The sequence below is a fragment of the Hyalella azteca genome, unplaced genomic scaffold (genome assembly GCF_000764305.2).
Source record: "Hyalella azteca isolate HAZT.00-mixed unplaced genomic scaffold, Hazt_2.0.2 contig11938, whole genome shotgun sequence".
NCBI classification, from domain to species: domain Eukaryota; kingdom Metazoa; phylum Arthropoda; class Malacostraca; order Amphipoda; family Hyalellidae; genus Hyalella; species Hyalella azteca.
Genome location: NW_025941912.1, coordinates 35,716 through 107,804, shown reverse-complemented (window position 1 = coordinate 107,804; position 72,089 = coordinate 35,716). Strand labels below are relative to the sequence as shown.

At 39.8% G+C, this 72,089-nt stretch overlaps 1 protein-coding gene across 1 annotated transcript; it reads right to left on the bottom strand.

Annotated features, from left to right (window-relative positions):
- Nucleotides 1–12,505: 12,505 nt before the first annotated feature.
- LOC108678676 (phosphatidate phosphatase LPIN1) lies at nucleotides 12,506–51,802 on the bottom strand. Its single transcript, XM_018167135.2, has 20 exons — nucleotides 51,490–51,802; nucleotides 47,333–47,428; nucleotides 43,821–43,927; nucleotides 30,305–31,175; nucleotides 29,840–30,057; nucleotides 29,204–29,311; nucleotides 28,034–28,140; nucleotides 26,960–27,183; nucleotides 26,371–26,529; nucleotides 25,726–25,923; nucleotides 25,222–25,369; nucleotides 24,449–24,686; nucleotides 23,673–23,831; nucleotides 23,124–23,306; nucleotides 22,318–22,442; nucleotides 21,745–21,941; nucleotides 21,337–21,448; nucleotides 20,891–21,005; nucleotides 20,290–20,393; nucleotides 12,506–13,535 (listed from the first exon to the last, which is right to left on the bottom strand). The coding sequence occupies exons 2-20, from the start codon at nucleotides 47,403–47,405 to the stop codon at nucleotides 13,364–13,366; spliced, it is 3,618 nt and encodes a 1,205-aa protein (XP_018022624.1). The 5' UTR covers nucleotides 47,406–47,428; nucleotides 51,490–51,802; the 3' UTR covers nucleotides 12,506–13,363.
- Nucleotides 51,803–72,089: the final 20,287 nt, after the last annotated feature.

The window sequence follows — 72,089 nt, the reverse complement described above, 5'->3', positions numbered from 1 at the left end:
AAAACCCGACCAAATAAATATAAAACCTTCGCATGAAAATCTTATGATTCCCGTCGCGTCTTGGGGTTTCACTGCACCATATTCAGTTGTCTGGAGTAGTGAGATTTCTCGGATCTCATTGAGTATTTTGGACCTTCATGTGACCACCAAAACTGTTGTCGCACAAAGCAATAACTTCTTCATCCATACAGCCAAAGCCACGAACTGAATTGCACGTAACTCCCAGTCTTTGAGAAGAGCAGTAGCTCATATTTATCACATTCAAAGCTTTTGTTGTTTCAAAGAAAGATAAACCAATTTAGTGTTAGATGTTGTTATAACGGTAAGATTTCGTTGGGCGTCTTTCCTCGTCATCCATTTTCTTCTTTTATGAATAATCTTAGAGACATTCTTCTCTAATACAGTCGAACTTTGATTTAAAATCTCCTTACTTAATCGGGAAATTAACTGCGTATACAAATAATTCATTGCCACCTGCGTCGGATTTCGAATAAATTTCCGTTTCATGTTTTTGGATAGGAATAGCATGGAAATCCTATCCATGTTTTGGGTAGGAATAGAATGGTTCAAAGCTTTCATGTGACGAAACAGAGAAGTGAGAAAACTTGCCCATAACAAAGAAATTGCAGGTCCCTTCATTCAATTTAGGAATTTTGAAAATTATATCAAGGCAATAGAGTATAAAATTCAATCCTAAAGTGTAACTTTTTAAAGTTGTTATTATCTTCCAAGATCTGATGACTATACCGCGTGTGATTTTCGATTATTCCTTAAAGAATGCTCACTTTCATGCAATGCAACTTTTAAAAATTTTCCCTTAACACCAGGAGAAGCGAACATCCGAGCAGGATGTGCGATACAGTTATTTGCTCACGAGTGGCATCTTCATCACACGAGTTTCGTGTTTATTTTCGTAGGTCTTTCGAGCTTTGCTTGTCACTCGACGATCGGAACAACATGACCACACCTCACACCTTTGACTGCCTGAGCACAACTGAACTGATGGCCTCGCGACAGCTGAACACTGAACTCCTGCCGCCCGGCCAAGGACCCGTGCCATCTTCCTACACAAGACGTTGTTACCAGTGGCCATACCTTCAAAACTCGCTAAGTGAACGTAAGTCCTTACGCTCTATTTTCTTGTCTATGATTGATGGATTTTCAATCAATGATTGGCTGATGAACTTACGATCTCTTAACTTTTTTGAAAGTATAGGCCCAGAGCAACTTTTGTGGTTTTCGCTGCATCACTCAACAAATTGATCCTGGCCTATACCTTCAAAAAAGTTAAGAGATCGTAAGTTCATCAGCCGATCATTGACGGCCTATCGAGCAAAATCCATCAATCATAGACAAGAAAATATGTCGTAAGTACTTATGTTCACTTAGCTAGTTTTGAAAGTATGGCCCCAGTTCACGTCACGTGACTTGGGTATAAGAATGAAGTTAAGCGTTTAAAACGCTAACTCAATGTCGGACTTCCTTGCGCTACGGTCATCAGCTGAAGCAATTTTGAGGCCCTTCTTCAGCTGAATTTAATCAAATTTGCACAATTCAAATTCAGTCACCAATTAATGATATGAATTATTTGAAATCATTGAGAACGTACGAATGTTTTTTTTTACAAATTCTGATGACAACGTTTTACAAGTGTTTTCAACTATTCCAAATCAGTGCCTCCCACAAGAGATAAAACGTGGATTTTACAAAGGCGATTTTTTGCTAAAAAATGCGGGAATTAAGTATTTATAAATAATTATATTTTGATAGAGTGGAATTAGGTAGGAATAACTGTCAGGCATAATGATAAAATCGAAATTTTGATTCTTAACCTAATAAACCTGCGCATTTATAGAGACAACAAAAAAATGTCATGTCTCAATCCGTCAGAAATGTAGTTTTCACATATCTAGCAACATCGATTGTTTCTTTAGATAAGGATTCCGATAAATAATTGATTTATTTTAATTTTTAAAACGATATCGATAAATTTAAGAACCTTTTAATATTCGTAACACCCGTAGTTGGTAGATTTATCACAATGTTATATAGAAGATATTAAAATGATTGAATCTCTAGCTTGACAGCTTACCAAGCGATAATAAAGATTTGATAAAATACGGTCGATTTCGTTCGCATCCGTCAATTGGACCTCTGATGAAAAGCCAGTCGCATCTCAGGAGTCGGAGTCCTCAACAATCATTTACTGTTGAATTAATCCGAGATGCTTTGCTAGGAGAGGATATGTTTTTAATGATCAGCTATGGTAGAGATACGCTTGCAGTGAAAAAATTGAATGATTAATTGTAAATTCGAGTAAGAGAAATATTGTTCATGGATTATTATGCTCTAGAGGATCATTATTAAATTATGAAAGTGCGTTCCACAATCCTATACTCATGCCACATTTATAATGCGAAGTTATGTTTTCTGAGTTCGACTACCATTGTCACTTCATACAGTTTTGCCTGTGTAATAAATAATGTGCGTACTGAATTTGTTGAAATTTTACGCTAATGCTGTTCTATGTTCTAAATTATATTTTGTTTTCTATAGGCAAGATACCCGGACTCGTAAGATCATCAGACACAACCGTGACAGAGAGCACAATTTGGATTATCAATTTGGAAGTCAGCTTTCGTTTCTACTCGTATCCCCATTATTTCTGTTGCATAAATGGCAAATTTTTATTAAACTATTCTGAATTTTTATTCTTAATTTATTCTGATCTCAAAACTTTAAAATAGGAATGCTCTCTTTAAAGAAGAACATGTACTTTATTTATCTAACATTTGGATTGAGCGACGCAAATTGAGCGGAGTAATACAAACCACGTTGTCCGTTGTACGTATAGCTGCTTAATAGCCTGAATTTATTCGCGCCTTGCTCCGTAGCTCAGACGATCTTGAAATTTTCGCCGAGGTTAAAGTAAATTTGTAGCTAACCTTAATTAATGTGGCTTCAATAAAGTGTAGATGACTGCATGGCTTTGGTCGTTATGACTGACACTGATATTGTTTAGGTAAATGTTCGGTTTTGCTAATGAGATTGGTTAAGTTTGAATATGTTGGAATGAAATCCTATAGTATTCATGCACAGGCCAGCATCACCTCTACACCGTGCCGGCATTGTGATTGATATACATGCGTGTATAACGTAAGCAATTTAAATACGAGTAATTTCTGCCAAATCTTCGGTGGAGTTTTGCCACAACTGGAATTATTGTAAAAGCTATTGAATTATTGGAACCGCAGAGTTTAGTGTTTCATGGGGCCTACCCCAACTCGTGTAGATAAAAACTGAGCCCTGATGTGACAGGCAGTTACAATGACCGTTTACTGTTCGGAGCGCAGTAGTCTATACCCTTATTTGCTCTCAAAATGTTCTCAGCTACCGAACATCACTCCAAGTTAACAAAATTGTAACTTGCATGTTCGCATTTATCACAATGTGTAAATTTTCTTGACTTAAAAATGTGAATAATTTGGAGATTTTATTTCACAAAATCAAATTTCTGACGGTTCAAAGCCTTGACGTCAACTTTTTTCTTTCAGAAAACCCTTCATTAAGCACGATGGTTAAAATAATCCCATAAGCAGTTCAAGCGGCGAGCGTATAGCTGAAGCGTATTTACACTTGGTAAATCAAATTAATTGGCTAATTTAGTTGTAAAATGGTCAATCCCAGAGATGCATTTGAATGGAATTGTATGATGAATAGAATACCATACATATGAATATTTCTCTCCTCTGATTTTGAATATTAAGCTGTGTTTTTACAGCACGAATGAAAACAATACCAAGCCTTATAAAAAAATCATTACCTACCATATCCTTTCGACGGCAGCTGCAGAGTTCCAGCCGACGAACTTTCTCGAACTTGCGATGACCATAAAACCTATATTTATCTGACAATATATCGTATATGGAGCAATCTACCATATATGACACAAGCAAAAAGGCACGAGCAGACCAGAATATTGATTGCTGGTACCTGCAAGCGGTCTCAAGCTGTTGCCCAGAATCTTCCTGATACGTTGGTTTTGTTACTATAGCTTGCCAGTTGTTGCCGGAATGGTTAAGCGTACTCAAACTGTTGCCCAGAATCTTCCTGATATATATGTTGGTTTTGTTTCTATAGCTTGCCAGTTGTTGCCGGAATGGTTAAGCGTACTCAAACTGTTGCCCAGAATCTTCCTGATATGTTGGTTTTGTTTCTATGGCTTGCCAGTTGTTGCCGGAATGATTAAGCATATAATAAGCATACTCAAACTGTTGCCCAGAATCTTCCTGATATGTTGGTTTTGTTTCTATGGCTTGCCAGTTGTTGCCGGAATGGTTAAAGCGTACTCAAACTGTTGCCCAGAATCTTCCTGGTACGTTGATTTTGTTTCTATAGCTTGCCAGTAGTTGCCGGAATGGTTATGGTTGGTTTGCGCCGCGTCAAGAATGAGTTGCAGTGCCGGACCTAGCCTAGCTAGCTGGCAGGCTATAGTGCCGTGATCTGGGTTGGCGTGGGCGAGGCTCAAACTGCGACACTACTAAGTCAACTCGCGGTTAATCCTCTCAAAGATTCACGCTGTGCAACTGCGGAGATAAGTGGGGGTGCTGATGTTGCTCGGGTACTGCTTCCTGCTTTGCATTATTCAGCTCATGAGAACCGTCCAATTGTGACACTCACGACTTAAATGGTGACTTAGCTACATTTTTGGTTCCCGTTTTGAATTGTCTAACTTTAAACGAAAACCGTGTCTCAATAATGCGTTTAGCTCATATAATCTGGTAATAGTAAATCGCTAGGATTTTATATTCTTGTCGTACCCTTAGGACTAAGTTGTTCATAACTCGTCCTGTTTATTTCGATGTAATGTTAGTTCTTGTTTAGGTTTTATGTCCGTCTTTGAATTTTGACTAATAAAGTGATTTTATTCATTTTTAGTTTAGTCGAACTGATGATGGAGCTGGACTCCGAAACGTTTTCAATATCGATATGGTGAATTTTCTTGGCGTTTTCTTTGCTTTTAAATTCCTTATGAACTTGCGATATAAGCAGACTAATAATATAAGTACTTATATTATTAATATAACGAGGCTCTCGAGAAATAATAGTGGTTTATAAACCTCATACTTCATTTGAAGCGAGCTACATCTGTTATTACAATGCAATAGCAAAATATTAGTTTGTCTCATCATTTTTTGTAGCTTATTTCCCTACATAAACCATTTATTCGAGTAAAGTGTTTTTCTCCCCAATTTATACTCAAAAACGCTCATATTACTACATGCGAGTAAAAAATATGCTAAGTCACCGCCGGAAAATGAAAAATTAGTTCTGATTCGTGTTAATATTGTTTTGGTAGATTAATTAGTAGAAATTATTACTACTAAATTATGGCATTCAAAACGGCAAAGAAGTTCACGTGTTTACTTACACGTGAATATGATTCAGTGCATGCATCTCGTATACACGTGTGGACTTCGCGTGCTATGCATGATCTTGAGACGTAGCCATGATACACTTTAATTTTGGTCCCATACGTTAAATGAATGACGGGCTGGAGCTGTAGCTTCAGTTTTTTACGCGGCCACTGAATGAATGTTCACCTTGGACGACAGAACCGATCTAACATTCCAAAATATGTCATTTAACGGTCACACTCCATAGGAACTTTGTTCTCTCTACGTACCTTGTTAAATTCTAAGTAAATTCGTTTTTTATCAGACAATGAATTTAAAAGCAAAGAAAACGCCAAGAAAATTCACCATATCGATATTGAAAACGTTTCGGAGTCCAGCTCCATCATCAGTTCGACTAAACTAAAAATTAATAAAATCATTTATTAGTCAAAATTCAAAGACGGATATAAAACCTAAACAAGACCTAACATTACATCGAAATAAACAGGACTAGATTGGAAAAATTTAGTCCTAAGGGTACGCCAAGAATATTAAATCCTAGCGATTTACTATTTCCAGATAATAATCTATAGTTTATAAATTATAATAGTATATAATTAAAATCAGATTATATTTTGAAAATTGAAGATCAAATTAATAACTTCATTCGTAAACTTAAAGATACCTCCGCCCTTGCCTCCGAAACTTTGTCTAAACTTCACGCTTCGGGTTCGTGCCCTGGCATATTGTACGGCCTTCCTAAGATTCAAAGGCTGATTTCGCTTCGAAGTTTCAATTTCGACCAATTTTTGCTGCGTATAATACCCCGAGCTTTAACATAGCTACATTTTTGGTTCCCGTTTTGAATTGTCTAACTTCTAACCAGTTTACTGTTGATAATCTGTCTCTTATACACATCTCAGTGCGACAAGCTTTTTTAGCTTAATTTCGAGCTNAATGCACCGACATAGGTACATGGATACTGATGACATAGTGTCATTTCAGGTATAACTAATGTAGACACGAGTCGGTGATGCACAGAAAATAGTCCCACTGAAAACATTTCGCCTCTCACATGAAATATATATTTCTATTGTCGACATTTATCGTACCTACTGATGTTTAATTCCAAAATTATTTATCGCTTTTCGTTTATTTTGAATAAATTATACCCAATTCACACAGTATATATTATTTTGTGAGGGGCTTCTATCATATTTTTTCCTGGAATTTATAAAATTTGTTTCACTTAACTGAACATTCCCCTTATGTTAATCACACCGATGGAGCCCTAATCTTATTAACAAAACTAATAACGGAAAGTCTGACACTCACCATTTTACGATCTTCTTTATTGATTATTACAAATAATATGGAAAATGAGTGGAAACTCGTGCGATAAGAATGTACAATTTTATTTTTTAAATTAAACTAGGAAGCTTTGCATGCATAATTTACTTACCATTAATATCAGCGAGCGAGATTATTTTGATTGCTTCATTTGAAGTTGCTACTCATCTTGACCTTGCGCTGGCTGTCATGAATGACGAACGAAGATTCCGAATCTCAGCAACACAATAACCGAAGCAATAACTCAAGTTAAACAAATTATTGTGGCACTGAAGTTTCATTTTCATTTATATGAAGAATGTAAGATTACTTTCCTGCTACCAGTGATGGTAAACCTGATAAGGAATTAGGTTATTCTTTGATCTTCCATTCCCTCCAACCATAGATTACAACTCCGAACGTAAATTTTAGGAATGGAAAATAAATCGGCAGTTCATAAATAATTTTTCACGTGGATTTGAAAAGTCCTTTATCGTTCGTCATACTTTTTATTGTTATTGAAAGTAAGCTTCAATTTTAAATTAGCATGTATTACCATAGCATCAAATTTTCAGAATCGCTTAAATTCGAACCCATTTCGGAGCTCCCTGGACGCTTCGCACGCCAAGCAATTTCGAGAACCGTAGCTTAGCCGTCTTATTTACCGGGCACACTCATCTAAAACGACGTGAGGGCTCGCGGCAATGAGTCAAACGATTAATCGGCAGCAATTTATTTCTTTGGAAAACGTATATTTTAACAATAGGTAACCGAACTTAAACTTTAAACAATTTCTGTTAATGTAGTAAGTTTTTAGTTATTTTCGGGTTTGAATCATAGTATAATTTGTGTGCAATTTGTTACTTATCCAAGACTAATAACTCACGCGAAAACGTTAACACGTCGCCTATGCAATAATAAATGAATTAGCTTAATAATCACGCAACATTATAACCCGCAAGGTCCGATGCTACTTTGCATCTTTCTAGCGACACCGAGTGGGAAGACAAGTCAAGACCATAGGAATTTTTCAATGACATTTTATCCTTAGCTCAAAATGTTTGAGCTAAAGATAAAATGTGCTGCACGGCAAACATCTACACGGTAGCCAAACTCGTCGTACGCACGAGAAAGCAAATCTTCTGTAACTGAGTGCAGCGTAGCAGTGATATGGTTCTTCAGATCAACCAGAGTTGCTGGTAGAGGCGGGACGTAAACAGAGTTGCTGGTAGATGCTGGGAGAGGCGAGACGTAAACAGAGTTGCTGGTAGAGGCGGGACGTAAACAGAGTTGCTGGTAGAGGCGGGACGTAAATAGAGTTGCTAGTAGAGGCGGGACGTAAACAGAGTTGCTGGTAAAGGCTTCCTTCCCTGGTAAAAGCTTCCATGACATAACCTAATAAAAATAGTCTTACAAGATCAGGTGATCTCGGTGGTCCAGAAGTGTAGAGCCAGATCTTTATTTCCTATGCGTCCTACCCAACGCTCTCACTCAGGAAGTGACTGATTCAAAAATATTCAAACGCCCAATTCAGCGTTAGAACAGGCTGAAAACAGATATGAATCTTTCTCTATTCATTGGTTTATAAATTATTCATTTTGAATTTATACTTGAATAAATACAAATTTAATAAATTAGGTCCATCATTTAGAATAACCCTGTATATCTTATTCGATGAAGGACGAATATATTAGAACGGCGATAAACCTTCAAGCTAACGTTGAATTCCACTTCGAGTTTTCATTACCCTGCGACGTGATGATTACTTAGTTTATTTTTCCAACACCAAGAAAATAAATTAGAGGCATCTCAGTATTATAAACAACCACATCAAAAATTGTATTACTTTTTGATTCCTGATAAACGAAACGGGAATTAATGAAGATAAAAAGTATGAATATTTTCCTGAGTACATCGATGCAACAAAGACGCACGAGGTGAATTCTAATAAAACACAGTAACGGTCAGGGCAAGTGTATTGAAAGCGGGAAAGCATGAGACAAAAACGAGGCGAGGATTGATACTCCCTACAAAAGTTTAGGAATTTGGAGACTTGACACATCGCAACTACTCAAAGACGACCAAATAATCTAATTTCAGGTGCAAAGGTTGTTTGAATGATGCAACATGTAGACCGTAGATCTACTTCAAATGGTCAATGAGTTCTACAGTTCACCCACAGCCTCATTAACATTTCTAATTCATCGGTCTACAGAAAACAGAATATTTCGAATAACAGTCTGGTTAACGATTTGCAGGCGTTCAAGACTTATATTTTCATTTCACTCGGAATGATCATCTCACAATCCATCACCAAATAAGAGAACTTGCGCACTAGAAATACCAGAAATTTCACGCAACTCGTGAATTGTTTCGGACGCCAATTTCTTGCTACAAGTCCAGCTACTACGTTGTCACTACCTTAAGTTATGTTTATTTCTTCAATATTGTTCATCCATAAGCTTCTCTTTGCCTAAGAAGTATAAACATTAAGAAGTTGTGTTTATTTCTTCAATATTGTTCATCCATAAGCTTCCCCGTGGCTAGTAAGTGTAAACATTAAGTAGTTATTGCCTCGCACCAACGATTCCAAAAAAAGTAATCCGTACAGATGAATGAATGCTAATTTTATAGATAAAAAACCAACACAAATTATCATTAACGTAATACTAATAATAGAATATTTAAGCAACTTAAACTAGTGTATCACAGATTTTACAAAATCTTACAATAGAATAGTAAATGAAAAAAAAGCAATAATAAAAACAACAAATTACAAGCAAATAGACGGTTCAACTTTATGTAGAAGTTTACTAGACATTCAAGTCATGATACGGAACATATATGTTGCTATTAAACCAAAATAGTTTAAAAAAAGATCCAAAATGGCTATTAAACCAAAATGGTTTGATAGCAACAGTTTGGGTCAAACTTTTCCGACATGAGAACGATCACTTCCATCCACGAGTAACTTTACAGTACGCTCAACAAACGGCCGAACTAGGCAATGTTTTCAAAACCATTTAAGTCATTAGTCAATTTCATGTCAAATTTGGAATGAAGATTATTCCTCAACAAAGAATCACAATATTTGGTCTATCTCGTAAAATTAATGGTCTGTAAGGGTACGCACACAGTGAAAGCAGGTTTGCCCGCGCGGGCAACCTGCTCCAACCTGCCACAAGAATGAACATAGGATAATAATGTAAGTGTTCACAGTGAAAACCTGTACGAATAGGCTTCTGTATTCTATGGTTTCAGGCGCCAGCTTGAGCAGGTAACCAGCACGCTGGCAACCTGCTTCCACTGTGTGCGTACCCTAAGCGCCACAACACAATCGATCAATTTACAAGCTGGATGGTGTCCACTTCTTGTAGATTGCGCGCGTATTTCAGTAGAAAGATTCTAGACGATAATTAGACATGTGCATTAGTCACCGTCAACAAAGACTGCGCAACATTCAACTAAAGAAGGACTTTAATTTCAAATAAATGGAAGAAATGTACATTTGTCAAAGCCAAAAATTGTTCCGAACCTTGCAACGTCTTCCTTCGAACTCAAACTGGAACCCGTAACTCAGGATCGGGAATGGCGCTCTCCATCACATCCTTGTATTCACTCATCGCTGATTAAGTTACATAATCACATTGATATATAGATAATAACGAATAAACTTAACTTAGACCGAATAAACTTAGACAAGACTTGTGTTTTGAAAAAAAATCAAATCAAATTGAATAGTTCGAGTAATAGCATTTAAGTAAGCGCAACTTAACACTTATGGCTCGAGTATTTTGGTGCGGGGTTTTTGCAACCATCATCATTGATTTGAAAATTATGCAAAGTTGCTACGCTGACAGAAACCATGACACATTGAAAAATAAAACAGGAAAAATCATCCAACACGATTCTAAATACGCAGCAATACCAGTGCGGCTCAAGCGGAATGAGGTAACAGGCTCTACATTCTAAGGGTGCGCACACAGTGAAAGCAGGTTGCCAGCGTGCTGGTTACCTGCTCAGGCTGGCGCCTGAAACCATAGAATACAGAAGCCTATTCGTACAGGTTTTCACTGTGAACACTTACATTATTATCCTATGTTCATTCTTGTGGCAGGTTGGAGCAGGTTGCCCGCGCGGGCAAACCTGCTTTCACTGTGTGCGTACCCTAACATGTATTAGTATCTCTGCCACGATTATCTTGTGTCTGTAACGATGACTGATCGTCGGTCGGTGATGTAACGGTGTGAGAGCAACATACGGCTGCCCTGTGCATGTCGTCAAACGTGATATTTAATACTTGATAAGAAACTACGAATTAAATAGTAAAGAAAATCTAGCATGTAACATCGCAAATTCTCAAGTGAGTTGCTGTGAAATAAATCTGAGTATTGAGAATAAGTTTCGAAGGCAGCCATGTTGCTTGCCTAGAACACTAATAAGATAAGTTTGCAGTAAACTTCACCTCGTTCCTTAACTAACAGTAGTAACTTTACGTAGCAGTAGCTCAACTGGTGGGCATTATTGTTTTATTTTATTTGCACTCTATTGCATGAAATGTAATTATCGAGTAGTTTCAGGATCGTGGGTCCTATATGAATGACGGTAAAGGTTCTATCACAAACAAACGATGGTAATGACCCAAACAAATACAGCCGTCACACAATTGGAGACTACAACGCCCTCACTTTATGTGGAAAGATAGTGATAACTGATGACTAATAACCCGATAACATCTGGACACGCAGTTTACAAATGGGTAATAACGCACAGTGCTGGCAACTGCAACATGTTGGCGGTACACGGCACAACTCGACTGACACGGTGCCGGAATAAACAAATTTAATTAGTAAACAAAATCGAGCAATCGACCTTGCGAACAATCAAAAATATGTCAATTTTTCAACAACTTTTCTAACAAGATATCGAAAGTTCCTGTTACAATGACGAGATTTTTTATCGTTGCTGAATTAGTTATTTGTGTCGTCGTAGAATAGCGTGGACCAGCATCATCGTTATTATTATCCATTGACTATCAGTATCAACAATTTTCATTCTATTTCCAGTTGGATGCATTTTAGGAACAGAAAATAGATACGTAAGTGTAGTAAGTTCACAGGGGAAAAACATACAGTAATGTAAACTGGTTATTGAATGAAACTTCTACAACCCAGTCAGAGCCTGTCTTTCACTCGAACAATGGCAGGGCCCCAAAAAATCTTCAATTCAATCAGCAAAATGTGTAAACCAAAATCCGCTATCACCAGCAATGACTAATACACGCGACGTGGATAATATCATTATTTGTTGTAAGTTAGCAGAAAAAATTGAGTCACGAGATAAAGGCCCAAAGCTGTCACAAGTTACTATCTAAAGATACAAAGGCAAGCAAGGCTTAAATGTTCGCAGGGCGCATTTGCAACATTCCCAGCACGCATATTTTGATTGAAAAAAAACGCATGCTCTGCGCTTGAGATAAATCAGCAGTCTGGTTACATTTGCTGGAACTTAATAGCCACTATTGAACTATAACCTCGATATCTCGAACATGAGGCAACGCAAAATTACAAGTGTATCTCAGATACATATATGAAATTACTACCATGGGTTGCCAATCGCGTATTACTTCTGAGCAGCGTATAAACGCATCACAATAATGACACAAGAACTTAATGTATGATCATTGTGCGGAAGCAAGACTAGTGGTCGTGAACTCATCCTCGAAGGTTTTGATCAGCAAGCGACTGGTAACCAGAATTTAGGATAATAAACCAACTTCGGAACTTCAAAATTCAAAGAAATATCGATTTCAGCTTAGCTTCTCCCTCCGTCTTAGAAGTTAGTAAGAATTCAAACAAGCACCACAATCCGGGTAATCGCAACTGGAATTTCTCCCATCCAACTGTAAATTATCACTAAGGTTTTTTTCAAGCTACTCTCAAATAATTCTTTTCTCCTAGAAAACAAACAGGCGAAATTCAGCGCCTGCTTATACAAGTAAGAATCGATATAAATCGACAAGATCACGCACGATTATTCGAAAAATATCGACTAGTCCACCGTTGCGATAACGACGGTCTCCCGAGTGAAGCTGACTAGCAGGGAAGACTGAGTCATCCAAGATAAAATGAAGAGATCGTCAATGTCTCATTCCTAGAGACATTTTTAAGCTCGTTCTCTAAGACGGGCTGACCTTTCTTCATTGGGTGCCGTACCCAGTAGAGCCTGGGCTCATCGAACAGTTCCCAACCCTCTAAATGAATAGGTTTCATTATCTTGCTTCAAGACCTGTCATTACGTTAAATGAGAAATCAAACAAACAAAATCCAGAAAGTTAAAGACCCTAAACATCACCAATTACCAAATGGTCATAATCACTTTCCAACTTCCCGACCTCCTTATTCCTATCCTTACTCAATATGTAATTGCGAGTCTTAGCAGCCTTGCCAGGCCTCGCATTGATCACGTTAATCAGCATAATCTAGGTCATTCATATATCGAGACATTGAATTGGCCTGGCCATTGAATCCAGGCCTCGCCAAGCCTCGCATTGAACACGTTAATCTAGGTCATTTATAAATCGAGACATTGAATTGGCCTTGCCAAGCCTCGCATTGATCACGTTAATCTAGATGAAGTTAAGCAGGCGTGGAGGCAGAGGACTGGCCGTGCAGTAGCTGGTTGATCTCATCGTCACAGTCAGGTAGAGGTTGCCTCCAGTACCTCACGGAGGAGTACTCGCCGTGGTGCAACGTCTCGTGGCAGTACACGGGGAACATGTGGTGCACTATGTCGCTCAGGTTGCTGTACCTGCACACCAAGAGACTAATTAACAAGATCTTCATAGATTTGGCTACAGTGTGATAAAATGGTTGCGAAAGGAGATTAGGAGAGTTTAAATGTACATGTGTATCACGTGGTACATGATAGCACATCATGAAGCACATGGTAGTACCGTATATCGTCATGTACAGAATGAACTAAGGACAATTAAATGAGAAAACGCATAAGATATGAAAAAAGTACACGAGGACACGTAAAACCATAAGTAAACAAGTATACGATTTCATGCTTACAATAATTGCTTCACATTCTGAACAAATTACATAAAAATAAACATTTATAAATACAAATGTGCTATGAGTCAGAAGAATTCAGTAGACTCATGCGTGAATGAAGAAGCAGTAGGTAGAAAGGTACAACAATTTTACGTGTAGAATAAAGCACAAATAAATTATCAGTGTTGAATAAAGCACAAATAAATTATCAGTGTAGAATAAAGCACAAATAAATTATCAGTGTAGAATAAAGCACAAATAAATTATCAGTGTAGAATAAAACACAAATTTGCACGTATCCAGGCACGTATTCTCACCTTGCGCGTGCGAGTCTTGGGCAGCAAAGAAGCTTCCTCGTGCGCCTCAGGCCACACCTAACTAACACAGCTAGCCGTGTGTCGTGCTAAATACTAGCGCAATACACTACTGAGGTAACTACAGCAACTGGACTGAGGTATGATGGTGCGAAATGATGGTGCTAAGAAATGCAGTGAATTACTACTTCACGTAGAACGAGCATTGAAAGGAAAAAGCAGAATAAAAATAATGAAAGGTTTTGGAATGTGATGAATCATGCGGTATAGCAAATGAGAGTAAATTAATTGTGAAATAATGAGAGTAAAGAGTTAGGAACTGAAGAAGCCCGATACTTCAAACAAACCTAATGTACCAGCAAGTAAGGAGTGATTTGAAGATTGATTACAAGCAACTTTTAATTAAAAGGGTGACGAGAGATCTTGTCAGTTTCAGAGAGTGACGCCGTCATAATCAGAGAGAGCAACGACCGAAGCAACTAAAAAGCTTAGAAAATCAATATGAATTCTAGAAGTAAAATTAAACAAGCACACAAAAACACACACGAAGCGTTTAGTTTCATAGGGGAAGAATTAAGTCATTTCTAAAATATTTTCAACTTATTTCGTATTAAATTCGACTACCAATTCGTCTAACAATAGAGATAGAAGTGGAGCTTAGCTATAAGGGTTCTTACTAAGTAATTCTTACTTAAAGAAATTATTAGCATGTCAACGAAAATTATAACAAATTCAAGCGTTTTATTATGGACACAACCACTTAGGCTACGAGAGTTTGCACTACACTAGGTGTTATTTATTGATATGTCAAACATCATTACAGCTAAAATAGACAGGGAACTTACAACTATAGCAACACTTATAGTATTATTATAAAAGATTAAAGATCTAGAAATTAGCAGCAAATCAAAAACGAATTTGAGGCGAATTTGAACTGAAATATTGCACAAAGAATATGTATTGCAAAAAAAAAAAAAAAACAAGGAAAAAATGCCGCAACCCGTATCGAGACGAATCATAGAGAGGACGAACAATCAACAACAAATAGCATAGAATTTCAACAACAATAACGATGTTTAGCAACGATAAAGATCATTACCAATATATTCAATGCAGTTCGCAGGTACCGCTTTTCATTACCGTCTGCATCAGAGATAACTTTTTACGACAAATTCAGAGACTGAAGGAAACAAAAAGTAAATAGTCTACAATAAACTAAAATCAATGGCAGGCACGAGCGAGATGCCAAGAAGTTCATCTAAGAATGCGCATCGTGGGTCTATAGGCAAATGCCAAGCAGCATCTGGCCTGTCAGCGTGCATCGCGGGAACGTTTGATCATAGGCCGACAAAACACCAATTAGAATGACTGTATCCATGAGACTAGAAGCCTGAGCAACGTTGTATATACTACGCCTGTGAGCGTCTACACTCTACCCGTGAGTTTGATCGTGAGTCGATAGAATAGAATAGAAGTGTCGGCGTTGAAGAAATAGGCCCATGGCCTGTTATAGTTACGTCGTTAACGATCGTTATAGTTACGTCGTGACGTTAAGCGTAGTTCGGTGTTCGCTATTCAAGCGCAATATCAACGTCGTCCGTGTCGCATGACAGATCAGACGCGTCGTCATCATCGCTGTAATCTGTTTCAAAAATTTCCTCTTCACCATAGCAAGCATTTTCGTCACTGATAGCATTTATCTCGGAAGACAGTGAGCGCTCACTGGATTTATAACAGAGTTCTTCACGGCTTTCTTCATTGTTGTTGTTCGCGTAAAGACGTTCGTTGTGTTCAAAACTCCAGGAGTATTCGTGCGAATCCCTCACCGGTACAGCCAGCGCACCCTCACGTTTAATATCGGAAGAATTAGATCTACTGCAATTGGAAGTGCAAGAAGCATCGTCCGCAGAACAGGAACAAGTCGACCGTGAACACATAGAGTCAAACCGACAACGACCAGGGCATTCGATGGGTGTTTGGGGCATGCTATTTTTAATTGCAATGCGCCGATGGTCCTGAGACGAATTTACGCATGTTGCAGAATTTTTATAGAAACTCGGCTCACTGTGGGAATTGGAAAACGTGCATTGACCAGAAGATTCAGACCCATGCGAGTAGGCGCGAGAACGGCTAGGAGAATAAGGCAGTGAACTAGAGTTAATGCGGTTTGTACAAAGGGTTAGGTTAGAGGTATTAGTCTGAGGCATATCAGAGAGCTCGTCAAGGTAGAAAAATGGAGATGAATTTCGAGGAGAGTCTGCTGAAATGGAGAATCCTGATGACTCGTGAACATGAGAGCAAGATGATCGCCTAAAAGTGTCAAGCGACGTGTATGTGAGAGAATGATCAGGAGGCGGGCAAGAGTTTTCGCGTGGCTTTCGCTCCTTAGATGAAGCAGAGATCTCGTGGTTACCGAATCCATGGATGGATTTGTCATTATTGTCAGAGTTGCTGTTATTGGACCATGACCGAGAGAGTATGGGCCATAAACTTGAATATGACGACGTTAGAAGATTGTAAGAGCGAGACAGTAAGCCCGGCGTAGCAGACACGTTTTGCGCTTGAGACACAGAAGTCCGGGCGCAGTCGATGGACGAGAAAGTTGACGTTGGAGCGCTGCTCGAGAGCACAGGGCTAGAGGAGTTCACGGCAACACCTCGATCTCTTTGTTCTCTCATCAGACGGTCTGAGAATGACTCGTTACGATCAACAAGTGCAGCCGGTTCGCTCCATGTTGGTGCAGACATAGAATCATGTGTCGCTGGAAAACCTAGCACATCATCGTCTGAAATGCCACAAAGTTGCAGTGGCCCCCCGGCGTAGTCGTTAACCCCGCCAAACTTGGGACAAGAAGCCGAGGTGGTTATAAACACGCTGGTGGTAGTTGCAGGATTGGCTGAAGAATGAGACCAAGTGAAAGTGGAGACTACAGCCGCTTCTTCATCCAGGATGGAAGATTGTGAAGAGACGGCGGAGTGACAGAAGTGGGCCCGAAAGCGAGCGTGCGTCTCAGGGAAAATATCGTCGACCAGAGAACTGAGTTGCTCGTAACTGTGGTTAGGGTAGAAAAATCCTCATATCAGAAGAGAGAATAACTTAAGGACGAAACCTTTCGTTTGGAAAATAGTGCGAGGAACGAAAAAAGTATGAAAGATAAAAAATCTAATGGTATACAACAGAGAAAATCTTTAGAACATTAAAAAATTAAGTCACCAACTATCAGAAAAATTTGTCCTTTCTCGGAAAAAATGAATTCGGAAACTAATTCTTAATACGTGATAAGTTGACCATGCGATACAAATTCAGAATCAACCATAGTTTTACAAGTAAAGAGTCACTAGAAAAATCATGATCTATGATTCTACATAAAAGTGAACAATTAAGATAATCATAATAAAATAAAATAAAAATAAGATAATCATGATGAATAGAACATAATTCAACTACGTTCACAAAATAAACCAATGAGAGAGTAAAACATTGGAAATGCAATTATAAGAAAATTTGCTGTTCTTTAAAACATGGCCGAATTAATGCAGAAGAAACGCTGAACTCAACAGAGAAAAGGATAGAGATGAACCTACAAAAAATACGGAGGGAAATCAAGATAATCCTGCAAAATCCAAATCCTAATAGCAAAATCCTAATAGTTTCCCAAGATAATCCTGGGAAATCCTAATAGTCGAAAAAGTTAGCAGCGCACTAATTCGTCTTGAAATCTGTCTCAGAGCTTGCAAGTCGATACACACATTTTCTATTCCTTCAAGTGGCTGCAACTATTGTAAAAGGAAGGTCTTGTATTGTTGTCCTCAACTATTGTATTGTTGTCATATTCATGCGTTGGAAAGCAAGCCTCTAAAACATGGGGTTCGACAAGGAACATGAATGTATAATATTGCATATTTTCAGATTTAAACAGTTGAGCACCCTTTTTCTCGTAGGATATTATTGGCTTAAAGAGGAAGTCTGTCGTGTAAAAATTTGTAGTGTACAGAAGATATATGAAAGAGAGGCAAGAAAATCGAAGACAAATTTCTAGAAGGATATTTGAATATAGCTAAGAAATAGTGAAGACTGTTTTTCTTGTACTTAGGATACAACTCGTTGCTGTGCTGGTAGAAATAGTGCAGGTCGACCCTCTGTCTTATTTCCTCAAGTAAAGAAGCCGAGTAAGCCTTGTCAATAGACTTCACAATCGAGACACTGTACGGGTCGGACGAGCCCGTGGTGCCCACGGTCTCGTACGGCACACAGAAACACGCATCAGAACAGCCCGCCCCTTTCAAGTTAGGGGGCTCTTCATAGGCGATTTTGAAATTTCGCCCACGGCCCACAAAAACACGCGTCAGAACAGCCCGCCCCATTCAAGTTAGGTGGCTTTACACAGCCGATATTGAGATTTAAAACGGAACTATCTTAAGAGAGCAGAAAGAATTTCAGAAGCAACTCTGAACCAGTAGTAGACTATACTCATCCCTAGACCTTCAAAATTACCGGGAAAATTGAAATATATCATTTTTATCTCCGAAAATAGCGTTATAGTAAGTAAGGAATTTTTCATTACTTTAGGATCAGTGAACCCGGAAACGATCTCCTGAGACATAACGCTAGCATCTTCAAAAAAAAAAAATAATAATAAATAAAATTAACAGCTTCTGATGTCAGAATGATTGAGACAAGCTTCATCAGTTACCAGGTCTCGTATTTCTTCTTCGACGTGTCAAACTTTGCCCAACAATGATTACTTGTCTAAAGAGATTCTTGATCTCAATCTTTGGTTCTGGAAAATTGAGATAATTTGGCAGCCTCAAGGCCGTAAGATGAAAGGTACCTACAGACAGTAAACAGAATAATAAGTGCATACAGAAAATGAAATGTAAAGATAAATTTACACAACAAAGTGTTTGGACACATCGCTCGCCACGTACATAAGCATGCAGACAAAGTCAGAGTAGGAAGAGCGTGCCTCTGAGCATGTAACTGAAGCAAGCCGTAACAGAAAAATACTGTTTAAACAAATTTTATATTTACTAAAATTTCTCTTTCAACGCATCAAAATCTATTCGATGAATTATATAATTAATTAAAATCATAAATAAGAGGTTGTTTTAAAATCATAAATAAGAGGTTGTCCCCTAGTTTTGGATTTGTATTTAAATTTTCACTTGTGGTAGAGGTCTAGTCAAAAATAATGTTTTGATAATAACGTTATAAACATGTCTAATTGCTGCGTCACTTGTTTTGCCGACTGCAAAACTTGTGCGTCAACATCGTTACCTACACAAATAATAGGACTTGGTCCTTCAAATACCCTCCACCAAGTTAAATCGGAACACAGACCAGGGGCCATACTTTCAAAACTAGCCAAGTGAACGCAAGTACTTGCGCTCTATTTTATTGCCTATGATTGGTGAATTTTGCTTGAAAGGCCGTCAATGATTGGCTGATGAACTTACGATCTCTTAACTTTTTTTGAAAGTATAGGCCCAGCACAACACAGCAGCGGCTTGTGCTGCAGCGCCAAAATATCTAAACGTAGCGTCCTTCATTACGGCTTCCATCAGTGACATACAATACATGTGATGTGCAGAATAATCTTGTGATGAAATAAAATCATGCACGGATAGGAAGAAAGAGCTCCACAAGTACGAGACGAGTATATGCCACTGCCGTCCACAATAAGCAAGCTAGCTAAGCTTGATTTATACCCGTAGTCTTCAGAACACGACTTGTAATTAACAGAACATGCTCAATAAAGAGACAATACACAAGATGTACCAGTATTATCCCCAGTAAATACCTGTAACACCGTCCTCAGTAAAGCATGCAGATAAAATAAACTGGTACCTGTAGAGTGACACTTCGCTCATTTAAGTAACGCTGTCGACCGGTTTGCTGTTAATACGGGCTATGTTTTGTTAAACAAACCAGGACCTTTTTAGCACGCACGAAACTTGCTTGCCCTGGATGTGCATTATGGGCAGTGGTATGGTGACTTAGATTTGTAGGAAAATGACGTCAATAACACTAAATAAACCTGTTGGCAAGGAATGTGTGGACAAGCGGGTAACTCACGTAGACTGGAAGGTTTGGGTGGGCAGTGGTATGGTGACTTAGACTTGTAGGAAAATGACGTCAATAACACTAAATAAACCTGTTGGCAAGGAATGTGTGGACAAGCGGGCAACTCACGTGGACTGGAAAGTCTGGGTGAGCTCGTGCTTCAGTTCCCCCTTGTGGTTGATTGTGAACACCCGCGAGATCGGGATGCCCACGGCGCGGTAGGCCCAAACGTCCTGTGGTTCGGGGAACCGTCATAGGAGATAAACTTCACATACAGGCGCACAATGGAAGTTTAATGCAATAAACACTGCCAGAACTGACTAAATTAGCACGATTTCCGGCTGGTTCTGAATTTCATATTTAAGGAAGATGCAAGAAGCTACCAAATAATTGTCTCCATTTTATCAACTGCTACTCATGCCAACTGCACCAGATGATAGGAAGCATTTTTAGACATCTAGCCGATGATTATTATGCCTGACTTCTCAATTCGGCTCGTAAGTAAGTGTGAAATAACTAGAAAAAATATAACTCAGTACTCACTGCAGTGAGTGACAGAGCGCATTTTCTCGTCGACGAAAACTTGAGGTCACGGACGGACGGACATGGCGAGCACAATAGTGCATTTTTTCCATAAATGAGAAAATGCGCTAAAAATGGGAAGTAAGGAACATTTTTTCATCATTGGTAAATGCGATCGACATCATACGAGGAAGACGGGGCAACTCACGTTTATCCTGTTACCGTAGCCGGCATAGAAGGGGTTACTGGTGCTGGGGAAGAGAGCTTGGATGTCGCGCAGACACGAGATCTTGAACTCCTCAGGCTTGCGCTCGATCACCTCCCTGCACCAGGTGATGTAGTCATTAGTCGTGACTAGCAGCGTGATATGGTCAGAGTGTAGATGTGTATATCAGAGACAGAAACTAAACCTGAACTCAACTTTCCTCAGAACAAGCAATAGCATTCAAATATATAGTTTACTACTCGCAAATACATAATATACTCGTCGGCATAGCAGCCTTATATCATCGAATATCAACAGCAACCATGTAACTTATCTCCTACCATGAGTACCGTTCTCTTGTAGCAGGAGGCCGTCAGGAAGGCTCACCTGTGGAAGGCCTGCAGCAGGCTGGTGGGGTTGAGCAGCAGAGGGCCGTCAGGAAGGCTCACCTGTGGAAGGCCTGCAGCAGGCTGGTGGGGTTGAGCAGCAGGGGGCCGTCAGGAAGGCTCACGTCCTCCTGTACGATGGACCGCAGGTAGTCGCGGGTGATGCGCGCTTGGCCTGTGCATGCATCAATACAAGAGCTTCAGATCGTTGATAATTAATGAAAATCCTGCAATAAATCAGCCATATCTTCATCGCCAGAATTTGAAAAAAACATGGGGCTGGGATGAAGCCCGGATGATGATGCATCATCGCCATAATTTAAAAAAAACATGGGGCAAGGATGATGAAGCATCAGCAATGATGAATATCTGTCTATAGCTGAGCTCTCATTCCTAAGTAATAATAATAATAATGCAACGTGCTAGGGTATTAAAAGAGAAGTATTTCTAACGACAGCAGCGCAGGCTGACCTATGGCGCGTGCAGAGAGGTAGAGGAAGTGATATCCGTTATCTTTAATCTTGGAGAAGAGCTGGGCCACGCCGCCCTGGGACCAGTCCCTGCCGATGATGGGCATGAGGTGGCCCAGCACGTCGCTCTTCGTGATGGTGCCATCGATGTCTGAGACGATGATCTTCTCGTCGTAGTTCCACAGGTAGATACGGCACCTGTACATTGAAATAAATACAATAACATTCATACACAAACACCAACGCGTGAACTTACTAACATTAAAATAAATACAATAACATTCATACACAAACATCAACGCGTGAACTTACTAACATAAAAATAAATACTATAACATTCATACACAAACATCAACGCGCGAATTATTTACATATAATAAATACAATAACATTCATAAATTTACCAACATTAAAGTAAATACAATAACATTCATACACAAACACCAACGCAAAACATCCACACACTAATACCAAGAAACAAACATCCACAAACAGGAATAAACACGCATACATTAGCAAGCTTATGTGGTCGAACATTTTTTCTGGAGGAACCAACGACTCCTAGAAGTGGTACCTGCATATCGTGGTGCCCTGGTACCTGCATATCGTGGTGCCCTGGTACCTGCATATCGTGGTGCCCTGGTACCTGNTTAGTGTACTGCAGCCCATCACATTAGTACGGTAGTACACATTAGTGTACTGCAGCCCATCACATTAGTACGGTAGTACACATTAGTGTACTGCAGCCCATCACATTAGTACGGTAGTACACATTAGTGTACTGCAGCCCATCACATTAGTACGGTAGTACACATTAGTGTACTGCAGCCCATCACATTAGTACGGTAGTACACATTAGTGTACTGTAGCCCATCACATTAGTAGGTACAGTAGTACACATTAGTACAGTGGTACACTAGTACACATTAGTGCAGTAGTGAACATTAGTACAGTAGCGAGAACACCATGAAATACAACCGATACTCTACACAGCTATCATCTTAAAGTTTCACCATATACAACTTTTGTCTTAGAGAGCATTTTCTCAAATTTGAATAACTCTCAAGTTAAAAATGTAATCTGATATAAGTAGGAGAAAATAATTGAAACGACTAACTAGATACTCAATGTGTTCATATGTGACTAAAATAAAACTATGGGTGCAATTTTAGTATTTAAATGTCGCGTGAACATTGAGAGCCTCGCTGATATCATTAACAAGGGTCATACATTCAAAACTCGCTAAGTGAACGTAAGTACTTACGCTCTCTTTTCTTGTCTATGATTGGTGGATTTTGCTTGAAAGGCCGTCAATGATTGGCTGATAAACTTACGATCTCTTAACTTTGTTTGAAAGTATAGGCCCAGGAAGGAACGTACGATCTGTTGGGAGGTGAGACGGAGGCTCTTCTTGTATTTGCTCTGGGACTTGTTGGGGAGGTCGTCACCCTTGTCGGTCCCCAGGGTGGGGGAGTCCGGAGGCTGGTACGATCCCATCTCGGGGGTGCTGGGGGAGGACGTCTGGGTCTCCGCGGCCGTCACCTCCACAGTGTCATCTGACGCCTGAACAAACAAATCATGAAATTAACATCTGAGTTGTCTTTAATTTCTGTTCGTAATACTATAAATCATTGATACTACAACTATTTTGATTACAGCCCGTATCACTAGATGCCAAGCCTAGCAGGAACAGAATTGATGAAGGTCAATAAATCCATGCATAAAAGGTTAACCTGTTGACTACTTGAAGAAAGGTTCACTATTTCAATCTATAGACCGTAACTCTCGTTGTCAGGCTTTTAGATACAAACAACCTCAACGACGGGCAAAGTCTACATCGGACGAGGGTTAACGCGTTCGACTGCACTGAAAGTAACCTTTAAAATAACTTCCAATATTTAAGCCACCAGCTGGTGAGCTAGGACGGACCTGCAGCTGGTCGGGCAGGTCGGGAGGCGGGACGGTCTCGACGGTGTCGGCGGTCTGGCGGCGCCACGTGAACCACGAGTAGCCGCCGCTCACCGACGGGCTCCGCTTACGGGGCTCCTTCTTAGGCATGTGGTCCCGTACCAGCTCCTCCTTCACAACCTGGTAACAACCATAGCAATTCAACTTAACAAAGAAAATAATTGCGTAACTGATGGAAGCAAAACTTTTCTAAGTGCTCTCAGCACCTGCAAGAAAGCAATTACTTAGAAAAACAGATGCTCACAAGCGAGTTTTTTTCTTTTCTTTCCAAAAAATAGGGTACATAACAATTCTTGAAATAGTTTCAACAGTAGAATGACAGGAGCTACAAGTAAGCCTCCTTTTCAGATAAAACTACCATATTGAACAAACAGAAAAAACTTTAACAGTGCATTGTCTTACAAGGTCCATCAATGGCTAGCCTAAAAACGAGCAACCTATGTACTAGTAGATAATAATAACTAAGTAGACCAGCATTACTAACGTCAGGCAAGGGACGCTCAGCCTTAGTATTAGTAAATAATAATTAGGTAAACCAGCGTTGCTAACGTCAGGCAAGGGACGCTCAGCCTTAGTATTAGTTAGGTAGACCNCTGTCTCTTATACACATCTAGATGTGTATAAGAGACAGGGCAAGGGACGCTCAGCCTTAGTATTAGTTAGGTAGACCAGCGTTACTAACGTCAGGCAAGGGACGCTCAGCCTTAGTATTAGTTAGGTAGACCAGCGTTACTAACGTCAGGCAAGGGACGCTGGAAGAGCATGAGAGCGAGCAGCTGTGGTGCTGCGGTTGCCCAGTTGTAGTAAGCGCCGCCCAGCCTCACGACGAGGTCGGGACTGGAGAGCACCTCGGCAGTGTTGGCGCAGAAGTCGTCGTAGGTGACGAGGTTCTGTAGGAATAGCGACTCGGGCACCTCCTTGTCCCGTAGCTCCTGCAGGCGACCGCACAGCGACAGCGCCACGTCGTGGTAGCTTCTGCACACACATGTACAGCACTGTTGAACTATGCGCACATGTACAGTACTGTACAGCCATGCGCACATGTACAGCACTGTTGAGCTGTGCGCACAACTACGATTCTTACCCCAGTCACTCTCACCAGCGTCATTGCGCCATGTATGAAAGTTATGATGCTTACCACACTCGAACACATTTAAATACGAGTTACTGAAAATATTAGTGGACTACATGAATTAAAAACACATTAACTAACCACATATTCAAATACTGTAATGTAAATATACAGCGTATTTGCGCACGCTGAAATGATCAAGGAATTCAGCAGGCGATAGATTGTCTGTGTGTTAGTATATCATTCGTTGGTGTGATAACATAAGCCCCTTGCTAGTAAATAGCTCAACATTCAATGTAGCGATATCGACCATTTTTCAACGTTGGAATAAGGTTATTAAATAAAGTTCCCCAAAAAATTTACACTGGAAGCCTCTTTTCCAACAACTAATTCTACGTTTCTCCGTGGAAATATGTTCCCCTAGGTTCCTGCACTGACTTGTAGTCAAAGACAGGGTGTCGGGGTGAGGAGTCGTGCTCAGCATCAGAGTCCAGCCCCACCAGGCGGGTGTCCCCGCAGCTCTGAGGGGAGTGCGGCAAAGAGGGACCCTTCCCTGACTCCACGTCATCCTCAGGCTTGCTGCGACCTGACGGCAGAATTGCATTAGTAAACTGACGAAGAAAAATGTCATGCGTTCGAGTGAAGGATTACTACCTACCATGCTCGACTTGACCTTTGCCTTTCAACGTGGATTCAAAAGTTGCGACGTTACTCACGTTAAAAGGTCTTTATTTACCATCTCACATAAATAGAAATATACCTAAAAAACATGAAACAAATCTGTTATAATTAAAAAATCTTCAAATAGTGTCAAAAACGTGAGAAAAACTAAATAAAAAAACAATACACCAATAATCAAAATTACAGTGAAATGCACACCCAAATGCTGGTTTTGCTTGGTTCATTATTAAATTAAAACAAGCAAGTTGGGTGGAGACCAACCAGGTATGGGGACGCTAGCGGAAGCAGAGGAGCCCCCCGAGGCGGCAGAGAACTTGGGGAAGTAGAGCGCAGCCACCTCAGGGTCGAGGTCGTCGGGGTTCAGGTCCTCGAGATAAATCCCCTCGGACTGGGGATTGTGACGAGCCTTCTTCGTTGCTCTCATGAACGACAGCATCCCGCCGAACATCGACCGCTGGACTGTGGGCAGCAAGTCAATGTTAACACATACCAAGATGGACTTTTAAACATACAAACTTAGGTTCCTAGGAACCGTTCCGCCTAAATTACCTTTCTGCATAATAAAGTTCCTATAACCAGGAAAGAGGCGCATTCTACAGCGATCTCAAGTCGTAACAGGCAATAATGGCCTACACAACACATGCTATCTCAGATTAGAATTACATCCCAAGATACTTCTATATCGTCTCCTAAGTTGAAAAGTTCACGGACCCCTTGAATCGCCCACTGGGTCCAAGTAACGTGTCAAGTGATCTACTAATATTGCAGGACGAGAAGAAGGGCATTTTAGCTTAGGCGAAACTGTTGACTATATTTTAAAAATGGTTGCAAACAATCCAGCGAACAATCGTTGGTTTATCACGTATTTGGTGATAAACGCATAGAGTTTAATACAATAACTTCTACCTATGCTAGCTTCTTGTTCTGCAGCAGCAGCAGCAGTCTGCACCACAGGAGTGGCAGTCTTCTCAGCAGAGTCTGCAGGAGCACCTGACACATACGGCTGAAGTGCAGACAAGCCAGATCCCGCAGTTGCTGGGCTCTCCTCCGCGCTGGGATCGCCTTCTGCAAAAAATTGCACCACAATTTCTGATAAAGACACCAAAATCAAAATTGATTTTTAATAATAGTTAAAGAATGCAGAAAAATATAATTTGTCACACAAAAAGTCAATTCGGACTAAAATCTGGTCACGTCACCACAGCTCTAGTACTCTTCGATAACCCTTCACTTCTCTTCAATAGCCCTTCAAATCTCTTAAAAACCCCTTTACTTCTCTTTAGCAACCCTTCAGTTCTGTTCAACAGCTATTCTTCAATAAAACTTCCGGTTAGATAGAAATTCATCATGATATTAAATTGAAAAAAAGCAAGTAAGCTATTAATTTTTTTGACCTCACAACAAATTCCTGGTAGTACCGCGTAGTTATACCAATACCACCGAAGCGATAAATTGTGTGGTTTTACGTTAGATGTCGTGACGTGAAGTGACGGACCTGCTACTGCGGTTGAAGGAGAGGCGGCTGAAGAGGAGCTAGTGGAGGATGTGGTGGTGACGCCCTTAGGCTTGACGGGAGGAGTGGGTAGTTGTCCCCACGTCCAGTTCCAGTTGCCCTCAGCATCAGCCTTGATGCTCTGGTCGCTCACCTCCTGACGGTTGCGCTCAACCTCGTACTCGGTGTCTGACTTGATGGGCGTGCCAGGCCGCGACGAGTTCGGGCTGCTCAAGCGTATCGTTTGAATACATATTATTTATTAATAAACATATTATGGTTGCAAGAAATATTGTCAAGTATCTATTAAATTGAATCATAATACGGCAGGAATTGAAGCCTGATTATTATCAGCATTTTAAATAAGCATTGATGTGTTGCTGTGTAAAAATATAGCGGATTTAACACATCAGATTTGCATCTCTGGCGATTTCAATTGGTTCTTACCGAAGACGCAATGCGTGCGAGACCACAGATATAAAGGAAGGGATTACCATACCTCACATGAAGCAAAAATTAGAGCAGAACCTTCCGTATAATATGAATAAAGAAACAATACTCACAGACAGAGACAACACCCACAGACAGAGACAACACTCGTAAACAGAGACAACACTCACAGACAGAGACTAACACTCGCAGACAGAAACTAACACTCACAGACAGAGACTAACACTCACAGACAGAAACAACACTCACAGACAGAGACTAACACTCACAGACAGAAACAACACTCACAGACAGAGACAACACTCACAGACAGAGACAACACCCATAGACAGAGACAACACTCACAGACAGAGACAACACTCATGTACAGAGACAACACTCATGTCCATAGACAGAGACAACACTCACAGACAGAGACAACACTCATGTACAGAGACAACACTCATGTACAGAGACAACACTCACAGACAGAGACAACACTCGTAGACAGAGACAAGCCACAGACAGAGACAACACTCGTGTACAGAGACAAGTCACAGAGAGACAAGTCACAGACAGAGACAACACTCTTGTACAGAGACAACACTCACAGACAGAGACAACACTCGTGTACAGAGACTGCGGTACCTGGGAGGGGGGCTGATGTCGGTGTCACTGAAGGGGTGGAAGGAAGGGCCCAGCTCCGCGCACGAGATCTGCCGCAGCGACGCCGCCGTGTCACCGTCTACGTCAGCCTGAGAACACGGTGGACATGAGCATACGGTGGACATGATACGGTGGACATGAGCACATGGTGGACATGATACGGTGGACATGATACGGTGGACATGAGCATACGGTGGACATGAGCATATGGTGGACATGAGCACATGGTGGACATGAGCCATATGGTAGACATGAGACGGTATCATGAGCACACGGTGGACATGAGCACACGGTGGACATGAGCACAAGGTGGACATGAGCACACGGTGGACATGAGCATACGGTGGACATGAGCATACCGTGGACATGAGCATACAGTGGACATGAGAACACGGTGGACATGAGAACACGGTGGACATGAGCACACGGTGGACATGAGCATACGGTGGACATGAGCATACGGTGGACATGAGCATACGGTGGACATGAGCATACGGTGGACATGAGCATACGGTGGACATGAGAACACGGTGGACATGAACACACAGCAGACATGAGCACATGGCAGACATGAGCACACGGGCAAGAACAAGAGCACGGGAAAGCAATATGGATCACATAAAACTAACGGGAAACTGCGTGAAGACGGAACGAAGGAAACAAAGAAAAAAAATTCCAAGAAAACATTTTCTCCTGAACATCTAGAAAACGGCGAACGCTCTCCAAAAACAAAAAGAAACAGAGAATACAACCATGGCAGCATCATGCTATCTGAAGATGGTGACAACGAACGGAGGAGGAAGAAAACAAACGGAAAATTTTCCCAAGCAGAAAATTCTGCTTGGGAAAGATTCTAGTGCAGCGCAAATTTAAGACGTCATTTAATTAAAAAAAGACAGCACGGGGTTCGCTAAGCGTGCAAGGTTGTGCTACTAGGTGGGCACGGTGGGTGCGAATTGGGTGATCACGAAGGTGCGGGGTGGTTTGCCGCGGTGGGGCGAAGTGTGTTAGCATGGGCGGGTGCGGAGTGGGCCCGATAGGTGGGAAATGGGCAGGTACGGAGTGGGTGGGCCTGCTAGATGCTAAGTGCGTGGGCAAGGTGGGTACGGAGTGGGTGGACACGGCAGGTTCAGAGCGGGCACGGTAGCTCACCCAATGCCTGAGCGTGTCGACGAGTCCGGCAGAGAGAGAGGTGGGGAGTGGGGCGACTGTTGAGGCTTCCCTTAGAAGAGGTAGACTAGTCGAGTGTGCCACGCCGTCCTAAGAGGATTACGACAGACTTACGAACATCATGAAAGACTTACGAAAGTCCTGACACAGTTAAGAGGGTTACGACATGTAAGAGGAGCGAGGCATTCTGCGAGTACCATCACAAAGTAGAGAACTTTAGAGTTTGAGCACCAAGTGCACATCGATAAATTATTAACAACAGCGGCGCGCAAAACGGTCGTACAATCCGCGTCGAACGACTGACGAAGCCGCGACAGCATCGTGCATCAGCTGACCCAAATGAGAGCAGATAAGCGATAATCAGAGGCGGCGATCCATCGTGGCCTGGGACTGCTACGTCCCAAACAAATACCAAGGATACCAAGACGTTCGACCAAGCCGCGATAGACGTCCGACCAAGCCACGACAGACGTTTTACCAAGCCACGACAGACGTTTTACCAAGCCGCGACAGACGACCGACCAAACCACGACAGATGACCGACCAAACCACGACAGATGACCGACCAAGCCACGACAGACGACCCACCAAGCAACGTCTGCCCCAGCCACGACATACCTTGACATCGACGTCATCCATGGCGAAGACGCAGCCGTCCTTGATGCCATCACGGGCTCCTCCGACGGAGGCGAGGTCGGCCACCTCTGACGTGGTGGAGGCGTCACTGCTCTGGCTGCCCGACGTGCCCTTCTTCTTGCCGGTCACCTGCTGCAGTTGTTGCTGCTGCTGTTGTTTGTAATTCTGGCGGCGGCGACGCTTGCGACGGTTGCGCGACCCTGCCACATACACAACTGTTTCAGTTCTTCGCACAAACAATCGGGGAAAAAGTAAGTGAACATTACATTCATTGAGCGTAAACAAGATATTTGTACATCAGAAGATAATTTAGTTTCGTGGATTAACTGGATTTATTACTAAACATCGAGATTAGCATTCAAACGTTACGCGATCATTCATGCCTTAATGAACTCCCAGAAGTCTTTGAATGGGGTACACTCATCCCGAACAGAGCCTGTGTCTAACCTTTAGAATTGTCGTCAGGATCCTCCTTGGAGTCAACCTCAGACTTGGAGACGCCCTTTGTACTGGTATCGGTAGAACTTTTCTTGGCCACCTTGATGCGCGCGTTCTCGGCAGTGGATCCAGGCGAGTCGTCGCCGACCACCGCGTCAGAGGAAGGCTTGGACTTCTTGGGAAGCTCAGGCACGAGCTGGAACTGCTCGATGTCAGTCTGAGTGCACGTGTGTCGCATCACAAACTTAGAACTGTCCTGGCGAGGTACTCGGGACACAACACCCAGCTCTGATGACTGGCCCTTATGATCTGACGAGACGGCTTTTCCTTTGGAGTCTTCGCTTAAATTCACTTTATGATCGCTACCGGATGAATTTATAGGCGACACATCGACTACTGATGAACTAACCTGGCTCTCATGATCCGTTAGATTTAGGTGGCTCTTAACATTAGTTGAACCTACTTGATTCTTAATATCTAAAGAAGAATCAAGTTTCTCGTCTTTAGCATTCGAGTTTAATTTTTCCGGTAGACTAGAAGCATCCAATACGGATTCACAGGCAATATCAGGGGTGGTTCCATTTGTTGTGGGCACCTCGACCCCAGCAGCGTCCTGCAGGAGACCAGGCTCAGGATCCAGCTGGTCGGTCCTGATCCTGAGGATGCGAGTTCGGGGCGCGTCCTGCAACGCGTCCTCAGCCTCGAATCCTGAGTCCTGTGACCGAGCCTCTTCGTCTGACTTAGGGTAGTTGTCGAGACACGTCTCTTCGTCGACAGCTGCCCCCTCATCTTCGTCCAGTTCTTGGGCAAAGAAAGCCTCACCAGTCTCGCCCAACTTCATGTGGATGTCCACAGGCTCGCCGTTGATCTCAATGTCCACCTGCGCAACACGGAATTTATCAATAATATTCCAGTTGATTAATTAAAACAGCAATATTTTAAAAGTTATTAAATAAATCAAAACAGTATGAATTAAACCTAAAGTTAAATTTAAACTATTGTTCTATTCATTTCACGAGGCAGCATGGAAAGGGTGTGGATTGCCGAGGTGAACGAGAGCAAAATAAATGTACGATTGAAAAAAAAAAAACGAAAACCAAAAGGAAAACTCGCTTGCATTAAAAGTATATAAAGGTTATTGTTCACGATTGTACTTGATACGTTGGAGCAAAAGCGTAACTAATAATTCGACAATACCTACGTCGGATCATTACATTAGTTTATAGAAGCACAATTGAGTAATTCTGATCAACTTCATACCCAAAAATCAACCAAAGCTCACTTTTTAACAATCAACGGCAGTTCACTGTTAAACATGAAACAAGAAGCATTATGATGATAAAGAAAGTCAAGTTGAGGCAACGAAACGATGGCTGGCGCACAGACAGACGATGGCGCACCGTCAGGCGGTGACGTCACAGCCGGTCTATTGATCCCGGCTCAGCTGATTGCCGGGGCCGGCGGCCCTGCGTGGCACTCTATTGCGTGGCACTCTGCTGCGTGGCACTCTGCTGCGTGGCACTCTGCTGCGTGGCACTCCCAGCCGTGTTGCCTGCCACTGCCTAGCCCTCAGCAGTGCTGTACAGCACGGCTTAGCAGTGCTGTACTAAACGCATTAGCAGTACTTTCTAGCCCGCATCAGCAGTGCTGCACAGCATGTCTCAGTAGTGCTTTACAGCACGTCTCAGCAGTGCTGTACAGCACGGCTTAGCAGTGCTNCAGTACCTACTATACGTCATACCCCAGCAGTGCTGTACAGCACGCATTAGCAGTACCTACTATACGTCATACCCCAGCAGTGCTGTACAGCATGCCGGGTGTCACAGCGGTCACATGCAGCAGTTCGCCGCAACAAAGAACTGCGCCCAACATATACACGGCAACCCCGGCCGCGCACCTCTGACTCACCCCAGTTGCTTGTGAGCGCATGACTAAGCGCGGGACGTGAAAACGGTTTAACCAGAGCCCATACTTTCAAAAAAAGTTAAGAGATCGTAAGTTCATCAGCCAATCATTGACGGCCTTAATTTCAAGCCAAATCCACCAATCATAGACAAGAAAATAGAGCGTAAGTACTTACGTTCACTTTGCCAGTTTTGAAAGTATGGCCCCAGCTCGTCCAAAGTTGTACGTGAGCGTCAAAAACACTTTTATGCCTGCAACGCTAATTACGCCGTTGCAATAAATGTGTCAAATTGAGATATACCATCCATGTCATCAGCAAGATATACCATCCGACATCGTTCTGGTTTACTGGTTTCCAACCGGAATTAGATATCAGTTATTTGCCAGATCTTAAACAATTACTCGTTTATGGTAAATTTCAAGGTGTTGGTTGAGTTTGCTAATATACTTATTGCTAGGTAGTAATCCCTTTGGCTACTGTTTACTATGTATGATTAATGTAAGTGGGAGCAAACTGCAAATCTGCTTCGGACTGGTCTTATTGAAAATTATTTGCAAATATTCTACAAACATCAACTACACGAGACTACGAGACACCGAAGGCCACTGCACGAGACCATGCATTTAATTCAATGGAAGCAACAGTTTGAGTGCTACTGATTAAACAGATTCAAAGGCTCTAGTCTCGTTGAAAAAGAATGCAAACTTGTGAGCTTTACCCAGCACGTTCTCTGGCATGAGGCTTAAACGAAACGGCCTGATGAGTCATATTAGCGTACGGTATATCTACTTAAAAACTGGTGACGACAGCTGAGACAGTCGTCATAACGATTTTCGAGGAAATCCCCTTTTCATAACGATGGATTTTCGAGGAAATCGCTCGCAGCAGCCGCCTTCCTTCTGAAAAGCTTAACCCGCGTGCAGCGATCGATGCAGTGCCACACCTTACGGCGACCGCAACACGATCACCGTCACAAATCAGGCACAAGTTCTCTCCTAGTGTTGAATTATTCACTCTTCTTCTTTCTCATAGTTGGTTGTTGAACAATAAATTCATTATCTTGATTGTTTAGATATTCGAACCTTAAATAGTGAGTTAGCGTTCTTCAGTTGGGAACCTCTTTCCTGTTTTTAAGGTTCTTCTGTACGCGAAATTGTTAATAATCCTGTTGTCTATGAATTAAAATGCTCGCACTCAGAAATTGAGCGAGAATTCGTCTAAATAGCAATGCACATTTTGCACATGTGTGAATCATTATGACCCGGCTCGGCCTGCTAAGTCTAAGTCATAAGCATAAGACTTCAAGTAGACCAAATAATTTGAACTGAACAAAGACGACAATTTCACGGTCACACATTGATTGCTTAAACGATTACTCGTTCATGCAGTCCAAACGATGACGAAAATGTCATTTGATGCAAATACAAGAGTACCATGTTTTTGAATCGCCCTTCAAAATTTTTGAGCGAATTAAGCTGTAATGTATAAACAACCGCTGAGAAAAAATGTAATCCGCGACTTGGTAATTCATATTCTTCCTAGACGAACGAACAATAATGTGAACGAAGAAAAACGCGTACGAAGTATAGACGCGAATAAAGAAAAACACGAGCGAAGTATAGACGCAGAGATGATCCCATGCACCACCAGGATGAGCATCAGTCCACACCTTAAGTATACAACGCAGGACATATAAGCACACAGGCTAAAATCCCCTGAGTCAACATGGGCACCAGACCGACCTTCTGTGTCTAAGAAAATAAATAGTTTTTGCTCGTGAGCATAGAACTGTAATAAAAATTTACATCAAAATTACCAATAAAAATCGTTATCCCAAGCTGAATACGCACTTGGATGAGTCAACCGAGTACATGTGCGTTCATCCACATGAATCATGCAGCATATGCAGGTGTGATGTATTCATGGTTGCAGTTGATGAAGAACATTTGTAACCTTGATGGCGTAGTGCCATGTCATGTAACACAATTATCCTACACCTTCTATGGCCTTGACAAAACCTTTATTCAGTAACAATATTAATCCCATATTTTTTCCTTTATGTTCTGAAAGAAAATTACACTCAGAACATCCGTCAACTTACAATAATTCGTTCTTATTCTAATATATTAACATAACTGGCATATATTATTTGCGCAGGTAAACTCAAAAGGGCTTACCTACCTGCCTCAGTACGTAATTAAATATAAATAAGCTAAGCTTGACGCTAACTTGGTCATGGATTCTCCGCGAGCGTGATGGCCTCGATATGGCGAGCTTAAGGTATCAGTGCTACGAGCAAACAAATGCACTGACTGCGCCTAACTTGTCACTGATGTGCGCATCATGCGACGTCACATAGACAAGCTCAGGGGCCGTATTATCAAAACTTCGTTAGTACGCAAAATAGACTTACGAGTGGCGTTGCTATGACAACGTAATACTAGCGGTGGTATTATAAAAACATTTGCGCGGGAAAAACATTTACGCTTTTAGCTAAGTTTTGCGTACGAAAGTTTAGATAATGCCAAAATTAGGGTGTGCATACGTGCCATATAACTTTTTTTGTCGTAAGTACAGAAAGTTACGAAGTTTTGATAATCCGGCGCCTGCAGAGGAACCTCGCACTCGACACACTCAGCCATAAGTCGGGTACTGCAGTCTTCACCAGTAAACAACAAAACATGAACAGATCTGCTTGCTTCTAAGCCAACAACCACAGAAGATATAAATTTCCTCCTTATCTTTACTTTTACACAATATACTACATAATTCAATACATACAGGGTGAACCAGAATTAACTGACCATTTTAATTTGTTAATAAATAAAAAACTAAGAACGTTATGAATTTGAAACTTGTTTTATTTAAATTTAAAAGAAGAACATTTTTATGGTAATATTGTATCCTAGTTAAAATATTGTATCCTATTACAATATTTTATTATTGTATTAGTTAAAATATTTATTATGTATTAATAATATGTATTAGTTAAAATATTGTATGTAATATTGTATCCTAGTTAGTTATTGTATCCTAAAAACTAGGATACAATATTACCATAATAATGTTCTTCTTTTAAATAAAACAAGTTTCAACTTCATAACGTTCTTAGTTTTTTATTTATTAATAAATTAAAAGGGTCAGTTAATTCTGGTTCACCCTGTACAATACATCCAAATTACAGGACAATCGAACAATACCTTTGGCCGAAAATAAGAAATAAAAAAATCGCCGAATTTTTCTGTTAAAGTTTCCGGGCGTAATGCACGATCCGGTTTATAATCGAAAGTTTAAAACGCCAGTCCAAAATGTCTCTTTTGGGTTTGACCAAGTATAAATCCTCAAACACAAGCTCGTAGTCTGACTTGCCGACAGGGCGAGACCCAAGATTATGTTTTTTTTCAGAATTTTCACGGGGCCACGCTAAAATTGGCTCGGATCGGCGCATTGAATGAAAAATTGTGAAGCTTTAGACTGAGTTCAGTTTAGAACAATCCGATACATTTATGTTTGCAATACTTGAATTGGCAGAATAATAGGACAAATGATTAATTCAACCGACCTGTTAATAAGTTCAATCTGTTTGTTATAGCGTCTCAGGCGAAATACTATGGTGATACTAAAAGATGAATTTAATTAGTGTAGCAATACGCCGTCTATCATTTTTAGACTGTGCTGTTAACGAAAACTGATGAAAATGCGGTGATCAATTCTCAAGAATAACGTTAGTTCTGTTCATAACTTCATATTTCCAGCTTTTGAAAAATTGAAGGGGCAAATTGCAGTTAAAAAATTTGTAACATTCGGCAGATCCGCGAAAAATATTCAGTGTTGTGTAAATTCGTATACCTACTTTTATAATGAAACTAACTTCAATACAGTCACATGTCATTAAGTTACAAATATTAGCTATACGTATAGGTATTGCTGTGTTCAAAAAATGTATAAGAACATAAAATTTGGTGTCTGAGCCGCAACTTATAACAAATGATCACATTTGAATTCTTAAGCATGACAGGGATTGATGCTTCGTTCGGAACCATGTACAAGGTGATTGGTAGCGGCATGATAATAACCTTCACCACGAACCAGAGGCCGTACGTGGTGGGCCTCTTTGGGCAGCGGCTTAGGCAGTTACCATAAATGGTAACTTGACCTCGGGAAGACAACGAACTATCATGGCACAGGTAAAAAAAGAAACGAAGCCATGTCGTAGAGGTCGCTCATAAGAGACGACGCCACGATAGACACTGAAGATTGACGGGCAAATAACCATTCTTATAACACATACGTAACTGTTCATCACAGTTACACAATGCAAGCTTGGTTGTGAGATAATCCGAAACTATGCTCATGGGAAGGCAAACTCCAGTGATGTTCAAAAGTTAGAGCAATAAAAGAAAGTAAATGTTGAAGTAAATTTCTTCCGAGCAACTTTACGTGCCGTGTCCACCGCGACTAAGTGGCATCATAAGTCATAACTCAATAACTAAGAGCCAGACCTAATATCGCTAATTTTTGTCATGCAGATCACGGCATAGAAAATTCAGCATCGAAATTATTGGCGTGTTAAATCAACATTGAAAAAAGCAGGAGTATTTCCTGCAAGCGAACCAAATAATATAATTACAATCAGCACAATTGCTATATTTTGTGTCGGATTCTAAGAGATTTATAGATGACTCGTGCTCCAGTTGTGTTTTTGCTTAGTAGATCAGGTAGAATACTAGAAAAAAAACCATGGCCAGATGGGGCCGCGGTGCTGAGAAAATACAGGATCATGCGAGCAAGTACGCCTGATGTAACCCTAGATACGCGGTAATAAACGGCGAGGAAAATCAATTCAGAACGAAGGAGGAGACAGACGACTCTTACAAATGTAAGAAGGACAACACAGTAACAGAAGTAATATGGTAAGAGGTGGTGCAAGACAAGTAGAATTTGGTAACAGTAATTTTCATATAAAGAAGAAGTCCAGGTAAGTTAAGCACGGCACAGTAGATGACAGTTATGATCATTTAATAAAGAAGAGGATGTCCTGGGCCTGTACTTTCGAAACTCGCTAAGTGAACGTAAGTACTTACGCTCTATTTTCTTGTCTATGATTGGTGAATTTGGCTTGAAAGGCCGTCAATGATTGGCTGATGAACTTACGATCTCTTAACTTTTTTTGAAAGTATAGACCCAGGTAAGCAAAGTACGGCACAGCTTGCATGGCAACAAGGGCCTATACTTTCAAAAAAAGTTAAGAGATCGTAAGTTCATTAGCCAATCATTGACGGCCTTTCAAGCCAAATCCACCAATCATAGACAAGAAAATAGAGCGTAAGTACTTACGTTCACTTAGCGAGTTCTGAAAGTATGGCCCAAGGTGTCTAAGTAAGTTAGGCGTCAAGCATATAGCGCAGCTTGAATGGGTTCATTGATGCAGCTTTGAGCTATCACGCGAATGCTTACCTATACTGTATTACAAGGTAGGCTACAACGGCATGGGAATTGATGATTTTGATGACTCGAATTACTTGTTTATTTTTGTTATTCCCACGCGATCAAAATTATTCATACAAATTATTCGAGGCAGAGAATCCCAGAAGCAAATAGAATAATAATCTCATTTAACATTGAACGTCTTGACACGGTGAAGATTAAACGAAGGTTAATGGATAAACACCTCAATGCGGCAGTTGTAAGTAGCTAAAAAAGGTTTTCATTAAATAATACGGAAAAAATCAGGTGAAACTTTGGTCAAGACTCGCGGGAGGGAGAGCAGCCTAGGCGCGACTAAGGAAAAGAAAGTCGTAAGGCATCCTTATACAACTGCACGAGATAATGACGTAGAACGTCATTATATTCATCTCTGTAAATAGTTAGTTGGCAGTTAGGACGCTCACTAAAGCGTCTAATCGTAGGACTAATTCATTCTCTCGGCTAGCATCGAAAATTACAGCAAGAGAGATGGACCCCAAGATGGAGGGAGGGCCCAAAATAGTCGACATTTTTTATTATAAGCCATGTAAAATGAATAAATACAATTTTATAGGCCATCTTAAATAAATACTATAATATTAAAAAAGTAAAGGGATTATTCTATAACTGGTTTTAATTGTTGCCGTTGGCACATCTACTGCATAACCCGACTATATATTAGACGTAAGTCACGTAATAATGCACATTTTTAATGAATATTGCGCTAGAACAACTGGGTTCCTTCCCGAGTTATCAAACAAGGGCGGAGCCGGCGAAGTGAGCTCGCGGTCACTTGCACTAGCAGACTACAAGCGGACGACGCGTTCACATGACGCTCCAACATTGGTAATTTGTATAGTATCCCATGCGATGCATGCATAAATACCTCCTCAAGTTACATCACTTCTGACAAGGACAAGACTTCAAATGACTCTGCACGCTCACAACTCGACGTAGAGTTGGAACACTGCCACTTTCTAACTTCCGTACTGGAGCTGGTATAAGGGTTACCTTACCCATTGGCAGTATACGTTTCAAAAGCATAAAATGTAGATGCAGCTTTGTATTTAAGCCACGAGAATTAAATATTATGAAGGAATAATTCAGTTAAATTCTTGCAAATTCGTAGCAGCAACTCAGACTGCTTAGAGGAGCGCATAATTCAAGCTGAGAGCGGCGGACGATAGGTCAACGACCTGGCGCAGTGCACAGTACTCCCCGTGTTGTACTGACCGCATCTCCAACAGACCATACAGGGCCTATATTTTCAGAAAAAGTTAAGAGATCGTAAGTTCATCAGCCAATCATTGACGGCCTTTCAAGCAAAATCCACCAATCATAGACAAGAAAATAGAGCGTAAGTACTTACGTTCACTATACTTTCAAAAAAAGTTAAGAGATCGTAAGTTCATTAGCCAATCGTTGACGGTCTTTCAAGCTAAATCCACCAATTATAGACAAGAAAATAGAGCGTAAGTACTTACGTTCACTATACTTTCAAAAAAAGTTAAGAGATCTTAAGTTCATCAGCCAATCATTGACGGCCTTTCAAGCAAAACCCACCAATCATAGACAAGAAAATAGAGCATAAATACTTACGTTCACTTAGCTAGTTTTGAATGTATGGCCCCGCATCTCCAACAGACCGTACAGCACCAGAACCTAGGACTAGCTCAGTCGTTATCAACGCTTCAACACTAGTAATTAAAAGAAAGCAATAGGTGCACTTCACACAGAACGTGATGCACAAGAAATACAACAGAAACGACTCCATGAAAAAATTTAATAAAAATCTGGCGAAAATAATTAAGTTACAATAATCTTTACTTGGGACACCTGACAATTAATAATAACAATTCGAAGTAGTAATCCGGATCACAATTAGAAACTTATGCTTTCGAAATTTATACATTTCTACAAATCCAAGTATTGAACTTTTAACATAGAGGAGTCGAATGTAGTCAGGAAGTCAATCACAATGTCTCCTTAGCAAGCCATTGAACAATGAACAATGATGGAGCTATCGTCGGTGGCTTTCAAGCTTTGTCAGCGCACATTTGTGTCGAGAATGTAATTTGTGTTCTTTTATGCAATTTTCGTCTGAAGAAGTAATCGAGTCGAACACTATGAAGTGTATCTTGCAATCTTGGCTGGTTAAAAAGTGTACACGAGGGATTTTTTAGTCTTGCGAGTTTTCGGGTAATAGCTTCTTCTTACTGTGAGCAGATACAGAGTGCGCACAAACCCCTATAAGGTCAAGTTTCAATAACATCCGCTGGCGTTGTTTTAGCTGCAGTTCGACATGCAGCACGTTCAGCCCTCCTAAGATTTGTTAACCGGTGAAGAACACTATAACTGCTGCGTTTTATAAAGAATTGGCAACACATTTTCAACTATGTTAACTCGACGACAAGCATGGTGGCATTCCGTTGCCCGTAATGGTTTGCCGTTCGGTTGTCCGCCTGAAACGATGTATTAAAATTCTTGTAATTTAAAATGTTCGATACTCTATGTATATATAGGTATATAACCACGATGTACGGTGATAAATTACAGCCGATCTGTACAGCGCGTGGTGCAGTGACCACAAGACAGGTTTCATACAGCTGAACTTTACAAGAAATAAATAGCGCTACAAGGGAAGTACTGCAGCGCATTAGGAATAAGAGCCTAGTGTTATATCACAAACTAATAAAGGTAATGTCAGCTTCTACAGGTGGTGCGTGCACATAGAAGTACTGTCTGCTATCTGAGCGCGCTCCACCAGCCAGCCACGCGCTTTCCCTCTGCATAACAACCGTCCACGCATGTTTGTCGAGGTGCATGACATGCATGATCTGAAGGAGCACTCGCCGCCTACGTGCCCCGCACGGTCGCACCCATAACCGCAGCTCGGACGGCCTCAGTAGACGCAGCTGCTGACCAAAGAGGCAGCAGCGAAGTCGACCTATTCCTTAGTATCCTTAGTATTTGTTTGGGACGTAGCAGTCCCAGGCCACGATGGATCGCCGCAGGTATGCTGCGCCGTGCTGCGTGGCCAGGTATCCTTAGTATCCTTAGTATTTGTTTGGGACGTAGCAGTCCCAGGCCACGATGGATCGCCGCCTCTGATTATCGTTCATCCGCTCTCATTTGGGCCACTGAGGCACCTAAACGCCGCTTATATTCAATAATATTTCATACAAAGCTTTAATAATATTTCATATTAATTAAATATTAAATATTATTTAATATTTCATACATTTATTAAAGCTTAGTCGTGTAATTGCAGTCGGAATTCTAATTAGAAGGCATAGTTACAAGACGATATTTATACTAGCTTTGACCATTGTGATGGTGCACACGCATTACGGGTGGTTTTCATTTTATTTATCAAAGGCAACGGTGACAGCGCCTGCGTCAGATAATGGTGAGAACGAAGCGGTGCTCATGTCCATGTGGCATTCATTTTACCACATGTCAATGTGGTTCTCATGTCCATGTCATCATAGAACATAGAACCAACTAGATGACTGCTATTCAAATATTTTTAGATTTTATAGTCCCGGTGTGAGTATAGTTGCATTGCAGCCAATAATAACAAAATGAATAACAATCGTTATGGAATACGACAAATTGAGTTGATAAAGCTTTACTCGCGAGTTCGTAGAACAGGACGAGTCCATCAGTACTCAACTAAGGTTTCCTAGCGAGTAAATTAACCCTAATAAGATGTTCATAGTAAACCACTACATGAAGAAAAGTTCTTAGAACAGATTCTCAAGACAATTCATATGCGCTGAAGGAGCCCAATAATAAAGTTGACAAAATACGGCAACGGGGAAAACCTCTTGCAGAGCATCACAAAGAAGGACTGCACGAGATCGGCAAAAACTTGCCGGCGTCCAAGGACGCTTAATCCGTACTGCTTTTGGCGCCATTTTTATATTTCTTGTGTATTCAGGAGTCGAACAAATTCTTTTCGAGAATTCCTTACACGAGTGACTAACAACTTTCTCAACTCTTAAGTAAGATTGTAGAAAACGCACTAACATGAGTGCGAGATGCTCCTAGCATTTAAAAAAGAGAATTTTTTACGTCATCTACTGCATGAGCTCCACGATTTAGCTTTCGGCTCCTTTCTAACGAATTTATGTCAACCACGAGACCTAATTGCTAATTAATTCCGAGTGCGGGTATACCAGCGTGAATTAATCAACCCAATTATATAGTTAACCCTCACCGCCGTATGTCACTCTACATGAACATGATCTTTAAGTTAAATTATACGCATCCTATTGGCTGTAGCAAGCTGAGGGCGGTTGTCCGCTACAGACATAGTGGCAAACCAGTGATATTTTGAATTTTTGATTTCCTCATTTACTTAAGATTTTAACAGATTTCTTATGTATGATAATTCTGGTATCCAAGATACTTTACTGGTATACTTATACTTATAGGACTCAAAAATGAACTTGAGGTTGAGGAAGCGTCTAAAAAACTCTGCTTTGCCACTATGGCTACAGAGAACATCTTTAGGTTGTCGTACATGCACGGAAGCAACCATGCATCAATGCAAGTCATTTAGCGTTCACATAGCAACGTATCCTTTTTGGGAATTAGGCTTGTGATGATACTGCTCCGGTTTGTCATCTTAACTGTTCATGGACGAAAAAAGCAATGGTGAGCTACAGTGCTGTGATTTATATATGCTGTTATTATGCATCTAGGACATGTGTGATATCTTTGGTTTCTTCGAACAACCGGCAGGAGATTGTACTGTGACATTTATGAGAAAGAATATGATATATGCCTGCATTTTCGGATCAATCAATCATTTTTAACTGATAACATGTATAAAATTTTAATTATTTTTCATGACATACGTCCATGGGTCGTATAGAGTTGAGATATACTTCGCACATATATTAGGAATATCCATTCAAATTTTCACTCTATATTTCAAAATATTTTCTACCAAGTTATTCTAATGACGGAAAATCTTGGTAGTCACCGAATCTTGGTGCACTACATCATTTTAATTACCCGATTGTTTTTTCGTCTTAAATTTATAACAATCATAAATGTTCATTCTAGAATATACTATCTACTATTTTAGCCGTTCCCCTGATTTTTTTTGTGAGCGACACAAACCAAAACACGGAACTGATATTTTATAGCCATGAAAATGTTGATACTCGCTCCTACACTCACAAACATTCTCCTTCCCCGAGCATTTGATGGACGAGTTTAAACCAAAGCCAAGAGCTGGGGCCATACTTTCAAAACTCGCTAAGTGAACGTATAAGTACTTGCGCTCTATTTTCTTGTCTATGATTGGTGGATTTTGCTCGAAAGGCCGTCAATGATTGGCTGATGAACTTACGATCTCTTAACTTTTTTTGAAAGTATAGGTCCTGGTTCTCACTGCAGAGTATCGCGAGAGTATCGCTGTCAAACAATACTAAGTCAGGCATAAAACACGGTACAAAATGAGCAGCTGAATTCGTGCATCCGAGTCTCCGAATTCGTGCGTTTATAATTTGCCATAGAGTCTCGAGTTGCGCGTTGCACGGCTGTCGTCACTCGTGATGAACACGAAACGGTAAATGACGTAGCCCAATATCGAGGCTATCGCTTCAGTCTGATCAGTCTTTCGAAGTGACATTCATGAAATTGTACCAGTGAATTAGCGTATGTACATTGGTATATTTAAATCCAAAACAAAATAAATTATAAAGCACTCGCATCTATCTCACATACGAGCACTGCAGTTCAAGTACAAACACAGAGTTGGTACACACAAGCGGTAGCAGTCATAGCTCAATGACTTGACAACAGCATAGACGTGTCCCTACAACTCATAGCATGCACACCACATAGATCGAGCATACAAAAGACGCGGCCCATCATTGCGTAAATACAGAGTGCTCAACTTGGTCGTTGATCACAACTCTTGCTCGCCAAAAAAATGGGCGGACACACAAAAAAATTTGCATGCGAAATCTTGATATGGGAGTGCAGAGGAGGCACATAGATCGAGCATGCAAAAGACGCGGCCCATCTTTGCTGAACAACTTGGTCTTTGATCACAACTCTTGGTCGCACAGAAGGTCATGTTTTAACGTTATTCTAATCATATACTTTGAAAAGCAATGGGTGCCGGGTACTCACGACTTTCTCCCTGCTCCTGAGGACGCCCATCTTGCCGAACCTGACGTGGAAGGGCGAGGAGAGGTAGGAGCCATCCTCCTGGCGCACCACCACCACGTCGATCGCTCCTGCACCACAAATCAACAAAGGGTAAGATAATTTCCTTTAATTCAACACACGCAGCAAAATGCAAGAAATTAGCTTGGTTTCTTGAACTTACAATCGGCATGTCATGGATGGGTATGCCCATTTAACAATACACAGCTACAAAAGAAAATGACTGCAAACGCTGCATAAAGACACTTTAAAAGAAAATACTGTACACATATTCACATATGAATAGAGAGTAAAAATAGCAAAGAAACAATAGACATCGATTAGACATATGAGGAGCACCATGGGAACAACAATAAACTAACAAGCTTACATAATACGGGCACAGCAGACGAGTGTGTATTGAGCGACGCACGTGTATATACACGATGCACACGTGTATAATATACACAGCGACAGCGACCAAGCACATTGCACACATTACACAGGAGTCACGGTCAGCGGATAATTTGGACTACAGCCAGAGGTGGACAGCGCATAACGCTTGTCAAGACGGCGCATTGTCAACGAGCAAGTTGGATACTGCATTATATACGCAAATTGTTTGTGCTTGTACATGTGAGTCTTCCCTGTATAAAACAACTGTAGCCTTTCAGTAATACAGAGTAATATTCAGTATTACTCATACTGCGCTGTAAAGATGGTACCAAGTTTGAAGCGTCTCAGAATTAACACAGAATACATAATTTTCGAATAATTTTCATGGGATGTACAAAAGGCATATTTCTGCCATTTAAAGACCTAGGGTGTTGGTAATCGATGAAATAAAATTACAGATGAAACAGTCGGAAAGGCATGGATTATTAGCGTAACTAATTAATAGCGAAACTAATTTTACGCGGCGAGAACGCTCCTGCAGAGAAAAAATTATTTCCCTTTTGATAGCAGTAAATTCAATATGAAATTCAAGACATGTAGAAGATTGAAAGGCACAAACAGCTCACGCACATGCTGAATCCTGGACTGTGTGAGTTGCGAGTTTTGCCAAATAAGTAAGAAAAGGAACCCGATAATCGATCATTGACTTACACTCAGAATGGTTCACATATGAATGATGTTTACGAGTTCATTTATTTTGGCAAACAAGAACCTTACAAATCAAAGACAGCCAACACTGGAGTAATGAAGTTCACGAATGACAATCAACAAAAGTATTAGTCAATATTCCGATTATTAGTCAATATTTCGAAAACAATGAAAAAGCGAAATTTGAAGAAAGCCTCACAATCGCGCCAGCCAAACGAAATCGAGTGGCAGACATCCTTCAACGATGTCTGACTTTGGAGCGGGCCACGGCGACTCACAAATGCTGAATGTCGACGTTTGAATTCGTAAGCGTTCGCCAATAAAAAAAAGATAATTTTCAAGAGATAAAATCAAGGACTAATAAAGTACAATAATTGGCAGCTGATCAAGATAAAATGCTTGGCAGTCGCTGAAGATGCAATACTTGGCACTTGATCACAAGCGCATTACAAGCCAGCACGCACAGCGAGACAAGTGAAGCGAGATGAGCGTAGATATGAATCATTCACTGCCGACGACTATTTCAATCACAATTATCCAAGTTAATTCCTAACCTCCTATGAGCAACTCGTTTTTTCTTCACTGGTGGCATTGTCCTAAATAACTTGAGCTTTGAATCTATTGCCCAGGGCCTATACTTTCAAAAAAAGTTAAAAGATCCTAAGTTCATCAGCCAAACATTGACGGCCTTTCAAGCAAAATCCACCAATCATAGACAAGAAAATAGAGCGTAAGTACTTACGTTAACTTAGCGAGTTTTGAATCTATTTTCAGACTAAGGTATCTGTCACGCGCGCGATCCACCGTATGCGCAAGATTCGGAAAACGTCAGTCAAGTATTACAACAATATCATAATATCTATTAGATAGAAACTCTGATGGCGGCCTAATTTCCAGTGTTCATTTCAGTAAGGATGCATTACTCCTTTTCCAGTATGTCTGGCATACATATTGCAGTCAGTTAGCCTCGATACATACTCTAGTTTTTCTCGTTCTCTTGAATTTATTAGACTTCATATCTTCGAAATCATCGAACGGTTGCGACATCATCGAACGGTTGCGACATCATCAAACGGTTGCGACATTACAGCCGAGTTGATTAGTTTCCCATATATCTTCGAGCGTTAACGTGCAACAAACACAGCACAGCCCATGCGCACCGTAACATCTGGCACTTTCATCAATACATCAGTTCAGATAATCCCATTTTGGAGACGATGACCACACCGTGTTGCAGAGCGAGCAAGAGAAACGAGGAGTTGTCATGTGCACATCACAGCCCATGCACGCCATATCATCTGGCACTTTCATCAATACATCATCAGTTCAGATAATCCCCCTTTGAAGACGATGACCGCACCGTGCTGCAGCGCGAGCAAGAGAAACGAGAAGTTGTCATGTGCACAGCACAGCAGCCGCGGGTATACCTCGTGTCGGTCACGCGGTCGCCGCGTTTCTACAGCCTGGCCGCAGTGAGCTTTGCATGCTCCGAGGGCCTGCGTCTCTATGCGTGTCCATATCTTTATCTAAGCGTGTCTTCATGTAAAGCGTGTCTTCATCTAAAGCGCGTCTTCATCTAAAGCGCGTCTTCATCTAAAGCGCGTCTTCATCTAAAAGCGTGTCTTCATCTAAAGCGTGTCTTCATGTAAAGCATTGAGATGCATTGTGTGAACAGCGTACTCCAGGAGAGTTGAATTAAATCGTTCTATTTCAGGTATGACCATATGAGCTCACTTTCTTATAAAAAAAAGAGAGCATGCCATTCGCTTGTATTCTTGAGAAGGATTGGATATATTTGTAATAAGAGAAACTCTTAGATAGAAAGCACAAAGCTTGCTTCTTTCTTGATGTGAGAAAAATATTTACTTATCAGATGCAATTATAATTTATTGAATCAAAATTTTGGCTGGCCAGAGCAGGAGGATCAATGTAACAGGATTGGTCATGCTGCCATTGCTTGTCTATTAGAAGGATTAGAAATAATTTATGAACCCATTTATCTTATGGCAAGTCTGTTATGATTAACAATGAGAAAGCAGAAGGCAACATAAAAACGATTAATCTGAATCTGAGTACCACTCCAAAACAGATTGCTCTTATTTTAATGTGCCATTGTAAGTAAACATTGTGACCAGTCATAGTTCAATAGTAATGATGCAATATCACAAAAATGTTTGAAAGTAACTTTTAATTTGATTACACTTCTTTATTATCAAAATGTTTCTAATCAGTTGCATGCTGGTGACTAGTGTTAAATTCATAAAACACAAACAAATAAGAAATAAGTAACATTTTATCAATTAAACTCCAAAATCTGATTCAAGCATAAGCTATCAAAATGACATTCAGATAAAAATATTTAGCGTATTAACTAAGAGGCTTCCAACACTCACCAGTGAGGGTGGCAGCATTGATGTCATTGTAGAAGTCTTTGAAGTTTGATATGAACTTGCCAATGTAGTTCATGGTTCACTTCACAGCCCTAGTTACTGCACAAAAAACACATATTGTATTAATAATGTGTAAAACTTTACTTGCACATCAAATTCATTCCAGGAGTTTTTGAATGGCAATGTTAACTGTGAATCTCAGCTACAAGTGAAATGTGTGTTTACAAAAGGGAAATTATGATACATTTAACCCAAAAATCATCAATGTTGATAACCCATATAGAATAAAACACTAGCCACAATACATTGCCAAACTTAGTTTGTAGCTAAAGTGTGTTCTATAAAATATATAATAAAAAAGTAAAAGCATTAAAACTAGCTAAAAATTAAGCTTAAATCAAGATACAAATTGGAATTGAATTTGAGGAAACCAAACCATTAAATACTTGCACTTGCCAGTGCAGGACTTATATTATATTATATTGAATTACAAGATTTACTGGAAATATTATTCTTCATGGAACAAAATTGAATTGATTAATGTTGCTAATCCTTTACCATGCTTTATTGTTAAGCAAAGCCAAGTCTAATGTTATGTGCACATACTTGGCTTGCAACCAGATTTAGCTATGCTCCTGGTCCTGGGAATGGCTTTTTATCCATTCCCATGGCTGGGAATGGCTTTGGACAAATATCTTTGGTATTACCTGGCTGTATAATTCTAGTACACCTGCATTGACAAAAATATCAGCTCCATCTAAAATGCATTCATTGTAATGCATAGCATCCAAAGCTATGGATGCTTTCATCAATTGCATCTGTATATAATTATATATATATTATACATTGAGTTCATTTATATATCTAACATTTATTGATCTACCATTCAAGCTGTCTACTGACCAATTCAAATAGGACATTTCACTCCATCTGAAATGAATTTATTTTGATCTATAATATTGGATCAATTTCATAACTTGACATTCAATTTGATGTCTCTTGTTCAATATTTGCACTTCATTTCAGTCCTTTTAACCAATTTTGTATTACAAAGCATGCACCTGTTTTGCTTGTTTTAAGTTTGATTAATTTATTTGAAGAATTTTTTATCTGACCATTATTTGACTTTGTACTGATCAAACCAAGCAACTTACTAATCATAGTGGCATATAAGAGGCTTTTTAGAAACTAGTTCATTTCTAATTTCCTGATCAACTTCAAAATTTTGTTTAATATCATACCGTAAAATGGGGTAACTTAGACCGGCGGGGTAACTTAGACCACTTTTCGTTTTTTTAACAAAAACCCCCAAAACTCAAAGACTATTTGACATAGAAAATTTTTGTCAATGGGCATTAAAGGCCTAATACTGAGGCTACATAACACAATAGAAAGATTTAAAAAGTTTGCATATCTAATAGGTAAAAAAATTAAAAATGTGACCTACAAAAAAAACTATTATTTAAAGCCTGTCAGAGTACCCCCTCCAATTTTTTTAATTTTTGGTTAAATAACTCCAGGTTTTGATGCATTGTAGTAGAACTCTTCTAGTTACATATGCAAATGACAAATTTTAGGAAAGTGTCATAGTTTGCAAATGGGGGGCACCGCCCCCAAATGGGGGAACTTAGACCACCTAATGTCAACCCTGACGGGGTAACATAGACCACCTTGTAAGTTAAGGGGAGCATCTGGGTCAAAATCGAAAATTTTGACTTTTTTGGTTTTTATACTTATCTTAAAGCTTACATTCTGACGCATCTAAGGGTACCAAAACCATCTCTGTACGTTGATTTATGCGTTCACGACAGATCGCGAAAGAGTTAGGGATGGTGGAGTTCCTTAACATTTGATATGGGCCTAAATTACCAGTAGCACACTTAAATAGCTAGTCTGAACACGCTGTGCTTCAGTTATCCGCCTGCAGTCATATGGGATGGTTCTCGTGCCGTCGTTCGCACCAGCCTTGACAGAAATTAAGCTCCAATATCGTGTAGTCTTGCAACCTTGGACCCTTGAATGTCTTTTTCGAGGCGCACGCGACTTTGTTGGGCCCTACTGAAAAGTTAACTTATTGTCACTGCAAACCTATCTCCTAGAGTTTTGAAGCTACAGCAATGAGACATATATCATTCGATTTGCAATTGAATTATCTAGAGATTAGTTATAGCTTTTTTACAATTTCGTTATAGTTTTGAAAATATTTTGAAAAAAGGGGGTAGAAAATGGGGGAAATGGAAAATTTTTTGAAAATTTTGCAAAAAATACTCCCCCATTCACAAAAATTTGAAATTCAAAAAAAGCTATGACGAATCGATAGATATGGTCCTTACGCATCGAATGATATGCGTCTCAATGTTGTAGCTTTGAAATCCTAGGAGGAGATAGTTTTCTACGGTACCCCCTTTTTTCCGTTTTCTTTCATTTTTTTCGAAAAATTCACATGAACAAAAAAGTCTTCAAATTCTGTTTTACATATGAGTACCAAGTTTCAAAACAATCTGTCTGTTAACAAAAAAGTTTTTTCAGCACCCAGACGCTCCCCTTAATATAAAACTACCATTATACCATATATAACATATTTTATGTTTGACAGCCTATTTATGTTTTTTCTCTATGTTTCAGACTCTAGAGTCTTATATATGGTAATTTTAACTTAATTTCCAAGCCAGTCAATATTTACCCCGTCAGGGCTGCCATTAGGTAGTCACATTACCCCATTATAGGGCAGTGCCCCCCATTTGCAAACTATGACACTTTCCTCAAGTTTGTCATTACTCATTTGCATATGTAACTAGAAGAGTTCTACTACAATGCACCAGAGCCTGGAGTTATTTGGAGTTATTTTACTAAAAAATAAAATTGATTTTACCACCCAGTCTAAGATACCCCAAGAGCTGGGGTAACAAAGACCATCACTTTTTTTTAAATTACATCAAAACTATGAGAGGCAGGAGCCAGCAATTTATGGTGAGTGAAGCTAGAGTATAGACCTGTATTTTGCACGTTTCAATTCAAGTTAAATTTAGCTAGTAAAAAAATGGCATCATTTATTAAAAAAAAGTGGTCTAGGTTACCCCATTTTATGGTATGTATGGCTATATTAATGTCAGTATCCACCATAATCCATTATAATGGTCAAAATATACATGTATATATATATAGAGGACTGAATACCTTGGTTAGGGAATGTCAACAAAAAGTCATTTGCCACAATTTTACTAATTAATGATAATAAATAATTAAAAGTCATATGTATATATTGATCAATGATCAAAGGCTATTCAAAACTATTTGATGGCAATACAGTCCATGTCCAATCAGGAAATAAAATTTTAATGATATGGATATGATTATGATAGGTCAATTTTCAAAATTATAGGCCTAACTGCATCACTGCATCAGCAAAAAATAAAAAAAATCTTTCCTTTTTACCAAGTTTTTTTTTAATATAATTCAATGTTTGATGATAAAACCTGAATCCTGAAATCCTCAACAACACAACAAGTTAGGCAACTGCATAAACCTTGGCTGGCCTGGCTATGGCATGGGTTAGGCTAGTAAGTTAGGCCTAGGGCACCCATAAAAAAATGAGATTCTGGCAATAGGAATTAGTTAAGCTACAATTAAACAAGTGTACAAATTTTTGTAAATGTGACACTGTGACTGTGCTTAGAAGCTCCAGACAGACTGTAAAATAATTTCAGATAGAATTTTAAGAAAAAGCTTGAATGCCAAGTGAATAAATTTGTCACAAAGTGGCAAGATTTATCATAATGAAACATATGATTTGTTCAACATTATGCTTACAAATCCAAAATAGGCAATAGGCCTAGTATAGGCTACCACACAAACAAATTTTCAACTATGCCAAGTCTCCATTCAAATTTGATGTTCAACAAGTCATCAATATAGGTACTAAACAATTAAAGACAATCAAGTTAAAGAAACAACTACCTACGAGTCTACGATACGACACGTAGCCTACTAAATCAGCTAATGTAATTTAATGTTAACAAAGATATGTCAAAATGTACGTCCACGCCCGACGCCCCACACCAAGAAAAAGCTCACAAATCAGTCGGTACCGTAGGCGAAATAGTATCTTCCATACAACAGATACAGAATTTTGAAAAAAAAGGCGTATATGGATGACGTACCTCTTGAACGCAAGTTTTTCGTTCTTCTTCCGCTGAATTACACCACTGAACACGCGGTGGTATCACATGCTGACGGACATGTGCAATTTCTGATAGCAACAGCTGATCCCGTCACGCTTGCTTTGTAAAATTATGTGTTTAAAGTCACTATCGCTTATAATAGAACAGCTACGCAAACGTACAATGATTAGATTCTATTAGAAAAAGTTTCTAACGTAAACGGTGTCTTGTAATACCGCACTAATAACTAGATTTCCACGCGAACAAAGTGTTGCAGAAGCAGATAACTTCGTACACCTAACCACGAACACGGTGAGTTCTACACTGGCAGCAGGCAGCCAGATAGCAGCAAATTCGGCCGCCTGCACTTCAAAGCTTGAGATGGCTGAGAGTATTGGCTGAGCGGCTTCAGCCAACGAGTAACGACTGATGCCTAATTTCTATTGTCCCAGCTCTCTCTTTTTTTTTATCTTACAGTGTTTACATCATTAAATGACCCATACCAACAAAATATTTATTTCAACTTTCAAATAACTAAAAATTGGCAGATATCATGATGAGGCTCATACATTAACTTCACGCACAATCTCTGAAACACTACATTTTTACCAAATAATCGTTGACCACGAAAAGAAATACTGACGTAGAAGTTCATTTAACCTCTTGATGCATTGTGTTGATTGTATCACTACGAGTGGATTTGAAGCTATAAATACTTACTATTCGAATATCAGCATTATCTAAATTTTATTTGACCCATTATTCTAGTGTTGCACAAGAACATTTATATTATTGCACCCTTATGAGTTAGGTTCATATTTATACTCAAAATTTGGGAAGCTGCCGCCTAGAAACTGAGGGCGGAAACAAGTTTCTAGGCTGTCGGCGTCAGATCGTCCGATCGCGCGATGCACTCGCGACTGTGACGTCACCATCGCCTCATGAACCACAGAGTTTACTGGCGCAAGGTGAGCAGGTAGCGGCGCTCATTTTGTTAGAAATTCGAGGTCGCTGATAAAATTGAACTTAGAAAAAAATTGCACCCAAGTTTTTGTCCACGGTGAGGAGTTATGGCCGCAACTGGGAAGTTATTCATGAGCTATTAGCCTATTAGTCTATTACGGGCATTACTAGTTAGATGCTACGCTATTGTTCATAGGGAGTAAGTGTGAAATACTCCTAACAAGTATGTTTTGAAGCACTTGCTTTCTACACGTACGCGTGGAAAGCATTTACTTGTAGCCATTGACTCGGTTTCTTACACTCGAAAGGCTGCAATCATTCCAGCGCGAGCAAACTTTATGAATTACAGTATTTCATTAAAGGTATTGAACGATTCTATAATAGGGTACAAATGAAACAGCCAATAGCTTCGTAAATAGGAGACCTGCATGAGATGGTCAGAAATAATTGCGATACGGTATCCTACAAAACAACGTTGACTAACTTAAACACTCAGTTGAAACTAATTCATTGAAAACTGCGTCTAAGATTGTATAATAATCGACACGAACTTACGACCATAGTGAATACTATGAAGTAAGCGGCTGATATTCCTAGTGTTCCAGTTCATCGAGGTTGCTAGCTCGATTACCATGTTTATGTTACCTAAAACTTAGCATAAAAATAATTATTATAGTGTATCATTTGTATGTATATGTTACCTAAAACTTAGCATAAAAATGATTATTATAGTCTAAAATTTGGAGCAGCAAAACACTTTTCATCTGAAATAAATTTTAACTCAAAGTTACGGATATATAATTCATAACTGGATGTGTGCGTGTTTTTTTTTTTTATTTTAAAGATGAGCGAAAGTTCTTATCAGAATATTCGTGAGCGCGTCGAATATTCTGATCAGAATATTCCAAAACCCTCGCGCACTGCTTGATATTAATTAAGACGCGTAACACACGTCCAAAATTCCTCGAACACGATAAAAATGCAAATCTCAAATGTATGATGATTTCAGATTGGCTCAAAGAATAAGAAAGCGTATTCTGCTCAATATGATGAGCTAATCGTAAATGCGTTGTAACAATACATTTTAGCGGATGGTTGCTCCATATTGAGAATAGTTTCGGTATTTCTTTCCTTCTTTAGTATTTTTTTTATACGTATATACAGTTTTTCATCTATTATAGTTCTGCATGGATTGATTAACTAGCTGAATATGAACTATTACCGATCGATGACCCTCCAGCCAAAGATATAAATCATCGCGTTTGGGGGAATAAAATTATGAGAAGTTTGTAGATAAGGAATCAAAGTGGAACATATGTTTTCTGGAAAGTGTAAAGGCATGGGTCATTGTCGAGTTGAATAGACGACACTATAATTATTCTGTACCAATATACAAAGTGTTTTTGATTCCCATTTATCACTTCCGGATATTTTAGTGGCAATTAAGTTTCTTACTTCTTCGATATCGCTAGCGCGAGGCCCATGAAAAACTGAACCCAGTGTCGTCAGAAAAAGCTTACGCTGCCACAGGAAGAAGTCGCGCCTATGCGACGAGGATGGCATGTCTTCCGGCGGATGGACGTACGAAGTCACGTGGCGGCAGGAAAGCTGATGTGACAAAGCTCTTCACTTCCCACTATGTACAGCAAAAGAAAGAATTTACGAGTAAATAGAATATTTGTTTTAACTAAATCCTTTTACTTAGAAAACGGTTTCAGATTATGATTTAATTACTATCGATTCTGCCAAAAGAATGGCGAGGAGATGACAACAGTTTCTCGGATTCTCTCACCTGAGACGCACAAAGTTCGACTGCTGGACTTGCTGCTCAAAGAGCGCATGTGCAAACTCGTCGGGCTAATTAAACAGCAGGGAACATTCAACAAGGGCGTCATTCACTGATATATTTATACGAGTAAAACTTGATAGTTTTAGCGAGGTAATCGTGAGCTTCAATATCAAACTCGCCATTGAATTTCTCCATAATTGAAAGGAGTGATCACGGCACTTGACAAAACTCAAGTGATATTAATAGATATTGATAGACGAATAGTTTTAACATCCACTGAATAATTTCAATTCCTCCGTAGGCTAGAAATGCAATAATAAACATACAGCCAAAAACAAGTCTACCACCACACGGAGCAGCTTGTGGTAGTTGAAAATAAAACGGTCACCTCTGTGCATGGGTAGACTAATACCATGGACGATACTTCCTGGTTAGGCGTGGGGCTGACGGCTACCTTATCTCCTTTACGAGATTAACCTCCTCTAACCATCACCACTACCCAACGTTACGTACACATAACAAGGTCATTTTCCTTGACATTAACATAATAACGTGGCAAGCTATCACAAGGTCAGTGTCTATCACAGGCGACAATATCATAACAAGAGCGATTAATTTAGCAACTATCAAACAAGCGCATAAACACCACTCATGGAGCCGCATTATTGCAACAGAAGTACGCATTCGAACTTATTGAGCAGAATTATTTCTACGAATATATGAACGTATTCGTCAGATAGAGTGTGTGTAGATTCGATTTTGCCTTAAATCCCCATGCTTTAGTAGCAGCTTAGTAAGCATGGATTTAATGCCAATCCAATCTTTATCTTTAGCAGCTTAACAAGCGCAGTTATTCTAGACACAAAAAGTGCTGTTATTGACACATCTATGCGCAGTTATCCACATAGTAATGCGGGGCCGGCCTGATGGGTTTGTCAGGCCTCGGGTGTGCCGGCGGGGTTACAATGGTCACCGCTCCTGCTCGTTTGCCGCCTTCTACGGGCGCTCTCCCGACAAGTGCACGATACCGGTGACTACACGCACGCCAGAACCCTTTCAGCTCTGCGGATTATGCGAACAACGCGACATATTATGACGGCTTATGAGTTTCCTCAACAAAGCATTACACGTGATGTTTACTTATCCGTTGCTTGTTGCACTGCATACATATCAGTTACTTTTTGCCACATTTACGCATCTTTCACATGCTGCACTTGCATACTCATCCGTCATTTATTGCTCCTCTTACTCTCCCGTCACACTATTTCCTTATTCGTCATTCCTTGTTCTGTTTACTCATCCTTCACTTAATGCTTTATTAACTCAACCGACACGTTTGCTACGCTTACTCACTCGTCACTTACTGCGTTGCTTACCAAATACTCACCCGTTATATACCTGCAACGAATCACAGTTAGGCATTAGCAAGTGAGCCGACACCGCCGACACTGCTGCATGTGGAACCACAGCCACATAGCGTGCTTGGCCTTGATCGCTCCACCCTTCCCTTCCCCCGCGCCCACAGAGCTGCTCTACAGTTCTGCTAATAAATGCACCATCAAACTGAGCGTTTAAAGAAGAGAGGTCACGCTTTCTGCAGATGTAGTGATTATCATTAAGAATAAACTGATCTTTTATACATGCTAACGATTTAATCGGTGTCACACTCAGTCATAGGGTAGCAGTAGTGTGCACGTGGGGCAGGCAGCAACAGGATCATTTTTGAAGTCGAATCAGACTCACTAACTCACAATACAACATCGTCAACGCTAATAGCCAAAGGTATAATCACGCCTCCATAGAGAATTTTTCCTTTAATCCAGTAATGGAGAAGATAACACGATTTTTGGGCTGACCCTGCTATAAGCGGGAAAAAAACGCAACCGCCTATTTTGATGACAATGGTCTTGAGAGGCTTCAAGCTTGGGGCTCTAACAGCTTGTCAGCTGCCTTATGGAGATTTCAGTGCCCGGCTCACTCCTTGTTAGTGCGTGTCACGTCATCGACCGCGTAATCTACTAGAGCCGAAGATTAATGGTCATAATCTCTCTTGTGAATCTGATTTTATGATATCGCGATTGGTCACTGACAAGAGGACTTAGCTGTCAAGCTGCTGCGTTATTGGTATGCTCTACACTCTACAGGCTAACTTCGAGAAAAACCGAACATCTACTAAAGTGATTTCGATTTTACTAATTTCAACGATCCTAATTCCATAGATTGCGACAGCCGTATTATCCAAATTTGAGAATACAAAAACGAACACAGCATGGTAATTTTATTTTCCGTCCGAGAAAATTACAGTGCTCATGGCCTCATTGTCGTCTGCTCATTTATAAGTCTGTTTTCTTTTATAATTCATAACAATGTTTATAGTGCCAGCACTGTTGGTACACATTACAAGAGATGCAGCTCAGCAGAAATATAAACATAATTTGCAAACATTATCCCGAACGTTAAATCATTACCATTACATTAACTACGGTAAATTCCGCCTATCACTTCAGTTAATAACGAAGTTAATTAACTACGTAGAACGCTAGAGCATCACGGGAGTACAAGCACAAGTTCACTGCAGAGCAGGGATATCAGCTCATTATGAGGGCGCACTGCATTAATTTGAATTATCTCATTTCAGAAGCATCGTGTCTTCGACAATAATTTTATAATAATAATGTAATGTATAATGATATCTATGTATAGCATTGGCTTGTTACCGAAGAAATACTGATTTGGTAGGAAATACAGAAATGGGATGGGACGGTGCAGGCGGCATGAGCTCGGTCTCTTTTAAATGGTAACTTAGTACAATGATGTTGAACCAAAACATCATTATGCGCTCGATAATTGCAATCATTTATGTTATTTAAGTTATTTTAAATGAAAGTGATTACTATTATTATAAATAATAGTAATCACTTTTAAAGAAGAAAGTCAATAAAATAAATGTTTGTGAGGACAAAGTTCTACTGCAGTCGAAAAAATTCGCCGTCATTGCGGAAGCTCCCAATCGTTACCATAGCGCTACTCAAATGATCACACGTGCTTTGAGCGAGCAGCACCTTGTCCTCCTTGACATCTTGAGGTGCATACCCGTGTATCAATTGCACATTGCCAGTAATTTTAGCAACACAAAGTGTCGCATGTTGACGAGGTCTCTCTCGTGTATCAATTGATCATCGCCAGTAGTTTTAGCAACACAAAGTGTCACATGTTGACGAGGTCTCTCTCGTGTATCAATTGCACATTGCCAGTAATTTTAGCAACACAAAGTGTCACATGTTGACGAGGTATCTCTCGTGTATCAATTATTGATCATTACCAGCAATGTTAGAAACACCGAGTCTTACATGTTAAGAGGTGCCTCTGAGCATGGGTTTGTCAATTAGCAACACAAAGTGTCGCAATTTTCAATAGTGGATCTTATGGCTTCATAAATTCTCGCATGCACTGTCTCGTAGTTAAGCGCTCTGTTATGATAGGAAAATTAATAACAAATAAATATTAACTATTTTTTCAGGATGTTTATTGCAAGAAAATATTGCGATGATTGATAGAAAAAAATACAAATGACTGATTAGTGAAAATTTGTAGTACTGCAGCACAACGAAATTGCATCGACAACAAATACATGACGTAAAACAAAATTATTTGTGAAACAATAGCAAAGATGAGGCTACCATCAGCAAAAATTGCCTAAAAATATGAAAATTTGTCTAGAAAATAAATATAAAAATTAAAATAAAATAAAAAATTAAAATATATAAAAAAATTATATCAAATTTATAAAAAGAAATAATTATAACATTTCGGTGAAATGATTATTAGTGATACTTATCTTGAACCTATCAGTAATAAATATCGCTTTAAAATTGAACATGCCGAAAAGATAAGTATTCGTACAAATAGATACGATGATAAAAAAAATAAAAAATAAAAATAAATAGGTGTGTCGCGTAGATCATGCAAGTACTGTTATATGTTATATGCGTATATCGTTTGATAAAGAGGTAAGGTTGTCTTATCATTACAAAGAATCGCAGTACCTGCGTTGCAAAACACTTTGACATGAAGGTCAAAACTATTCATATGCATAAGCACTTGATATGATTAATCACATTGTTTATCTGTGGGATGACAAGCAATGTCATGATGCCGTCCGTGTGTGTATGAGCACTTACTTGTAACATTCTTTTATCTTATTGCGTAATATGATCCTAGATTAAATTGGAACATTCCTCAACCAAACGTAACGTAATATACCCACCTACATTACAGCATACTTATTTATCTACATAGCTCTAGACATGCATCAATAAAAAGTGTATTATTCACAGTAGTGGCCAGTGGACTCATCCAACTGAAACTGCATGCGCCGAAGCAAATGAAGCTCGCTTTGCCGTAACAATGTGAGCGCAATTAGAGTGACGAATGAAAACGCTCGCAACGAGAGACCGCTTGGAGGCACCACCGTGAGCGCAACTTGTGCAATGCGAGCAAAACTACGAGTAGAACAACGTAAGCCCGTCAAGCTGTAGTAACGTGAGCACAAATTTAGCTACGTCAGCGCGACTAGAGCAACGTGAGGCTGCTAAGCTGTAATAACGAACGCAATGAGGAACGTGAGTGCAACGCAATCAACTTGAGCGCAACAAGAACAACGTGAGCCCGTTAGGATGCAGTAACGCGAGCTCTACAGCACCCGAAGTTCGTCCTTCGGAGAAACCGCTGCTTGATGAAGCGAGTCGCGCTGAATGCCACAACCCTGGCCTGCCACAAGCGACTGTACGGCAGAGCAGCATGATGCGCGTAAAAACAAAGTGTAAACATACTTGGTATCTCATGAAACTATGGCTCGGTCTATCCTGGGTCTATTCTTTCAAAAAAAGTTAAGAGATCGTAAGTTCATCAGCCAATCATTGACGGCCTTTCAAGCAAAATCCACCAATCATAGGCAAGAAAATCGAGCGTATAAGTACTTACGTTCACTTAGCGAATTTTCAAAGTATGGCCCCTGCTGAACTGTGAGGGCATTCCAACTACGGAATTAACGGTTTTAACTGTGTTGTTAGCACCCTTGCATATAAATATATGCAGGTTAAACCTTCGTAGGCACACATTCATCGGAAATCTATGAGATTTGTATGTTTGCAAGTTAGGCATGTACGCTGCAGAGTGCTCATGATACGACTCTGCCTGACACGTGTTAATCTCGGGATACGATATGGCCGAAGCATAAAAATTACACTTCTGCATAATTATTTTATGCAGAATTATTAACTGCACTTTGATGATGCTGAGGAGATTCATTTTTCCCTATTAACTCATGATGCTCGTTTTGCGTCTTCACGATGAGGGAAATGTCTGCATGCTGACTTACGTGACGAACATTACAGCGCCAGCCAGAAACAGTTAAAAAGGTTTTAACCATCATAAAAAAACATCATCTTATTTAGTAAGATGTGTCTCCTTAGATGAAGTAATTCTAAATATGATCTTTTCCCTGTCAGCTGCAGGTATGTCAAATGACTGTCAGCAAATTGCATAGCCAGCTCAGAAGTAAATAGTAACCTGATATGCTGAATAATGTTTGTAACGTATCGAATTGTGCTGCCAAACCTGACTTGAAAAATAACCTTTACAGAGCCAACGAGAAGCATTTAATAATTCAATAACCGTAATTGAAAAACCATTATCGTCTTACTTCGTGAGATGTGTCTCCTGAGATTAAGTAATGATAAATTTTATGCTGATCCTGGACTGTTTTTGATTCGACTCATGATATGATAAGAATTTTATATCATCCTGAGATACATAAGTTAAGACTTCCGGAACATTACCGGCGGCGGCTAAGAATTTTAGAATACGTAGTTTGCCAATGACGGTTTAGAAAACACGGTTGCTGCTATGGATGCAATACCTATTTAGCACGCAGCCGTCAGGAGACGAACGCGCTTAATTCAGTAACACTACCCGAACAACGTACGCGTGCAGCAGGTGCTGTAGACTGCGCAATATAAAAGAAATTTCAGCCGGCTTTGCATGACAACAAATTCAGTCTAATAGCATTGCCATAAAAAATTATGTCAATGGCAAACCATCACTTCACTTATGGAAATTATCCAAAATCTGCCCACTTATTGCGCAGAAGATTCCAATGCATGACAAATGTCACGACGCAGCCTTGAGCGACTTTTGACTATCACATCACCAAATGTTTCGGGGGCTTTAATTGGCGAACGGAATTTGATCTTTCACCTATGAATTTTGAAAAAAATTACGTTCAAAGGATTTCAGAATTTACTTTGATTATTTCAAATGAGAAGCTAATAAACATGACACAGTGTTTTGTCTTTATTAAAACCAAACCGATATATCTGACGCACTTGTTTCTCTCTGCCTGGCGTAGTATGGTCTCTGATTGGTGCGCGTAAAAAAATGAGGCGCTATGATTGGTGAATATGGAGGCGTGTCGGAGGAGCGTCTGCGACGCAATAGTCGGCTGGCGCAGCGGCGGGGGCTATTCTCGGATTTCAATAAAGATATCTTGATTTATTTTGATTTATCTTTAAGCACCAGTCTTCTCGGATTTCAATAAGGTCAAACAAACTGCGACGTCTGATGCTGCCCACTATACATAGTGTTTATTGCGCCGGCACCCAGACGAGGAAGGTTGGCTTAAATGAAAAAATGTTGCCAAGGTCAACCACTTTAATAGCGTTCTTAGTATATCTTTCATGTTACCAATAATCCGGTAATAAATAAATGTCACAAAAGAGCTGAGGTCTATGCTTCAATAAAATGGCGTAATTAAAGGTAATAGTCATATCACTAACACTGCTAATATAGTTCATTTTAGGAATATCCTAACCTTAGAATGCGAAACAAAATCTTCTACGAAAAACACGACCGTTGCAAACGAAGCCATAAAAAATGACATTAACATGCATATGATCTTGCCGGACGCTGCTATCTTCTACCACGTTTTCACAATCGGCCGAAAAGCAGGCTTGGCTAACCTAATAGCCTGGTAAGTGCAAGGAATCAATTCTAATTACTAAGATATGCGTATGCCACAATTCTCAATTAAAGATATTACCGCATAGCTGTTGTGTAACGACAGAGCGATCATGAAGCTTGATTAAGAAAAAGCGACGCGCGCGAGCAGTCAATCGAAGAGCCGGTTTTCCTTTTTGTCTTTTAGACTTGGCAAAAATCCCAAGCCAGAAAAGCTAAGGTGACAAAATTAAAACCTGAAAAGAAAGCGTTGGCTACTTATCAACTCATTTGAACTTTAAACTAATGACTTATCCATGAAAACATTAGATCTTGTCTAAAATTAATTTAAATGCCAAAATTTTCAACCATGGAATCAATCGTATTGTTGTATTAATCGTATCATTACAGTGCATAAACTATCAATCACAAGGCGATCACAAGAGTAACAACATAAGCCTCTCGTGCAAACTATTTTTTAACTTCAGTTAAACAAGTTCACTTTTAATTAGCAAATGACCGTGATGCGTGATGGCCTTGATGTAGCTGCAATATAAAAAAAACAAAAGCAGCAAGTACAGTTCTAACGCACATGAATGATATGTGTACTAGTACAGTCTACATGTGCAGCTGCTATGAGTCGCTATAGAGTATAGACTTACAGGCAAGGCCACGCTACTGCGTAGTGAGGAAGCTGTGGAGTGTTGTGGCGCCAAATGCGTCGCACCATCCACCACAGTAACTCAATCGACAATATTATTCTACGGACTTTATGAGTGCCAGAGTTGAAAATGAAGTTAGGTTTTCCGTATTAACAAAAAAGTTATTGATGTAAAAATCTGAAAAAATTCCCCCCGCAAAATACTGATATTATCTACTTATATTTTAAATTTGAATGAAATCCGTTCATAATTGACGGATTTATGAGTGCCAGAGTTGAAAATGAAGTTAGGTTTTGCATTCGAGCTCGCAGGCGAGTTCGCTGAAGTGTCGAATCGGTCGGACTCGCCAGCGGACTCGCCTGCGGACTCGCGCAACTGGGCCACTCATAATTTCTTAAATACTCAACGGATCTGTTTGAATTTTGAAATGTGAGTTTAATTATCGATACGCTGCCGCAGGAATTATTACATGTCGATCGAGTTCGAGTACCACAGCACAACTTCATCACAATAGCATACCAGTGTCGGCGTTGAAGAATAGGCCTTTGGCCCGTTTCGAAATAGATTTAACTAAACACCGGCCGTTTCTAAACTTAAATTATCAGGTTCTTTCATGTCACAACATCTCTTCATACATTGGGCTCCAAACATTTGTTTTCTCGGCGTCGAAAAACTTACAACAACAAGTCATCCATAGCGTGTAGAGCTAAGGTACACATTGCGGTCCGATCTGTGTATCACAAGAATTTGATATTCCCTTTACATGAATCTCCATGACGGCAGTAACAATTAAGCCGTTATAACTCCTTCACTTCTGACACTGCTTGTTGGAAACTCTTATAAAATTAGTTAATACAAAGAAACGATGCGTGATTGGAATTTTTGTTTCAAATTTGTTAACTCGAGTGACCAGTGATCCAGATATGCTCGAGTATTAAGAATTGGAGTTGAAAACTGAAATGTTTTCAAGGTAATTTACCCTGAGTGGTATTCATTCAACTAGGATGTGTTTTAACTGATGAGTAGATATAGAATATATGACATTTTGACATAAGTACCTAGCTAATTAGCTTTAGATTACAATACTAAACACTATATAATGACATAGATTTAATAATGACGCATTACGGGGATTCCTCATCTGTTGCGACAAGCATTTAAGCTGAATTATTCATTATTAACGGACCAAGTGCCGTATCAATAGTTGTGTCCATTCATTATATTTTCGTTGTGCAACATTATGCCAACATATTGTGCAGAGATTGCCGCTGATGACATCAAAACAACTCAGCATTCGTAGCGCGTTCAATACATAAATAGAAAAGTGCTGTCAACCTTGCAGCTTATACACCCGCCTTACAGGTAGTTAAGATCTCTGTTGCGTGACTCGCGTTCGTAAACGACACTCTTCAATCCGCCCCAATATACGTAATCAGACAATTATTATAAGATGGTTAGCGCACGTCAGCAATTCATAATTCTAAACGTGCACCCATTAAATATAGAAAAATTGTCAATTAGATATTCGTTATCCTGCTAAACAGGAGACATGACGCATTATTTTCTTTTGGTTGCAGGGATTTTTACGAATGTAGTAAAATTGCAAGAAAAATAACGATGAAATGCAAACCCGACTGCGTGATATATATGCGATGGCCACCATTTCCGATTATTTGGTTTCTGAGTTCTGAGAGTTTCCATCCGATGAAATTTTTGCGAAGCCAGATCGTTTTAATATTAAAACTTGATTACCATAAAGTTCTAAACACATATTTTGTAAATATGGACATAATACAAAGAACGAACTTGCAGCGAACTCTTACTGTGAGCAATCTTTGCCTTGACCGAATGAATAAAAAATCGTATATTTTACCAATAGATTTGTTTCTGAATGAAAATTTCCAATGCAATAAGAAAAAATGCTCATAAATGTTTGTGACAAGTGATTGGACTTGAGTATTGATGTTCTGTTGAGATAGAAAACTAACAGATAACAGGTTTGCATCTCACATGTATGCCTATTTCAGTAATTTTTTCACTGCAACAGCTCAAATTCAACTCTGATGCTGCATACATTCTCTTCAGTTGGTCTTTAAATAAGTGATCAAGTTTTCATCAAAAGGAACAGATTTAGATAAAGTTTATAAAAAGACCTTTTTTCTGGAGAGCTTCATGACAGTCGTTATTGATCATTAAATGGCTGTTTGTGGAAACTTAGGCAAACTTATATCACTTGATGCCTTTGAAGTCTTGAAAACCATTTAGTCATCAAGATGGTACCATCAGTACACTCTTATATTGTAATTAATATACTTTCTCAAAGCTTCACGTGCATTTAAATCCTGTCTGCGCGGCCACGGCAACACCGTAAATGCCGGGGAAGTCTTGGGATGCTCCTGATGCCAGGGAAGTCTTGTGAATTCCCCAAGTGAAGAACATGAACTTGTACTCGATTTGCTGAACTTTTACATAAATTTGATTTGATTTTGTTCAATAAGTTATTTTACAGTCATACGATAAAATATTGTTATTTGATTCAACTTAAAGATGACTGATAATTGTTAAACTGCGTGTTTCGTATCTGTTGATATCCTATGCATGCTGTTAGCAAGCAAAGCGAGGCTCACATGGACAATAATTCGCAGTTGGACTGAAAATATCTATACCTTATCGATTTTAATGACAATTTCTATTTGTAGGCAACTGTTAGTGTGTTTGATTTGTACCTGACGCACACGGCCATATCCGATTTGAACACTCTTGAGGTAACCTTCGACATTTGATTCGCTTGGTAGCACATCATCAAGATCCGAATTTTTAAAGCTCTATATACCAGGCCCGAAATTCCTTATAATATACTTTAAAATGGAATTTAAGCACAGACAGGTACATTTATCCTTGTTAAGTTGTTATATTACGGTAGCTTTGAATATTTGGTTTTGCATGAAGTCTCAACTTTCCAAGCTTAACATGCATGCTGCACCATCGATCTCCCGCAGCCTTGCTATAAGATGTAAAACACTTATCAACTTCTAGCTTCCCTCCCGTGTAACATCTCGGCCATAAAGGAGATCATAGCCAAGCAAAATCCACCGCCAAGAACTGCAAATCCAACTGCCAGATGGTTGATGGTCAGCACAACGAGGCGTGATGCCGTCGGTCCATCTCCATTCTTGGCTGCGTCATTTTGTATCGTCTTCATCCATTGGTCGATGATGCCAGAACTTCGTAGGTATTTCAGGCTGACAAGAATATTTAATATTAATACCTTATAGAAAAATTTAAAACGATGATGCCAGAACTTCGTAGGTATTTCAGGCTGCGAAAGTAGTTAGTTAATATTACGTCCTTTATGAGAAAATTTAAAACTTAATCTGCTAGAACTGCACAAAAATTTGATGTCAAATACAGAGAACTTTTAGTATAAAGTACGTGTACAAGTCTACCGCTGTGCATTATAGCCGATTCCTTTGGTCGGCAACCAGCAGAAGCCTTAAATTCAAGGAAAGAAATATGAGGCCCCTGTGATAAGCACAGTGAAATGGGATAAATTGAGTCGAACAACAATTTTAAAATCTACTTCGACTGTTGAGGACCCAACTACTTCTCAGCCATTTGTTAAAAATGTTAAAAATAATCTTAATAATAGTATAATTCTAGTACGTTTAAAAGTTTTGACTATGCCTTTTTATTATGTAATAATTAAATGGTAGTACATCATCAGGAACAAGTGTGTAAATGTTATTAAGTTCCTTTCAGATGTCCACATTACGACTATTTTTGTAGAATACTTGCACAATTTCTGGCTTCTCACACATTGTTGATGGGTCGTATCAGAGGGCTGTTTTTGCGAGCCACAATTCCGAAGACGTTGGGGATGAAGCGTTGGGTGCTGAAATGAAACTTCCACTTGCCTTTAATGGCCGCCCTCAGGGTGCTACTAGCTTGTCCCGATACCAGCGCCCACGTTGGGTCACGCTCCACTTGGTCAAGGATGTCAGAAACGTCCGAGAGACGAAACCACGAATCTTTCTGGTAGTTCCGGATCTTCCCCATAGTGCCCTCTCCCGGGGCCACCAGAAGACGGGATAGAACTGACCCAGACATTAAACTTATGTCCATCTTCCCAAGTTCCAACCTCTCTACCAGTTGAGGAATTGTGTCCACTGTTGCTTCTTTTTCGACCACGGTCAAGTGTAAATAGAATACACCTGAGTAGTGCGCTGTTAACATAAAAATTTTATTTTCAATTATTAAAGAATTATTGTTACACACGTGCAGCCTAGATCAGTGCACAGAAGTTAGCTCACAACTAACTTTCCAAAAATATGTAGATGATAATGTTATGTATCGTGTAACAATTCCAGTTTGTGATAAATATTGCTCGTTTTCTACTTAGGCACTAAGGTTAAAAAGTTATATGATAAAAGCTAAGGATCCCAAGGCTTGTAGCTGACATGTACCCCATGACACGTTCGTATTTTCTGATGTTCTCATTATAAATGATTCAAGAGAAAATCGTGAAATGAGCTACAAATTACCACGAATTACACAATTAAAACACACGATGCTTTTAATATACGATGCTTTTTATTTTTAAGACCAACATCATCGGTTCTGCCTGAAAATTCTCTCGTACTTCTGGAAATGAAATTATCCCCTTCACAGCTAATTTATTCTCCCAGTTGAGAACCGCTTTTATTGCCCTCAGTAACTAAATGGTTACCATCGATCTGTGCAAGTTTCAATTCAACTTCACCTCAGGGATACTACATCGAAGTTTCATTACCAAATCGAAGTTTCGACGATATCCTCATTGGAATAATTGGGATCGGTTCAATTTCAATATGAGGGAATAAGATATTCTCTCATAAGTACACTTGCGCCACAGCGTATAGTAGTGAAAGAACAGCAAGCCTCTAATATGCCAGCGTTGCATCGTCAATTCACTGAATTTCTGAACTCGGTCTTTCGACACATATTTTATCTTCCAAACTTTGATTCTCCTGAAAGAAAACCACGCGAATAGGACGTAGAAGTGGACCAAACTTCAATAGTTGTGACGTAATACTGTAATAGTAACCGTAAACTACGAAATGGAAGTGGACGAAACTTTAAGAGTTATGACGATGTAATCACAGTAAACTGGGAAACAGAGAAGACCAAACTTAAATAATTATAACGAAGTAATCACCGTAAACTAGGAACCAGAAGAGTACCAAACCTAAAAGAGTTTTGACGAATTAATCACAGTAAACTAGGAAGCAGAGAGGACCAAACATTTGGAATTATGACGAAGTAGTCACCGTAAACTAGGAAGCAGATAGGACCAAGCTTAAAGAGTTATGATGAACCGTAAACTAGGAAGCAGAGGCTGACCATGGCTTAAATAATTATGACGAAGTTATCACCGTAAACTAGTAAGCAATAAATGGACCAGTCCTAAAGTGTTATGACGAAGTAGTCACTGTAAACCAGGAACCAGAAGCGGACTAAACCTAAAAGAGTTTTGACGAAGTAATAACAGTACGCTTAGAAGCAGAAGTGGGCCAATCTCAAAGAATTATGACGAAGTAATCACCGTAAATTAGGAAGCAGAGGCTGACCAAGCTTAAATAATTATGATGAAGTAATCACCGTAAATTAGGAAGCAAAAGATGAACCATACACTCAGGTAGGCCCTGGCCTGGGAGCTGGGGAAGGACCGCATGCCTCCCTGCTGCAGCAAGGGCCTCAGCGTCTCCAGAACACAATCCTGCAACTCGTACGGCATGCAGCGTGAGAAGTGATGGAATGCAAATAATTAGAATGAATGCTATTAATATCTACTTTAGTGTTGCGAAGAAAGAAATATCTTTAGTAGTGAAGTAGCAAGGAACAAAAATCATTCTCGAGACGCTGCAGGTGTCCTACGTCAGGAGCTAGGCCGGTAAAACGTAGAGACGCTATGAAATATTTAGCATGAAAGTGAATAAGGAATACCTCCTCCCTGTTGAAAATTTATTGATCATACTTTTTTCATCGGCATCTGTGATATTTAGATGATTATTTACAAAGGGATTATGCTTTGTTAGCATTTCTGCACTCCAAACGAAAAATAATATTCATCTATATCTGAAAGTAACTTAATTTTATGTCCGATAGAAAATTGTAAGAATTACTTCCAAGTTAACTACAACGGCGGAACTCACGGCCAATGAACGCTTCGTTTTGCCGATAAGTCTGAGCAGCGGCCCGGAGACCGAGAGGAGCACCAGAACGGCTATCCACACCTGTGACGTGCCAGATAGCAAACTGTAGTTCATCTAATACAACAACTGAGTAATTTAGTTTATTATTTAATCCGAATCTCATACAATAATAAATCAATCTATAAAGGCAATAAAAACGGCACCTGGGTGCGCCATGTTAACCCTCCTGAGTAGATACATTAACCATCTCTCATTAAACTCCCATATGAACGCCTGGTAACCTATATATACCGTCAGTGCACATATGGGTAAAGTGACGCACGGGAGCGCTGAAGGGTCGCGCCACGGAGCTGAGCGGTACGAGCGTCCTAGGGGCACGCGTCACTATCACCAAGATGTCCTGGAAGTAGAAGTCCGAGATGGCGAAGCTGCCTAAGCGGTCCACGGACACCGTGATCTCGTTCACGGCCAGGTCTGCCGTGCCGCGCTCCACCTGCGTATAAAAAGGCCAAAAGGCCGGATCCCTTGTGAATAAAGTCACGAAAAGTTCAAGAATCGGCAATAGGCCATGGGCCTATTTCTTCAACGCCCGACACTTCTATTCTATTCTAAAGAAAAAAATCATTTCCTCGTCATTCTTGAATGGATGTCGTGTATAAACTATTTCTAATCATTTATAGCGCATTTTCTCATTTATGGAAAAAATGCACTATTGTGCTCGCCATGTCCGTCCGTTAATCCGTCCGTCCGTCCGTCTGTCTGTCTGTCCGTCCGTGACTTCACGTTTTCGTCGACAAGAAAATGCGCTCGCTGTCACTCACTGCAGCGAGTACTGAGTTATATTTTTTAATTATGTGCATAACTTCCCTTCTCAAGTGTATGAGAGACTGGAGGATAAAAAATGGCTGGCCGTGATGTGGGATACAAGAACTAGATAGTAAATGTGCCTTACCTAAGAATTTACAGGGTAAATTCCCTCATGAATTATTCTTCAGCTTTGAGAAACATTTGCGCTGTGTAAATATTCAAATACTTGCGTTTGGGCCGGAATTCTGAGTACTGTTAATCAAGATTAATTTCCAATTTTAATCGAGAGTTTCTTGGAGGTTACGAACTATTAGCAAGCTTCATTTGAAGAGGAATATTTTCCATAATTCATTTTAACTTATAAAATATGAGAGGAATATTTTAACAATTCATTTAACTTATAAAATATGAGGTATATCGAACATAATCCCCACCAAACCGACAAGACCGCTCCATGAGCCGTTGGGCAGCTGAGCCCCCCAGTCGTGAGGGCCTTCGCTGCCCACGATCCTGTAGCTGCATGTATCGAGAGGGAACTATTTATTTAATAGAATTCTTGATTTATTTAATAGAATACTTGATTTATTTAATAGAATACTTGATTTATTTAATAGAATACTTGATCCTGTGCAGAATATTTATTGTGAAATTGTAGGGAAATTCTTGAGAAAATCTGATCCTGTGCAAAATATTTCTTGTGAAATTGTAAAAAGTAGAGAATATAACCTGAGGTTTTGACACGACTTGAAACAGGTAAGTTTGAAGCTCGCACGGAGCATTTAGGTTCCTGTGCGATAATTGCCGAGTGAGCCAACTGAGCATGCTAAAAAAAGTTCTACACGGTTGACTTTACATGATTGTTTTCCTAGATGATACGCTGTTAATGGATGTTCATGTATATCTGAAGTATAATTTTTATTAAAGAAAACGAAACACTGCAAATTGTCTGACTTGAATTCAAGGCACTTAAGAGTATTATTCAATTACTCACAATTATTTTGAAATAAATTGAAAGGTTTTAATTATGAAAAAAAAAAACAAGCCGAGTTTGCTGTTCAAATTGCCGTCATGCCATTTTACTATTAATCAATTTTTGAGGACGTGGTTTTACCGAGAGAAAACAGCTCTAACTATTACATCTGAATACCGCATAACGACAAGCTGAATCTGAATAATTTCTTTCGTATACATTTGGCAACGAAAATTTTATACCATTCTCCCTTTGCCCTTGGTATTTTGGCCCGAAAATGAGGTGTCAAACATTGCATTTGGAACATTCGGCTTCATTAAATTAATATATTCAAGTTCATGCCGTCACATGTCACATCACCTGAAGTTCATCTTTTCACTGAGCAGTTCCAGCAGCAACCCGTCTACGCCGGTCACACGGCCTGTCTCGCTGTTTATCTGTGATACGAAAGTTCTTTTATTACGCAAGAGGAACACAACCCGTCTACGCCAGTCACACGGCCCGTCTCGTTGTTCATCTGTGATACGAAAGTTCTTTCATTACGCATGAGGAACACAACCCGTCTACGCCAGTCACATGGCCCGTCTCGCTGTTCATCTGTGATACGAAAGTTCTTTTATTACGCAAGAGGAACACAACCCGTCTACGCCGGTCACACGACATATTTTTTTATTCATCTTGAAAAAAGGCTTTTACATTTACTCATCTAATCTCTGCCAATGAGCAAAATCCAGAAAAGTTCATCGTATGCTGAAAGAAGCATTTCTAAATTAGCATTAAAATGATCAGGTTTCCATTAAGTGGTGTTTTCTAATTAGTGGAAGAAAAATTAAGTTGAATAAATTTAACTAAAATTTGGTTCGTGCATGAAAAAATTGAAGAAAATACTATCGGAAATATTTCCGGAAGATTTAGATTTTTTGACTCTGAGTGCTAGAACATGGAATGATAAATTCTGACTTCTTCTATTTCCCGATACCTAAATTGGCAGTCGGTTACCTCAATCCACGGGCTGTTTTGGAAGGCTGCCACCTTAAGAGTTCTGTTCTTCAGGTCGCTGTACTCCTGCCGGAGATCTGGAAACCAAAGGGTGCCAGCTCCAGGAGCTCCAGGAAACAGTTGTTCTTTTCTGTAAAGAGCCAGACCACGTGTAAGAAATACTGTAAAATTTCCACCTACTCAGTTTCCTGTAAAATAAGACAGCTGATTCTCATTATGTATAACCACTCAACATGTTTACTTGTAAACTAATGTTAAAAAATTAAATGCACGTAAAACTGTCAATCCAATTAATTATTAACACTGCCACAAGATTCTATTCAATGAGACTCGGCGAGAGAGCTTGTAGCATGAGCTAGATTACACAAATAAAAATGGCGGAAAAATTGGCCTTTTTGGCATTACGCAAGGTAACAACAAACATCATAGAAACTATAAAAAAACTATAACCATAACATCAAAGAAACTATCATAGTTGCATTCCAATTAAACGTAGCTAGAAATCTTTCTTATGATTGCAACAAACTTAAAAAAAAACATTTTACTAACCTAAGCAAAGCACACAAAGTGCCAAGCTTCTCCCACACAGATGTTTTACCGAAGTGATCATAAGTTGATCGGAAAACTATCAAGTCTGTCGGAGCCAAATCACAATGAATATCACTCTTCGTCTCTTCTTTTTTGCGATGCAAAGATTCTTTTAAATTTGTAGAATAGAGCTTGCTTAACTTAATGCCTGACGTTAAGTTGTCATCATTTGACATGTCATGACGGAAATAATGTTTTGTTAAAATTTCTCTTTCGGCATCCCGATCCGTTGCAAAATGTTCTCCCGAGTAACTGCCTATTACTGCGAATTTTTTGACAGTTTCTGTATTATTATTTTCTCCCACCATGTTCTTAGTCTGAACATTGTCAGTGAAAACATCGTTGCTGTACATTCCGATATCAAAAAGTTTTCTTGAAGTGTTCGCATGAAGATCCAAAGTTCGTTTTACGGCGTATGAGTTTTTAACCGCACTCGAAATATTGTCTAAATGATACTTCCTTGGAGCGTCATATAACCTTTGGCCTGTAAAGGATACAAAGTTTCCAGCTCGAAGTATCGCTACCAATTCTTTGGAAGCAACATCGGCTTTTACTACCTTCGAGCTCGTAGCTTTAAATTTGATGCTCTCAAATTTATCAAAGATTGGAAGCTTTGTAGGAGCTTTATCGGTATT